General features: G+C 44.0%; 1 pseudogene; it reads right to left on the bottom strand.

The window, feature by feature from the left end:
* Positions 1-26,346: 26,346 nt before the first annotated feature.
* LOC123747174 (syntaxin-7-like) lies at positions 26,347-68,058 on the bottom strand (annotated as a pseudogene).
* Between the last annotated feature and the right edge of the window lie 4,031 nt (positions 68,059-72,089).

The following is a 72,089-nucleotide window of genomic DNA, read 5'->3' as shown; positions in this document are numbered from 1 at the left end:
TCTATATTAAACACGGTTTATATTATAGACTTATAACAAAGTTGATATTATATTAAACTTAATATTGAACATGTAAATATATAAAGTAAATATATAACGTTTATATCAAAATATATAAAGTAAATATATAAAGTAAGAATTAACAGTAACAATTCCAAGTCCGAGGACTAGATTTAACTTAAGGTACACCCGTAGTAAGTATGAGACCTTAGCCTATAGTGACATGGAAACTAATTCTGCAGAAACCTAAAGGTTAACTGGTACTAGAATTAAGGCCGAGTGCAAATGTGTAGTAATTATATAACACTAGGATATAACAGGCAGGACACAAAGAATAACTAATAAGTGAGAGACCACATAACACGTAATGTACCCGGCCAAGAGGCCGTAAAAGACCTAATGGATAAGGAGAAGGGGGTGTGACTACAAGTAGGGCTTACTAGCACCTAGACTGGGCAAAGTATTAGCTGCGGACAGCGGGACACTTGGGGACCGGCGCTGCACCCCCACCGCAGGCCAGCGGCCGGACCCCCCCCCCCGAAGGGCGAGTGCCAGCTGGCCGCGTGAGGCACTCAAAGTAGCAGAGCAACAACGTCCCGTCTGACGTAGGATGTGAGCACTACTCTTCCGCCTGCCGTCTGCCATTATTTCTGATGTGGCGAGCCCGTCCCGAGACAGCTGGGTGCGGAGCGTAGTCATCTGAAGTCAAGCCTAGCGCCGAGAGGGCAGCGCATAGGATCCTGGAGAAATCCTGCCTGGTGACAGGAGCGCTTGTAGGATCTGTGCTTGTAGGATCTGAAGAGTGTTGATTCCTGACCATGTAAGCGATACCTGGTCCAGTCGGAGCGTGCGACGATTTTTTGTCGCGTAGCTCACCTCCCCCGGGCTGAAAGATATAAGGCAGTAAGGGTGGGCAGAAGCGGCGTGCAGTGTTATCGTGACAGGCAAGAGCACAGACGAGGGGGAAACCCTAGCTGAATCAATACAGAGACGAAAAACGGGGGAGGGAGCCCGGCAGCAGGAATTAAGAGAAACCTTAATTAACAATCCTGGATGAATAAAGAGCATCCGAGTAATTATACTGTAGCAATGAAGGGGGCTAACAATTCTAAGAATCTTCCAGCAAACGGAAGGGGGAAGTACCTTTGCTAAGAGCAAAGGTGGGAGAAAACCAGTAGGAGAACAGCAAGGAAGCACAAAGCAACTATAACAGGGTAATACGAAACACTATAAATCTTGAATATAAACAATACATATACCAAGAACGGGTATAACAACTAAGCAACATATACATAAACAATAAAATGGAATAAGGACCAATTCTTAAAGCCAAATCTATAACATGCTTGTGTCCTAAGCGGATGTAGAATGTGAGCGGGGAACATTACCCTTGGTCTCTATCCCATCTCTGCCTCCAGACGGGTGATTGGGCTGGATAGAAGCCAAGGAGTCTGCCTAAGTGGCCGCTGAGTGTAGTCTTGTGTTGTCAATGAGCGTCTGCGAGCCGCAGCTAGTACGCCGTGAACTTCGGCAACATCTTTAGAACAGGAGCAAAGTGAAATCGACGGCAGGGAGCTGCCATTCAGTAACTGTAATAAGGATAATAATAATAATACAATGTCGTAAATAATCGTACAATGAAGAATACAATGTAATATCGTAAATAACCGATGACGGCAAGTGCCGCAGAATGGAAGAAATTAAGAAAGCAACGCCAAACCATAAAACAATTTATATTTTAATAAAATAATACTGGAATGACAGTAACGATACGGAATAATATTAATACTGCCATATAGCCCAGCAAATAAAGGGAAGATAATAGTATTAACGTAGGCCCTGGGCGGCTGCATCCCGGCACCGCTGCGTGCGTTGTAATGGTGATCAGAGGAATATCCGGCTCGCGTTCTCTTCCTCGCCGCAGTAGGGTGAGGAGGGGGGGGGGGGGTTTCCGGCTTGTCGTGGCTGCAAATAAAGGGATCAGAAGAAGCCGGCGTTGAGCGCCAAGCGGGCAGAGCACGGTGGAAGGAATAGCGGTTGGAGGTAAGGGCCCCTAACCTAATGATAGATGAGGTAAAGTTTAATAGAATACTATTACGTAGTAGGAAACAACAATGGCGAAGGAACAAGAAGAGTAAAATAGCCCAGAAGGCCGGATGGCCAAAGAACGTTAGCGACCGTATGGCCAACAGCATGCTGGCTGCTGCTGGCCAACAACATGCTGTCTGCTGCTGGCCAACAACATGCTGGCCGTCATCATGCTAACTGACTGGCTTGAGCTTGCCGAAGGAAGGCCGAATGGCCAATTTTTTGCATGACACCGTGCGCGGCCATGCTAAACTCGGTAGCATTCCAAATGTACTTAATGTACTGTCGATACGATGAAGAAAAGGGTGGTCAAATATAAAACGCGATATTTAGAATATATAAAGAGGGAAACGAGTGTAATAGGACGAAATAACCGGTGGAAAAAAAAAGTTTTGCGAGGGCAGCGGCGAGGGCGGGCGGAGTGAGGCAGAGCCCCATTGTGCGCCCGTATTTATACGGCCCCAAACTGCCCGCGCAACGCCGCGGGACGCGCTGCGCAATTGTTTCTTTCTCCCCCGCCAGAAAAATCCCCGCTTGTGAAGCAGTGACCATATCTTTTCGCACTCCATCACATAATGACGGAGGGTGTGCGAATAATTTTGTTGACACAGTTTACATTTGGTCAGGTCTACATCGGCAGATAATGAGAATTCCCAGAGATACTTGTAACCAAGTCTAAGCCGAGCAGTAGTAACATCTAGAAGTCTGCTGATTTTAATAATAATACATTATTATTAATGTAATAATATTATTAAAATAATAATAGTACAGCTGATGCCATCTGTCGGCAGAAGAGAACACTATCAATTTTTTTTTTTTTTTTTTTTTTTTTTTGCAGGGATAATCCTGCGCGGGCCCTAAGCCTCTGGCTGGCCCACTAAGTGTTGCTTGTTTCTGTTTTACTTGGGCGGAGTATGAGTATTTATGACTCGTATGGTCGCTTCAGTAAGATTTTGCCATATGTGTTTAACAACTTCTTCTGCTCTGTTGAATCTAAGTTGAAATCTTAATGGGTTTGTAACTGTGCACTGTGTTAGATAATGTTCCAGTGGTCTGTCGGGCATTTCTCCACAGTGTTGACATTTCCTCTCATCTTCCGGAACCTGTAAGACTATTTCCCATGCACATGGGTATCCAAGCCTGATGCGATGTAAGTGCACTTCTGTTGTTCTACTGCTCCCTTTCATCAAACTAAGTGGTTCGTAGTTGGTTGAATTCTTGTACCAACCCGCAGATCCTGATGTTGCAACTGCTGTGTTGTGGTCACTGTACATCTTTTGCATTGCTCTGTTTCGAATTACTTTCTTCATCTGTGATAGACTCTGTGGTATGTAAATGTCTACATTTCTCCTCTTAGTAGCAAGTTTTGCAGCTTCGTCTGCAATGTCATTTCCTATTATTCCCACATGACTTGGCACCCAGTTGATAAGTACCCGTCGGCCTTGTCGTTTGAGTGTGTGCATGAATGATAAGACATTTGTGATCAGATGGATGTTATCACATATGTGTTCTTGTTGCAAGGTTTCAATGGCGGTTCTCGAATCTGTATGTATGATAACATGTTGTCGGTGTTCAGCAAGAACATGTTCCAAAGCCTTTTGAATGGCTAGCATCTCTGTTTGTAAAGTCGAACACCCATTTGAGAGCCTCCAACTATTTACAGTTTCCTGCTTTAACTGCAGCTCCGGTTTCTTGTCCCTGCTGGTCTACTGATCCATCTGTGAAGTAAGTGAAGCTGTCGGATGCCATGTTTGCTTCTATATGCATCTGTGCAATGTTACGTAGCAGATGAGGATTTGTCTGGTTCTTCTTTCCTTCAAGAGCCATAATCTTAAAGTCTGCTGGCAGAGATTCCCAAGGGGCTTGAATAACAAAGTCTGCATGTATTTCGTCGACACCCCTCTCAGTGACTGTGTTTGTCATATCGAATGTATTGATGGTGTTTATCGTACAATGGGTCCACCTGTTGCTATTGGAGGCTCTTCTGTCCAGAGTTAGTGCTCCAGTGATTATATTGTAGCGAGTAGATTATCCCAATAATATACTCGCTACAAATGCATTGTTAATATTCCTGTCAACCTTTGGAGATGAATGAGGTGAGGCGTTGCCCGGGCAACACGGTGAGGTGTTGCCCGGGCAACACGGTGAGGTGTTGCCCGGGCAACACGGTGAGGTGTTGCCCGAGCATATAAGCAGCAGAATCCTGTACGACCTCCCACCTGTACGATCCTGAATCCTGTACGACCTCCCACCTGTACGATCCTGAATCCTGTACGATCCTGTACGACCTCCCACCCTACAACTCCAGTTGTAGGGGGGGAGGTCGGGGTCTCTGGGGTCACATTGGTGACCCCAGAGAGTTTCGACGATACCCAGCCACGATGGACTCTCACTGGACCTCTACTGCTACTGTTTGCTGTGATGGAACGCTGCCAACACCCTCGCCACAGCTATGATTTTCATCGCGTCCATCTCTGCATTTTCATCTACTACGGCTTGCTGCTCCACGATCGTTACTCACTCATCTGACAGCCTCATCAATGATTACATCATGTTGGATCTACAGCTTGTCCTGCCGACTCTCCGTCGCTGCCAGGGCACTGCTCGTCCTACGCCCACGACAGCTGCTCTGTCATCAGATTCATCTACACGTTCACTGCATTTTGATACTCGGCCGACTCAAGCCCTTTGCGCAGTACAGGACTTACAGCTTGCGTTTCCGACACTTCGTCGCCTTCAGGACAATTCAGCTCTAGATGTGATTACCTCGTTGTCCTAACTACGTGCCTACATTTACTCCTAATGTCCTGGTGCCCGAGCCCATCCGATGACCATATTGCAAGTTCAATGCACATGTACAAGTCTTAAACATTAATAAACTCACGCCTGAAAACGTTGTTTACGAAGTCTTCCTTATCGTTGGTACTAACTAGCTGCAAACCTGCCAACACTAGCAGTAACAGTTTACTTCATCCCAGCTGTACGTACATTAGAACTCACGCACCATGAGAATTCTTAGTTCTTACCAGCCCTCGTTTCACGTGTCTGCAAGGATTGAAAATTACATTCTCATTTTTCTAAAATGGCACAAAATAAGAGCCATGTTGAGCATTCTAACCTGCATCTTTGGTACTCCAAGCATATGTCTGCTTTGATCTATGGCACTATTTCAGACGAGACAATTTTACTATGTTACAAGACATTCCACAGGATGGAGTGTCGAGTTTGCTGTGGCCTTTAAGGCCGAGAGTCAAGCTGGGGCTGGGACCAACGGAAGCTGGGGTTCTGGTTCAGGCTGGACTAGAGCCCGAGGGAAGGTAGTGAGCTGGGATACCTTAAATGCAGCAAAAGGGGGATGGGGTGGAACAACAAGGGTGTCCCTTGAAGAGGGAGTTGTTCCACCTAATAGGGAACGGAAAAGTACTTTCAAACCGGTTATTGTCTTTGGAGAACGCTAGACTTATCCTGAAGGAGGACTTGGGAAAGGAGAGGCGACACAAACTGGTCCAGACGACTGGTTGTGCTCAGGAGACGGGAAGACCACCATCAGGGAGACGTTTGGTGCCATGTAGTGGTACCTGGAGACTACCACACAAGTATTTTAACAATTATGGAATCTGAAAAATACCAGTTTAAAACTACAGTGCATCTACACAACCATGTTCTTGCAGGAGTGTTCATTAGGCAAGGTAAAATTATTACATTTTTACCATCTTTGTAATTACGAGAAAGTTAAGCAGGATATTTCAGTTAAATTAGGTATCTGTTAAGTTACTACTATCCAAGATAATCTAAAACCCATAAACCTCTACGCTAGAGGTTGTAGCTAACCTAGGAAGTACAAACTATTAGTTTAAGCAGAAGGGGGGGGGGGGGGAGGGGTGCCAACTTTAAAACTCTAAAAGCATTAATGCTTCAACTCTGTATTAACTGACTAGGTCATTTAGTTTACTTTTTTATACTAAACAATTAATTAAATTAATTACTATCACTAAATTAAAACTATCAACTATCTTGAGATGATTTCGGGCCTTTTTAAATGCACTATGTGCATTTAACAGACTAGGTGTTAACATTACCTTCCTAGGTAACCGTTAGAGTTAACGTACATGGCTGTACTGTACATTAACGAACTACAACTCTGAACTGCTACAGCGAGCCACTGTGGGCAATTAAGGGCCCGGAGACTAGATTCAGTTTTATTTATGGCCGGTCGGCCGAGCGGACAGCACGCTGGCCTTGTGATCCTGTGGTCCTGGGTTCGATCCCAGGCGCCGGCGAGATACAATGAGCAGAGTTTCTTTCACCCTATGCCCCTGTTACCTAGCAGTAAAATAGGTACATGGGTGTTAGTCAGCTGTCACGGGCTGCTTCCTGGGGGTGGAGGCCTGGTCGAGGACTGGGCCGCGGGGACACTAAAGCCCCGGAAGCACCTCAAGGTAACCAAGGGAAAGGGAGGGAGACGTAACAATAGGGGGAGAGGTGTGGGGGGGGGGAGCCAGACGGACGCAAGTGTGGAGGGGGGACGCGAGGAGGAGGAGTGGGGGAGGGAGGGGGACGCGACGAGGAGGAGGAGTGGGGGGGGAGGGAGGGGGATGCGACAAGGAGGAGGGGGGGGAGGGAGGGGGGGACGCGACATGGAGGTGGAGGGGGGGGGCGGACCCCCCACATACAGCTCACCTTCAAGAGACGAAGCTGGAACTGTATACCAAAAGTGAGGTAAAACAACACTGAAGTGCTTTCCGATCCGATCCGAAATTACAGAAGATGCCCGTAGGGGCGAGCCTTGAAGTGGGGACAGAAGAAGACAAGGGGGGTGAGAGGAAGAAGATTTGTAGGAGAAAAAGTGCCAGGGCTAAACCCAGCTGCGTGTCATTTGGTTACGGCATTCGAGGCAGGGACTCAGTGGGGTTTTTCAGTGACAACAGCAGGGACATCACAAAACCCACAACATCGCAGTGATTGGCTCAAGAGCGTCAGGGCTGAACTTTTACGGATGGTTAGTGCTGGTTGTTTAGAGCTGAATATGTAATAATGGTAGATGCTGGGTGTTCAGAGCTAGAGTTTATCGAAATATAGAGTTAGGAGGAGGATCATGAATAGTAGAGAAGAGGTCATGAGTGTATCGTGGTCGTCTGAGAGTGTGAAGGAGAAAATCAATGTGTTGCTCATGATTTGTGAGTAGTCTATCAATTTGTCTGTCTGATAAGTTTTTCCAGTATACATTTAGGGCAGGAATGTTCGTACTTTCATGGAGACTTTGACTGGTAATAAGTTCTTGCCATCGGGTGTTGAGTACTTATCTTAGTGCACTATTCTGTATTCTTTGAAGCTTTAGTTTGTTAGTAGGTGCAGATAGAGAAAGAGCTAGTGGAGCATATGTTAGGAGAGGTCTAATAAGTGCTTTGTAAAGGTGCATTTTTGTGTCAGGTTTTGCAAATCTAAGTCTGTACAGTTTTTTCATTGCTAGAAGAGCTGTTGCATGTTTCTGTGTAATGTGTGTGTGAAAGAGTAGTTGTCGATCAAATGTGAGTCCAAAGACTGTGGAGGAGGGAGACACAGAGATATAAGTAGGATTTGGAGTGTATGAATAGAGTTTAAGAGGAATAGGTGAATAGTTCTTTTACAAAAAAGTAGATGATTTTGGATTTTGTGGAGTTGGTTTTTATACGCCATTTATACTCCCATTCAGTGACAACATCAAGTTCTCTTTGTGCTCTGTTTGTTAGTGTTGCTGGTGACAAGGTGAGAGACATCATCGGCGTAGCATATGGTTAATGAAGTGTGATGAACAGGGTCAGGAATGTCGTTGATGTATAGGATGTAGAGTGTTGGGGCAAGAACAGAGCCTTGGGGAACACCGGCATGTAAGTTGAAGTAGTCAGAGTGTTGTCGGAGGAACTTAATTCTCATTGTCCTATTGTCTAAGTAGTTAGAAAGAAGTTTGGTGGTGATAAGAGGAAGATTGAAGTTGTTGCATAGTTTGAATTTTAGGCCGTCATGCCAAACAGTGTCAAAGGCCTTCTCAACGTCCTTAGTGATGAGTGCAGTCTTTGGTGCTGATTGATACTGAGGTAGTTGGTCATGATGCTTAAGGCGTCATGAGTGGACCGGTGAGGCCGAAATCCAAACTGTTTGTTAGTGAGTAAGTCATTATTTTCAAGGTGGGTTCTAAGTCTCTGGTTGATCAGCCTTTCAAAGACTTTGCCAAGTGTCTCTAGAAGGCTGATGGGTCTGTAGTTCTTTGGGTCAGTGTGGGGTTTCCCAGGTTTTGGAATAAGAACGGCTGTGGCAGACTTAAAGTTGAGAGGGAAGTATCCAGAGGCAAGGGAGGCGTTGAATAGGTTAGTGATAGCAGTAATGATAGAAGCAGGGAGTTGTCTAAGAAGGATATGTCCAATGCCTGACGCACCAGGGCCTCTACGACGAGTGCCCATGAGAGCTATCTTGACATCATCTAGAGTAAGGGGAGTCTGTAGTTCAGTGTTTGAGTTGAGATTGTCAATGTGGATGAGGTCGTCTGGTGTAGTTGCATGTCTATTTTGGTGTATCCAGTCTTCGACTACTTCAATGTTGGGGCGGGCAAATGGTTCAGGAGGATGTGGGTGAAAGATTTGTTCCCAGTGGTGTTTAAAAATGTTGAGTACTTCATCAGGATCAGTGATTTTGCTGTTATGAAGAAGGTAATTAAACGGTGTGTGAGTTGATCCTTGTAAGCGTTTGATTTGTTTCCAGAATTCTTGAGGTGTCAGTTTTCTGTATTGTTCTGCTTGTACTATGAGGTGTTTCCAATGTTTTGAGTGATCTTCATCTAGGCTGTTAAGGATGTGGTTTTTTAATGCTGTTAGGTCCCATAGTATTTGTCCATGACGATGCATATTTTGTAGGAATCTAGTGTGATAGCAAGCTAAGAGGCGTTTAGAGCGAATGGAAGAGGTGAAAGTGAAATGTGGTTTGTGTGATGTTTTAGGAATGGAGATATTTGCTGCATGAATGATGGTGTCTTGTATGTTGCGTGCTTGTGTGTCGATGTCAGTGTGATGTTTGTCATTGTATTCATAAGTGAGATCAGTGTCATCTATGTGTTGTTTGAACATGTCCCAGTTTGCCCTAAAGTATGAGAATTGAGGAGTACTGGGGATGAGAATAGGATTTGTGGAGACTGAGAATTAAGGGAATATGATCAGAGCCCGTAATGGGCCCTGGTGAAATGAAGTGTTGCAAGTTGCTGCCATGTCTGTTGGTGAATATGAGATCAGGTCTGCCAGAACCTAAATGATTGAAAAAAGTGGGGAAGTCAGGGCCAAGAAAGAATAGATGTTTTTGAGTGCATATTTGGTGAAGCTGTGTGCCATGCTGATTTGAGGCATTGTGGTGGGATGAAGTGCATTGAGGTCTGCAAGCAGAAAAACAGGCAAGTGAGTGTGGTTGAAGAGAGTTATGAAATCTTGCATGGGAATGCCGGTGTTAGGACAGGTGTAGGTTGTGCAGATGATGAGAGAACCCATTTGTGTGTGAACTTTGATGGCTAGGAAATGTTTGTGAAGCCAATGAGTGTGTAAGAGTTCGTGTTTGTATGAAGAACGGATGAGTATTGCAACTCCTTCATGTGCTTCATCTGGTGACTGGTAAGAGAAGTAGCCATAATGTTTGATTTTATATGAGTTCGTAATGTATGTGCTATTTAATAATAGCACATCAGGTCTCTCGATCTCAATAAAATCTGACACCATGTGTCTAATGTTGAAATATGCCCGCACATTAAATTGTATTATCTTTATGAATTTTTAGGTTTTGATGGGGTGCTGGTGGGGTTTTGTGCATGTACAAGAGCATGAGGGTTACCTTACCTTGAGGTTACCTTGAGGTGCTTCCGGGGCTTAGCGTCCCCGCGGCCCGGTCGTCGACCAGGCCTCCTGGTTGCCGGACTGATCAACCAGGCTGTTGGACGCGGCTGCTCGCAGCCTGACGTATGAGTCACAGCCTGGTTGATGAGGTATCCTTTGGAGGTGCTTATCCAGTTCTCTCTTGAACACTGTGAGGGGTCGGCCAATTATGCCCCTTATGTGTAGTGGAAGCGTGTTGAACAGTCTCGGGCCTCTGATGTTGATAGAGTTCTCTCTCAGAGTCCCAGTTGCACCTCTGTTTTTCAACGGGGGTATTCTGCACATCCTGCCATGTCTTCTGGTTTCATGTGATGTTATTTCTGTGTGCAGGTTTGGGACCAGCCCCTCTAATATTTTCCACGTGTAAATTATTATGTACTTCTCCCGCCTGCGCTCAAGGGAGTACAGTTTTAGGCTCTTTAGTCGGTCCCAATAGTTTAGATGTTTTACGTGTTGCGTTGCATAGGGTTGCGTGATTCAATGAGTTGGGCAGTTATTGAGGAGGGTGCATCTTGGAGGAGGGTGGTAGGAATTGTAGGATATTTACAGCGGGAGGTGGGAGTAAGACAACGGGTTGCTGAACGGGCTCGGGACGAGACGAGATGAGTTACAGAAGAAATGACTGAAGTTGTTGGGGGATGGAGGGAGGCAGAAGGCTTGTTTACAGGGACCGGGTGAGAGGTATCAGAGGTTGTAGTGTTTGAAGTCAGATTGGAAGTGGAGGGGACAATGTTGGGAGAAGAGGTTGAAAGTGCCTTTGACATGGATGCTTCAGTTTGGGATAGTCCAGGATGTGCTGTTTGGTCAGTGGCACCGTTTTCTGTAGCAGTCAGGAGTGGGTTGGTAGGACGTTGTGGGGGAACTGTAGTATTTTCTTCAGCTGAAGTCATGGTGTTTTGTGGAGTGAGGACTGTAGGCGAGAATGGAGCAGAGCGCAATAGTTGAGTAGGAGGAACAGAGATACTAGGAAGGCCGTTATGAGTGAGAAAGATTGGAAGATAGTCAGCAAAGTCACGGCCATCATCCTTGGCCTTCAAGTAAGCAGCTTGTACACAGGCAGTTACTCGTTCATATGAAAGGTTCTGAAGAGGGGAGTAATGTGGAGGTGGTGGGTGAGGGAAGAGAGGTGGAGAGTTTGCTGTGCAGTATTGTGGAGATGATGTTGCTGGTGTGGTGAAGCATTAAGGACACTGGCATAGGACATGGAGGAGGCTGATGCTGCTTGGTGATGAGATAAGTTATGGGAGGTTGAAGAAGAATGAGGGTGTGCTTGAGTGCGAGGTTGGTTAGTGCGAAGAGATTTTAGGGTTTGTTTTCTCAAAGGCCAAGATTTGTCAACTGCTGAGTGATCTTCTTGGCAAGTAATGCATTTGTAACGGTTCTATTGTTACGTAAAGTATGGTGACAAATAAACACAGACACTAAGATACTATATATATATTTGGTCGAATATACAGAAGTACACAGGTGATACGTTGGTGTGAGTTGAGCGCACTGAGCGTTGGTACAGTATCTTGCAAGTGTCTGCTCTAGACCACAGTTGAAAGTAGACTAGCCAATGTTCGCTACACCGCTGCATATATTGCTCGGGCAACACCTCACCGTGTTGCCCGGGCAACGCCTCACCTCATTCATCTCCAAAGGTTGACAGGAATATTAACACTATATTTGGAGCGAGTACATTATTGGGATAATCTACTCGCTACACATTTTACAGTATTGGCAGAGCACTGAGTGTAAAAATGGCCTTCTGCAGAACATTTTAAACAAATTTGTGGGCTTTTACATTTTCGGGTTTCATGACTGTATTTGTAGCATTTAAAGCATTGCTGCAAAGGAAGATAGTCAACTGGACTAATGAGATAGGGAGGAGTGCTGGTGTTGAGGATTTTTATCCCATGATGCAAGAGTTTTTGAGCTTCTGTAGGGGAGGAACACTGGATCTTAAGGTGTTTTGTATTGGGCACTGGGTATATCTCCATGACAGTAATAGCATTCCTGTGTGAGATGTCTTGGGAGAGATTGATAGTGTTAGGTGCTGATAGGATAGAGCTGTCGACATTTCTTACAAGGACGGAGCATTTAGTTTTTTGTTCAATTGTGAGGACAGGAGTCAGTGAAGCTTGTGTGAGTTTTGATAAAGCAGGTTCCCTGAAACAGGCAAAAAGGACGTCTTCTGAGGCAATGAGAAATTTGATGTTGTTGGTGTTGGCGTGTTTGATATGGTTAGTGGCTGGTGTGCCAGTGGCATTGTAAAAGGTAGTGATGCAGTCAATTGTGTCTATGGGTGTATTCCCAGTGTAGGTCATCCGTAGACAGTGAGCCATTGTGACTCACTATCTACTGACAGTCCCGTGTCTTGTGCCAATCACTGCGATTCCATAAGCTCAGTGGGGGGTCAGTGTGCTCGTGAGCTGTGGGTTGGAGCTCGGTTGTCAGAGGCGTAATTCCGGGTTCCTAGCAGGCTAATTGAACCCGGTTCGGCACAAATACAAAGTATTCGTGAGTCCTGAAGGTATTACTCGAGGGCAACCCCCACTGCTAGTTGACTCGCACTATCACGAGGTTCTAGCAGTGGATCGGCATAGCAAACAAGCCAGGCAGGAAGACACAGGGCGCAAGCACGTGCTGTGGCCCCACCTGGGAGGAAAGGACGAATACCCCACTGCACTTTCACCGCACAGGGGGTAGGTCCCGGCCTGAAGAGGAAGAAATGTTTAGCAGAGGAGAGAGTGCTATACACGGCAATACACATTACGTAAGTTAGGCCATCCAGCTGTCCCTGGTTTTATTCAGGGTGGCAGTACGGGTTGGCCCACTAGGGTAATGTATCTTTGCACGCTATCTCACTGATAAAGCTGTAACCTAAACCGTGAACACGCCGAGAGGAAGAGCCGTCGTTGCCTGAAAAGAAGTGTGTGCCAGTTTGCCTGGGTGTTGCCTTGGATGGAAGATGGCTGTGGCCCCAGATAGGGTTACCACGATAAGAATGTGGCCCCAGGTAGGGTTACCACGAGAGTATGCTCGTCTGGGCCGACCAAGCGGCCCTGACCTTGCAAGTTAGCAACAGGTGCTACTAGCACTCTGCATCTCTGGCTGTTGTTGAATCCATGCTGTTGGATCACTGTGGTGGTTGTGATGTCAGATACCTCAAAACGGTGGTCCCATGTAGCTGCAATAATGCAGAGGCAGGTGGTTGCAGGTGCGGGGGCGCTCAAACAGGGTATCGCCTAGATCTCACTGTGAGCGCGACGTGCTACTGCTTCCGGTGCCAATGTAATGACTGATGATGATGCGTTTTGGCTCATCCTTCCTTTTATACCCAGCAGCCAACCAAACCCAGCCGCTGATTGGTTGAGAGTCACCCTAAACCTCACCCCATTGGTTAACATTTGGCGAGTCTGAAGTGTCAATTAACAATGGGCCAACAGCCACTCCTTCACTTCCCCAAATACGAACGAGTCTCTAATGATATATTAATCATCTCCAATGTTTCAAGTTGTTAATTTCTAAATCTAATCCATATTCCACATACAACATTCTATTGTAAATATTGCAGCAGAACAACAGAGCAACATTTGCAATCGAATCGGCAGTGAAGTAGTAATCGTCCCTCAGTCAAAAACTGGTAATGGCCGCTCCACAACTACAATATATACAATAACAGACTAACAAACACAACAACCCAAAGTTCCTGACACAACACTGGATGATGTTAAATATTTGCTTTCAACTGACTTAACATATTCCTCGTTAATGACATATTAAGTGATTTGGTAACATGTGAGCATTTATGCTATAAATATTAACCTCCAGGATGAGTTTGTTCACAATATTATTCTGCACAAGTTGCATCCTCAACTATCACCAAGTGACGCTGGACGGGTCCTCTGGGCTCCTCTCGTCTTCAGAACAAGATTTCCTCACTCTTCCTGTCTCCGTCTCCTCAAGGAACTCCTCGAGCGGCTGAAGTCTCAAGACAAGTCTTGTAGGATGTCAGGCGGTTCCCGGCTCCTTCCTACACGCCCTCTACGGCTCCAACCTCTTCAGTTCTGCCTGTTACAGCTGTATAAAACAAAGTCAAAACCTTGCTGAGATACCAACTCTAATTTACAAGAAAGCCTCCAGATTTCTAGCTCCTGCCATTGCATTGCTCTACAACAAATCACTTGAACTCCAAACCTTTCCAGATATTCTAAAAAAGCGAGAGTAACCCCAGCCTATAAATGTAGTGATCTCACTGATGTCAACAATTTCAGACCTATATCAATTCTGCCAACCTTATCAAAAGTATTTAAAAAGCCAATCTACAAACAGTTTTACTCTAGCCAAACACAATATACTTAGCTCTTTCCAATATGGCTTCAGACCCCCAAAAAAGCACTAATGATGCGCTGATTAATCTGATTAACTTGATCCATGCAGCTCTGGATAAAAATGAGTTCCCTGTTGGGTTATTTGTTGACCTACATAAGGCTTTTGACACTGTCAACCACCAAAACCTTCTTACATTACATCATTATGGAGTCGTAACTTGTATAACTGCTGATTTCTGCCCCCCCCCCCCCACCCCCTTTCAACACAATTTATACTTTAATCTCAATCAGTATGAAGTTTTAGTCTAAGTGGGGGTTTTCCCACACCTTGCCCGAAACGCTGTGCATATTGGTGGTTTTACGCATTATATGTACTAGTTCTATCTATAAATCCAACATTATGTTTGTAACTCATCATCTATGTAATGTACTTTTACCTGAATAAACATTTCTTCTTAATGGTAGGTGCAGTTTGCATAGATTATCCTCTCGATGACTACAAAAATAAACATTTTGATTTTGAATTTGTATGGTTTACCATGAGATTTATAAGCTTATAACTGTCTTACCGTAACCACCTCAGACGACCACAGCCAGAGAGTAAGGACGGCCACTATTAGACCGTCTCGGGGTGCTTACGACCAACAAAAAACACGACATTGCCTCTCACCACGACAAGTCTGTCGCGTGACACTAGAGCCTCTGATGTTGATGCCTCTCGATGGTCTTGTCTCTCAAGTCTTCCTACTTGGGAACCTGTACACTGAACATTGCTGCCTTCAACACTGCCAGTGTATCCTCAGGATGGGTATAGGGGTCCACAGCTAGTCACTCGATGGGTATGGGGTCCACTACCATCCTAGGATGGGTATGGGGTCCACTACCATCCTAGGATAGGTATGGGGTCCACTACCACCTGTAGGATGTATATGGGGTCCACTACCAACTGATGGATGAGTATGGGGTCCACTACCACCCCTAGGATGGGTATGGGGTTCCACTACCGCCCACCTATGTGTGGTACTGGACCCCATACCAATCCGTTGGATGGTAGTGGACCCTGTACACATCCTATGGGCGGTTGTAGGCTCCAGACCCATCCTACTGGTATCGGACCCCTTACCCATCCTACTGGTAGTGGACCCCTTACCCATCCTGTGATGGTAGTTGACCCCATACCCACCCTTTGGGCGGTAGTCGACCCCATACCCAACCTGTGGGTGGTAGTGATCCCCGTAGCCATCATGTTTTTTTTTTTTTTTTTTATTATTATTTTCTACCACAGACGTGGCCACACATTTACAATGCTAACCAGCATATATACATTTTCTTCTGTCCTCCATGGACAGGGTTAGAGAAGTGTTAAACATATAGTTCAAGGGTTTATTGAACACTCAACCACAGAAGGTGATTCGGTGCTTTTAAAATGCTAAGCTAACCTACATATGTAAATACATAGATACACAGATTTACGTATGCCCTACATAAAGTGTTTGATGTGTCTTTTACATAGTGTCATTAAGTAAGTAATTATCAAAAGAAGGCACCAAACCGGGAAGGCTATGTAGCACCATCAAATACGCAAAATAATCAGAGGGCGCTAAATATCACCAAGGATGCCAATACGAGAACAAAAACGCATAAGGCGAACGATATCAAAAGTATCCGAGTCACCAAGAATTCTAGCGAGGGACAGGTGACCGCGAGGGGCGGTCGGAAAGCAAGACACACGCTCGTCCTGGAAGTCAGGACATTCAAGAAGGACATGCACGACCGTAAGAGGGACAATGCAACTAGGACAATAAGGGGCAGGGCAGCGCTCCATCAAGTGACCATGGGTTAAGCGAGTATGGCCAATACGCAACCTCGCCAGAGCTGTTTCCCACCTCCGGTTACGGTGGAAGGAGGACGGCCACGAGGAAACACAACATTTAAGAGTACGTAGCTTGTTACCAGTAACAGACAACCAAGAAACCTGCCAACGGGTAAGGACTGAGGAATGGATAACCGGGTAGAAGTCGGAATATGGAATGCCTTTACGAGAGATGGGACAAGAGCGGACAGCTTCCTTGGCGGCAGCATCCGCACGCTCATTTAAAGACACACCAATATGGCTGGGAACCCAACAAAACTCAACCGACTTAAATTTACTGTGAACGAGAAACAGCCAATGCTGGATCTCGACAACTACTGGATGAACCGGATTAAAGGACCCGAGAGCCATGAGGGCACTACGAGAGTCAACAACAACTACAAAGGAAGACTGACAACGAGAAAGCAGGAGACGAAGAGCATAGAGAATAGCATAAAGTTCCGCTGTAAAGATTCTAGTCTCCGGAGGCAAGCGACACATATAAGTGTGATCAGGAAAAACAACAGAGTAGCCAACACCGTCCGCTGACTTAGACCCATCGGTGAAGACAGAAACGGAGCGGGAGAGAGAAGAAAAGTGCTCGAGGAAAAGGCGTTTTAGAACCGTAGGAGGGGTAAAAGCTTTAGTGATACGGGTCAAGGATGTACAAAACCGCGGAAGAGGGACCCTCCACGGGGGCAAAGAAGGAACAACACGAGGAGAAACATCAGAAATACGAACGGAAAGAGAATCCTGTAGGCGAGATAACCGGACAGAAAGAGGGAGGTGGTGAAGAGGAACAGGAACCGCAGGAGGGGTAAAAGTTAAAGCACGACAGAGGCGAGAGGAAGGATGTTGCAAGGACCGCGCAAGATAGCGAAGACAGTAGCGATCACGGCGGTCCTGGAGAGACAGGAAGCCAGTGTCACCATACAAGCTAAGGATGGGAGTCGAACGAAAGGCACCAGAACTGAGGCGCAACCCAGTATGGTGCAAAGCATCAAGACGGCGAAGAGTAGAAGGAGAAGCAGACGAGTAAGCAGGGCAACCATAATCGAGCTTAGACAGGACAAGAGAGGAATGTAAAGCAAGGAGAGTGCGCCTATCTGCCCCCCAAGAAGTATGGGACAAGACCCGAAGGAGGGTAAGGGCCTTAGAGCACTCAACACGGAGGTAAGAGATATGGGGAGACCAAGACAAACGAGTGTCAAGAAATAACCCCAAAAGCTTTGCGGAATCTTTGTATTCAAGGGGATGACCATAAAGTGACAAAGAGGGACGAAGAACAACCCGTTTCCGCGTAAAAGTCATGGCACAAGTCTTAGAAGTAGAGAACTTGAAGCCATGATCTGTGGCCCAAGACGACACGGCATCAATTGCAAGTTGAAGCCGGCGTTGAAGGAGAGGCGAATCATCACCCTGACAACAAAGGGTAAGATCATCGACATAGAGAGCGGAGAAGACACCAGAAGGAAGAGAGTAGTGCTCAGAACACTACCCTGGGGCACACCTTTGTATTGCTGAAAAGAGGGAGAGAGAGTGGTACCAAGGCGCACCCAAAAGGAACGACGAGAGAGGAAGCTGCTGAGAAAGAGAGGGAGATGACCACGAAGGTCAAAAGAATGAAGTTAAGATAGGATATGATAACACCAAGTGGTGTCGTAAGCCTTTTCCAGGTCAAAAAGGACGGCAACAACGGAGGTCTTCGCAGCACAAGCAGTACGAATATAGACCTCCAAGTTCACCAGGACATCTGTCGTGCTGCGGCACTTGCAGAAACCAAATTGAGAAGGGGAGAGGAGGTGATGGTGTTCCAGGAACCACATCAGACGAACGTTAACCATACGTTCAAAGAGTTTGCAGACACAACTTGTGAGAGCAATAGGGCGAAAGTCCTTAGGGGAAGTACCCAGAGACCCCGGTTTGCGAACAGGGAGGACAACGGCATCGAGCCAGTCCTCAGGGACTGACGACGACTCCCAGATCCGATTATACAGACTCAGTAAATACTGAGACGTGCTCGGAGGGAGATGGCGAAGCATCTCATAATGAATACCATCGGAGCCCGCCGCCGTAGAACTGCAGAGGGCCAGGGCAGAACGAAGTTCAGAGAGAGAGAAGGGATCATTATAGGGAAGCTGAAGATGAGTGCAGAAATCTAAAGGACGAAACTCAAGGACAGGTTTACGAAGAAGGAAAGATTGGGGAAGATGAAGACCAGAGCTAACAGAAGAAAAGTGGGAACCCAGTTCGGAAGCGACCTGCAACGGGTCCGCCACAAGAGTATCATGGAGGTGAAGGACCGGTGAAACATCGGGAACCAACTTACCCGCTATCTTGCGGATACGCTTCCAGATCTGGGCCAGAGGGGTTTCGGACGTAATTGTTGAGACATAAGATGCCCAACATTCACGTTTAGCCATACGGATGGCCCTACGGGCCACCGCACTCGCTTTCCGAAAGAAAAGAAAAGAATCGGACGTCTGCCTACGGCGGTGCCTCTTCCAGGCTGCACGCTTACAGCGGACAGCCCGAGCACAGTCCGCATTCCACCAGGGAACGCACTTCCGCGGACCCCGAGAGGAAGAGCGAGGAATAGAGCGGAGGGCAGCGTTGAAGACAGTGTCATGAAAAAGGAGGAGAGCGCGAGAGAGAGGCAGAAGGGAGAGGTCAGAGAGAGCAGCACTGAGGGTAAATAGGGTCCAGTCTGCCTTAGCAAACTGCCACCTAGGGAAAGAGAGGGAAGGGCGAAAAGAGAAAAAGGAAACAAGGATGGGGAAATGATCACTTCCATGGAGGTCATCAAGAACCTGCCACGTGAAATCTAAGTAAAGAGAAGAAGAGCAGAGAGAAAGATCAAGACAAGAAAGGGTGCGAGTCCGAGAGTCCAAATGAGTGGGCTCACCAGAATTCAGAAGAGACAGGGAAGAAGAGAGAAGAAACGGCTCAAGGAGGCGACCCCGGGTATTCGTCAGAACGTCACCCCAAAGGGAATGACGACAATTGAAGTCACCCAGCAGGAGCACAGGCTCCGGCAAGGAGTCTAGGAGGTGTTTCAAATCAGGAAGAGAGAGCGGGACACTCGGGGGGAGATAAATGGAACAAACTGTGTACCATTTCCCCACAAAGATACGAGCAGCAGAACAATGGAGAGGCGAAGGAAAAAGTAAAGGAACAAAGGGAACATCAGCACGAATCAAGAGAGCAGAAGAATTAGAAGCCCCAGCAATGGCTGGGGTTGGGGGGGAGAGAAAGGAATAGCCACGAAAACGACCAGGACGAGCACCAAGCATTGGCTCCTGGAGACAGACACAAAGGGGCGAAAACCGCGAAATCAGAAGTTGGAGTTCGAGGAAATTGGCGTAATAACCTCGAACGTTCCATTGAAGAATGGACAACGACGAGAAGAGAAAGGACAAAACCAGAGAACAAGGAAGAAACCAAGGCGAAAGAGCAACAGAGCACGTTAAAGAATATCAGGGTCGGGATCAGGGTCAGCAAAGTCAGGGTTAGGGGGCATGGGTAAACTGAGCAAAGACGGAGGGAAGGAAATGGAAGAACAGATCAGAGGTGGGCGGGCGGGGTCCGAAGGAGGAGGAGGAGGAGGAAGAGGAGGAGACAACGGAGAGGAGCAGTCAAGGACAGCAGCAGGAAGAGGGGGAGTAGAAAGAGGGGAGCGCACCCCAGCAAGAGCAGCAACCGAAAGGGAAGCAGGAACCAAAGAAACCTCCATAGCAGGAACAGGGGGCGCAATCACTGAAACGGGAGGGGAAGGAGCAACAGAACCAGACGTAGGAGCTGAGGAAGAAAGCAAAGCCTTCTTACCCGCCGGGGAAGAGGAAGGAGAGGAGCCAGGCTTACGCTTCTGACTTAAAGAGACCGGTGTCCCAGCAACTACGTACCGGGCAACGGATTCCAGTGTCTCAACAGGAGAAGCCGAACGAGAGCACACACGATGGCCGCTAGGAGAGCGATGGACATCCGCCCGCACCGACAGACGGTGGGGAGAGCCGATAGATGGAGGAAGAGGATGGGAAGGGGGATCGGAGGGGGACGAGGAAGAAGACACAGGAGACACGACAGACCGGGTAGAAGGAAGGGGAACCCCGGACGGAGGACCAGGAGGAGGATCCTTCGGGAGAGAACCCAAAGGAACAGAGGAGGGGGCAGTGGGCGCATCAGGGTCCAAGGCCCGGAAACGGTTGTGAGTCTGAGGAAGGCGGGAAGGACGAGGAGAGGAAGAGCGCAACACGCGAGCATAAGAGATATGAGCATAAGGCGGGAGCCGGCGAACCTGGCGTCTCGCCTCAGGAAAAGATAAACGCTCCCAGTGCTTCAAGTTGAGGACGGCTGCCTCAAGCTTGTAATGGACACAAGCACAGGAGAAGGTAGGATGGGCCTCACCGCAGTGGAGGCAATGAGCCTGGGGAGAAGTGCACTCCGACTTAGAGTGACCTTCGCCACCACACAAAGGACAGAGAGAGACAGTCCCGGAGCAGCGGAGGGCACCATGCCCAAACCTCCAGCACTTGTTGCAGAGCCGAGGAGAAGGAATGTACTCCTGGACAGAGCACCTGGCACCAGCAAGAATGACAGAGGGTGGAAGGGTCCTACCATCAAAGGTAATCTTCACAACCCGGAGGGGTTGACGGCGACTACCACGAGGGGGACGAGTAAACGTGTCCACTTGGAGAATAGAATGGCCCTGGGCAGCAAGGATATGTCGAATATCGTCGTGGCAGTCGCGCAGGTCCCGAACACCGGTCGCAACATGGGGCGGGAGCAAAATAGTGCCAACACTGGCATTCAACTGAGCGTTCTTCAAGACCCGAACAGAGGTCTCGCCAAGGCAGGATAAGGCAGCCAAGCGGGAAGCAGCATCCTGAGAAGGAGCAGCAACGACACGTGTACCGAGACGAGTGGGGTTGAAAGTAATGGAGGCATCTACGGAATCAACGAGATGTCGATGGAGGGAGAAATCGTCAGGAGGCGCAGAATCAAGAGGGAGGAGATCAAAATATTTGGCCCACGAAGCGGGACCAAACAAGGCTTGATAGGTAGCAGAACTGGAAGAAATCGAGCGAGGGCGGCCGTGACGAGGACGGCGGTGAGAACCCCCAGAGAGAGAGGGGTTAAAAGGCGCAGTAGTTACAACTAGAGGAGCCGCGCCAGGGGACGAGGTAGTCTCCACTGGGGGCCTGGGGCTCGACCCAACCACAGAGGAGGGAGGGGAGCCAGGGAAAGGAGGGAGGGGAGCCAGGGGAAGGCCCAATGCAGCGGAGGCTACAGAGCCCGGTCTTCCAATACGGACCGACTCGGGGGCTCGGTCGCCCACCCCACGAGCCTGAGAAGGTACACCAGAAGCAGCCGAAACAGGGGTTATCATCATTACGAAAAGAAGAATTCATTCACGAATGTGCCCCCACACCCACCATGGAGCCACAATTAGAGGCAGGACACCCAACAAGAAGCTATCGCCGATCTTGCCGGGGCCTCCTAAGGGTGCGTCGTGAGTATACGCCCCACAAACGCCACCTTAAGAAACCGACAGTCCGTCGAGATCGGGTTCAGTGACGAAAGGGGGATTGACAATAAAAGGTTCCCCTCGCTCTCGACGTCGGGTACTACAGTTCTACGGGTGCAAGAGTATGCCTCCTCAAGCACCCGGGCGTCAAAATAGAAGAAGTCCAAGGGAAGAACCAGAACGAGCAAAAGGTCGGCAGGAAACGGCAAGCAGATAGGAGAAGAGGGGGGAGAAAAACGAAACAGAAGGAAAAGGAAAAGATGCCCAGCAGAATTGGAGAGGACGGCAGCAGGAGCACAAGGCTAGAAAAGGACAGAGGACTGTCCCAAGGAGCATCACACTCCGGCAGCCGTCCACTAAGCCCCCACATGGCGACAACGAGCTGAGCGGGGAGGGGGAAGGGCAACCCAAGTAATAAAAGGTAATTAATACATTATTAGCTATATTCCCTTATGTACTGTTTGTTGTGCTGAGGGGAGCAAGAGAAGGGTGCTGCATACTTTTGGACGAGTAGTGTACTGAACCAGGTTATGTTTATGCTTCCCATCCACGTCTGCCATGTGTAATTACCTAAGGTAGTTACAGGATGAGAGCTATGCTCGTGGTGTCCGTCTTCCCACTACTCTTTTGTCATATAACGCTTTGAAATTACTACTGTAATGGTTTTGTCCTCCACCACCTTCTCACCTAACTTGTTCCAACCCTCTACCACTCTGTTTGGAAAAATGATTTTTTTATATGTCTTCAGTAGCTTTGTTTAGTTAGTTTAAATCTATGACCTCTTGTTCTTGAAGTTCCATGTCTCAGGAATTCTTCTCTATCAATTTTATCGATTCCCATTACTGTTTTGTACATAATGATCATATTGCCTCTTTTTCTTCCCAGTACTCTTTAACATATGATGCTCTGAAACTCTTGACAGTATGGGCTTGTTCCAATCATTGACTTTTACTCTGTTTGCAAAAGCTAACTTTTTTGGGGGGGGAGGGGCAGCATTGTTTTGTTAGTTTGAACCTTTTGTCCTCTAAATCTTATAGTTGCAGGTTTTTCTTTATTTATTCTTTGTGAATTTTTTTGATTCCTGTTTCTATTTTGTACATAGTGATCATATCATTTCAAAGTTCCATTACAGTGGCACCTCGACTTATGATTTCCCCGACTTATGATAATTTCGAGTTACGATGTAAATTTGATCGAAAAATGCAACTCGACTTACGATATTTGTTGGTACATGTTTGGGTCGACCGAGTGCGTGGTTCCCGGCCACGAGGGCCGACCTGCCACAGTTTACTAGAGCTGCCCGCTTAGTGACGATCACGCCTATAAGAAATTAAGTTTTTGTAGAGTTTTTTTGCTTTTTGAACATAAAACTGATTATTACATATCATGCCATGAGTCTCAAGAAAGTCAGTGGTAAGGTTCAACATATGAAAACACATGTAATGATGACCATAGAGCAAAAACAAGAGATCATTCGTAAATATGACAATGGCGTGCGGGTTGTTGAACTAGCTAGGCAGTACAACAAATCTCAGTCAACGATATCCACCATACAGTGGTACCTCGGAATGCGAGTGTCCCTGTATGCGAGCTTTTCGGAAGACGAGCAGGATTTACTCCAAAAATATGTCTCGGAAGGCGAGGGTTACCTCGGGACGCGAGTTTGTTGATACGTGTACAGGCCGACTGGCGCGTGGTGGCATGGCGATCGCGCCTCAGTTTACCAGTGTCTCGTGTCCAGTGACTATCCCACCTGAATTCTTCACAAGGATTTACAGTTTTTTATCGGTTTTTTGGCCATTTGAGCATAAAAGTTGTCATTATATATCTTGCCATGGGTCTCAAGAAAGCCATTGATAAGGTTCAACCTACGAAAATAGCTGTGAGTAGAGGCAGTAGAGGATGTCCCTTCTTGATTAAGAAAATGTGTGAAGTATGGGAAGAACTGCAAAGTTTTGTTGAAAAAACTCACCCAGATAAAGCTGTAGCAGGCTGTTGCATTGACCTTTTAAATGATAATGTGATGTCTTACTACAGACAAGTGTTAAAATGTAGGGAAAAACAAGTGTCATTAGATAAATTCTTAGTAAAACAAGCAAGTCCTAGTGGTATGCAGGCAAAATGTGGCAGAGTGTGCATACCAGTGAAGTCCTCACTGCCTGATGTGATAATGGAAGGGGACTCCCCTTCCAAACAGTAACTCCTCTCTTCCTCCCACCTCCTCACCATCTTTCATACGCCTACAGCATTCAACAGCAAGGTAAGTAATAACTTGAACATAGTTTTGTAGGTTTATTTAGATGAATTAGGTATAAAAATTTAGTTTGATGTGGGGTTTTTGGGGTAGTCAGGAACGGATTAATTCATTTCCCTTTATTTCTTATGGGGAAATTAGCTTCGGAATGCGAGTTTTCGGAATACGAGGCGTCTCCAGGAACCAATTAAACTCTTAAACTGAGGTATGCCTGTACTTGCTAAGAAAAAGGACATTATGAGTGCTAAAGTGGCAAAAGGTGTATCAATAATCACGAAACATAGAGCACAAACACTTGAGGATGTTGAACAGTTATTATTAATTTGGATAAACAACAAGGAGTTAGCAGGTGATAGAGTTTCAGAGGCCATCATTTGTGAAAAGGCAAGGAAATTGCATGAAGACCTTTTAAAGAAAACCCCTGGAACAAGTGATGCAAATGCGAAAGAGTTTAAGGCGAGCAGGGGATGGTTTGAGAAATTTAGAAACAGAAGTGGCATTCATAGTGTTGTGAGTGTTGTGTGTTGCAAGCTGGTGGAGGAATACAGCGAAGAACTGACCCCCGAAGAACTTCACAAGGAGCAGCAACACAAAACAGCTGAGGAAATTTCTTCAGGGGAGGAGGAGACAGTACAGAATGTCCCTTCCTCATTAATTAAGAAAATGTGTGCAGCATGGGAAGAATTGCAAACTTTTGCTGAAACGACTCACCCAAATCACGGTGCAGTAGGCCGTTGCCTTAACCTTTTTAATGACACTGTGATGCCTCACTACAGACAAAAATTAAAACATATGGAAAAACAAAAATCTCTGGAAAGGTTTTTAGTGAGACAAACAAGCAGTGAATCACAACCAGGTCCTAGTGGGATGCAGGCAAAATGTAGGAGTGAGTGTACCCCAGAGAAGTCATCACTGCCTAATGTTATAATGGAAGGGGACTCCCCTTCCAAACAGTAACACCTCTCCTCCTTCCCCCTCCTCACCATCTTTCATATGCATCAAGAGTCCTCCATAAAGGTAAGATAAACATATGTACTGTATACATATGTACTGTTAGAAAAAAAATTGTATCCAGTATAAAATGTATTTGTAAATTAATATTTTGGAGGGGGGGGAACGGATTAATTCAATTCCCTTTATTTCTTATGGGAAAAAGCGCTTCGACTTACGATATTTCTACTTACGATCCGTCTCTGGGAACGGATTACCATCGTAAGTCGAGGCCCCTCTGTATATACATTTAAAAAGGAAGGAAATATAAAATCTATATCTAGAGGTACATCAAAAAATTTGTACACAAATTTAACATAACTTAAGACTAATTCATCATCAAGTTTCCTATTTCTACTCCTTAAAACATATCTACAAATTTTAAGTGCCAACTATGTCTTTCCAAAATTACTTTACAATCTTTTACCTTAATCTTCTAATATCACTAAAAGTGTTAAATAATCAAGTACTGGAAACATCACCTAAAATGACACAAAACTTTTACCACTGGTATTTCTAACATTAACATACTTCCCCTATATTAAATTTCTATTATGCACTTTGTGACGTGAATATACCTCGGTAAATTTGAATATCTTAATACAGTACTGTATTTTCATAACATATTTATAAGCAAACCAGACACTATTCACTCTTAACTTGAAATAACATTAAAGTGTACCTGTATACCTGTATTGACTAAGTTAACCGTGATACAGTCCAATACCAGTGAAAAAGTGGGTGATCATTGTATTAAAATATACATCACGTGAAACTGCTTTTAATACTTATCAGCAATTCATAAAATCTATATATTGATAACAATCAAATATGCAAAATATTAAAATTATGAAACCTACTGACCCAAAGGTAATATTTAACCACTAATTTCTGTAAACAACTACATACATCTTTTCATATAAATATAGAATATCAATGATGACCACAAGCCCAAGTTCATCATTAAGTGTTAACAGATTTTTGTAAGAATTAGAAAACTCTAATGACGTAACAAAATTCAGCTCAACCTGTTTCTTAAACAAGATCTTAAGTAGCCAGTACTAATGATATTGACATGAATACTTCAATCACATAATACATGGATCATTGTATAAAATACATATATTACTCATAATTACTGTATACCCAAAACTCATGACTTTAATCATCATCGTTGAAGATAAAGCACCATATAATGTGTACCTTCATATGATTTCAAATTAAAAACTGTATGATAAATGAAACTCAAATTACATTCAGACCACCAAAAATAAAGCCAAACAATTCCATTCAACTGTTACATCAGAGTGATTATTTTTATTCACTGAAATAAGTTATCCTTATCAGCATGAATACCAATCACTAGTTTCATGGATTGTGACTAGAGATTATTTAAAATATACTATCTTTGGACATTCAATCAGCAATAGTGGCCTTCACAGATGTGTGTCAACTGAGAACTTGTCAAATAATGGAATGCATATTACTAATATATTCAACAAAACTAAGATTCCACTATTTATTAGGAAATGTAAACAAAATTCTCACACACACATTACACACCTACTTTAAATGAGCTCCCTACTTTTGAGAGGTGAAGTGAAGGCCAATAATAATGCCAATAATAGTCAGCACAACAAGGAGGAGCATGATGCAGAAGCATATACGACGTCGACTCTTGCTCTGAAAATAAAAAATTCAGGTTTTCAGTGTGCTGCGCTGGTTGGTAAATAAACAGCTTCCTTTCTAAGCAAGACATTGGTTGCTCCCTATAAGAAAGTCAGAAAATAAGGTCAGAAAAGACTGCAGAGTATATCAAAACATGAGCAGACTTAGACCCATCTGTGAAATCATCATCTCAAGATGTAGCTACATACTGCTGGTCCCATGAATGAGGTCCTGCTCAGTCAGAGCAAGTCAACATTCTGCACCTGAGTAGCAGCACTCTTGAAATCATCACTGCCAGTCATACTGGTGCTGGCCAGACACTAGAGAATTCATCATTCAGCTTAGCATGTTCTCAACAAGTAAAATGCCACAAATTCAAAACCTTGCCTTTCTCGCTGGCAGAAATACCCAAAATTACTTTGCCAAGTATTTTATAAGGCCGGGACAAAGAATTAATGTAGCTTTCATTGATATCCAAGCTCTTATCAACACAGTGTGTCCAATGTGTTAGAAGGGTTAAATGACTCCAGAGCCACAAGAGCACTGAGAGAGACAGCCACAATGACAAAGAAATGTTGACATCTGAAAAGCAATTGATGAAGAGCATACAAAATTGCATAAAGTTCAGCAGTGAAGATGCTAGTCTCTAGGGAAGGTGATACAAACAAGCTTGGTCAGAAAAGACTACAGAGTATATCAAAACATCAGCAGACTTAGACCCATCTGCAAATAGGGCAATAGAGCGCGAGTGCAAACAAAAACGTTCAACGAAAAGGCATTTCATAAGAGTAGGAGGGGTAGAAGATGAATGAAAAGTACCAGAGCTGGGGCACAGCCTATTATGGTACAGAGTATCGAGACAATGAAGGGTTAAATGAGAAGCATAGAGTAGGCAGGACAGCCATAATCAAGTTTAGACAGCACAAGAGAGGAGTCCAAATAGAGGAGTGTGCATCTATCAACTTCCCAGGAAATACGGGACAAGGCGAAGTAGGGTAATAGCCTTAAAGCATTCAACCCAGAAGCAAGAGAGAGATACAGTATATGCAACCCATCCTCCTGTTTAGATAATACCTATTGTGGCTGTTGTCAATAGTTGTATGTTGTCGTATGTTCTTAGCCCTTGGACAGTAGTATACTGACTAGTAAGGAATTCTTTTAAAGCAATAAAGCAATAAAACCAGCGTTGAATGTAATGAAACGCTCTTTTCTGGGTGAGTCCCGGAGGCTCCCCGGTGCTATCCAGGCTGAATGGATATGTATTACTTTCTGGCATCAGTCAAAGTGCTAGGAGTTCTTGCCTACCGGGGACCACGAGCCAGAACCGGGCCCCTCAGAGAGGCACAAGGAGCAATGGCCTATAAAAACCCCCTTGTGGTTGGGAGCATTCTATGTCTGCCATTGACCGGGATAGGCACCCAGAAAGGTAGGCGCCTCAAAACAAACCCCTATTCGGGGTGAAAATATTGCTACCGAAAGCTGAACAAGTGGACAGAACTCCCCCAAACAAAATTATCAAACTACCATGACGTCATCACGTCGCCGCTCCACCATCTGCGCAACTCCCCCTCCCCGGGAGGGGGAAGGAGGAGCCCCAGACCCTCCACGCCGGCGATCCAACTGGCAGTTCTTGGCTGATGGTATTACTGGCCGGTCGAGTGCCTCTGGCTCTGGTTTTTGTTTCAGTTCTGTGCCTTGTGGTGTGGGCTGTCTATACCGGTGGGGTGTGAGCCAGGAGTGAGATTCCACGGTACTCGGCCTGCATGCGCCTAGGGCTTTCTTCCCTAGGTGCCCTGTAAGTACTGCCCTTGGGGGGTTGGGCCACCTTCCACAAGTCACCTTGGGTTCTACCTCCGCTGTGTCCTTTACTGCTCAGTACTGGGCCGCCCTTGGAGTCGGCTGGGGTTTTGTTGCCCTGGTTTGTCTCTGGGTAGGTGGTAGTTTTTGTCACTGGTAGGGGCACGGGGTACCGCACAGCTAGTTTTCACCAATAACAGCGGCTGGCTTTGTTCCGCCTAGGTACGTTGTCCTCATGCAGGGTTTTTCTTTTGTTTTTGCCTGGTGGGGGGTCTGCCTTTCTGGTCCCTGTCATGTTCATAGAAAACGGTACCATCCATTTGTATGCAATTACCTAAGTGTGTTGTGTTGTGTTGTGGCTCAGATGCCAGGGAGAGAGATAAACAACAGAGAGCGTACAGGATGCCCGCCAAGCTTGGTAGCTACTAGTCATGTATCAGTTTAAGTATTAAAGTCAATAACCAAGCAATGGCTTTATATCAACCTTACAATCAAGACTTCCTCAGCAACACATAACACCACACTGGTGACGAGGATGAACTGTGAACGCAGGTATTTGTTCAGCTCAAAACAAGGGAGAAGCATGCTGTCTCATGCCTGGAGGAGGAGGGAAGTCGTGCTGTCTGTGAGCATCATATCCGATGCTGTATGCGAACCAATGCTGTGTGCTAACCAATGCTGTGTGCTAAACGATGCTGTGTGCTAACTAATGCTGTGTGCTACCCAGGCTGTGCTGACTGAAGCTGCGTACTGAGGAATCTACCGACGCGGTGTACGAAACGACGCTTTGATGCTGTATACAAAACCTGATGTTGTGTATACGAAACACGCTCTGTGCTACAATTCTTCACGCTGTGAACTGACTGCTGTGACAACTGCTGTACCAACTGCTGCCAACTGCTGTACCAACTGCTAACTACTGCTGTGCCAACTGCTGTGCTGCTGTGAGTAGGGACAACACATGTACACAAAGGCTAGGTAAGAAGTCAGTTGCTTCTGTATAGTGTACTGCTGTGAACTTTTGCATTAAAATGCTTGTGTGCTTTGCAATATTAAAGTAATTACAGTGAATTCTTAACTAACATATACAGTGCAGTAAGTGTATTCTGAGGAACATTTAAGTGATAAGTTTACATTTGTACAGTAAAAATGGCAAATATATCTCAGTTTCCTGCATTTGATCCTGACTGTGACGAGACAAACCTGTCACAGAGGTGGATCAAATGGCTTAAAAGGTTTGAAAATTTGTTGATAGTTTCTGACATCAAAAGTGCTGAAAGAAAGCGTACCTTTCTACTTCATTATGTAGGTGATAGAGTTTGTGACATCTTTGACACACTGAAAGACACTGGTGGTGCCAAAGATTATGATATTGCCAAAGCCAAATTAACTGAACATTTCAAACCAAGACAAAATACTGCAATAGAAATTATGCATTTCAGGAGAGCGAACCAACTCTCTAATGAAACTGTGGATCAATACCACACATGTCTGCAGGGTTTAGCAGCCCATTGTGAGTTTGCTGATGTTGACAAAGAAATCAAACAGCAAATAATTGAATCATGCACATCTACACGTCTCCGTCGAAGAGCTCTAGAATTTGTTGATGATGAAAGTTCTCTTACCAAGATACTGGATATTGCTCGTCGAATGGAAGATGCTGCACGTGATGCTCGTGTCATGGAGTGCAGTGCCAACAAAGGTTCTGCCACTGTTACTAACAGTGATGAGGTACGTAAGGTTCAGGGAGGACACTGTGATCAAAGAAGATATCATGGCAGTAACAGTAAATTGAGCTGAGAACCACATCACAACTGGAGTCATGGAACAAGACTCAAGCAGTCACAACGACTCACATCAGAAGGTGTCAACAATAAATGTTACAATTGTGGAGGAGACTACCCACACCTAGACAATGTTTGTCCTGCTCAAGGTAAGAAGTGCTATGAGTGTGGAAAACTAGGTCATTTTGGTGCTATGTGTCGTTCCACACTAAAGAAACCACAGTCAGTGAATAAAAGTACTGTACGAGGATCAGGTCATAGGGGTCGAGGTGGTAAACACAATATTGCACCTCATATCCAGAATGTTAATAATGTACAAGACAACATTTCATTACAACCAGTCTTAGATGACAGTGAATGTGATTACACTTATGGAGTACAAGCAATCACAGAATGGAATGATCTTCCAAACAACCCAGAGACTATAGTACACATTGCTGGTATTTGTCTCAAAGTTCTCATTGACACTGGATCAAACATTGACACCATTGCTGAATGCCACTATGAACAATTATAAAACAGTTCCCAAAGTTTGAGAACTACAATGATATAGCCACTGCCTATACTTCAAAGGTATCCTTGCCAGTGATTGGAACTTTCACTGCAGAGATTAAGTCAAAGAATGCAATGCTCACTACTACATTCCATGTTGTTAGGAATGCAAAGGAGTCTCTACTCAGTTACAAGACTTCAACCAAATTGTGGCTACTTCAGCTTTCTAATGCTGTAGCAGTGGAATCTGCAAACAATGTTGATGCTATTATTGCTAAATTTTTTGATCAATTTGAACCTACAGATTGTTATGCTAATAGCAAAGTACATCTGCATATCAACCCAGATGTAATTCCAGTTGCCCAACCACATCGCCGACAACCATTCCATACTCGCAAGAAAGTCGATGCCGAACGGGATAGGCTGATGGAACTAGATATCATTGAACCAGTAACAGGCCCAACACCATGGGTAAGCCCAATTGTCACTCCACCAAAGCCGAAGAATCCAAATGAGATACGCATTTGTGTAGACATACGTGTTCCCAACAAGGCAATGTGTGAACGCCATCCTACACCCACTGTAGATGATATGATTTACCGCTTGAATGGTGCAACTGTATTTAGCAAGTTAGATTTAAACAAGGGCTATCATCAGCTTGAACTTGATGAGAGTCGCTTCATCACAACGTTTACGACACATCGAGGTCTGTATAGGTACAAGCGCCTGAGTTTTGGTATTAACAGTGCTGCCGAGGTATTCCAGCACATCATCAGCCAGGTATTGCAAGATATACCTAATGCTGACAACATGTCTCATGACATCATTGTTTATGGCCGTACCCAAGCTGAACACTACAAAGCTCTTCGTGCAACATTGCAACGCTTACGAGAAAAGAACCTGATGCTAAGCCGAGCAAAGTGCGAGTTCAATCAACATAAAATTGAATTCTTTGGACATGTACTTAGTGACAAAGGTTTGTCTCCAGATCCTAAGAAAGTTGCAGATATCAAGAATGCTGCACCTCCTTCAACATCCACTGAAGTACATAGTTTTCTGGAAATGGTAAACTACTGTTCTCGCTTCATTCCAAATTTTGCTACCATTACAAAGCCTCTACGTGAGCTCCTGAAGAAAAATGCATCATGGTACTGGAGCGATATCAAGCAAAATGCATTTGATGCTGTGAAAGATGCACTAGTAGAGAATGTGACTGCTGCGTACTTTGATCCATCAATGGACACTGAGTTAACTGTGGATGCTAGTCCTGTTGGTTTAGGTGCTGTGTTAGCCCAACACAAACCTGGTCAACCAGATTCCAGAGTAGTAATTGCCTATGCCAGCCGTTCTCTCACAGATGTTGAGCAACGATACAGTCAGACAGAGAAGGAAGCTCTTGCTCTTGTATGGGGCTGTGAACACTTCAATGTGTATCTACTTGGTGCACCCTTCACCACGATAGTCACTAACCACAAACCGTTGGAGACCATCTTCAATAATCCAAAGTCCAAACCACCAGCTCGCATTGAGAGATGGGCTCTTCGTCTGCAACTATACAACTTTACGGTGAAATACAAGCCGGGTGCAGGCAATCCCGCTGATTACATCAGTCGACATCCTGCCAACAGTTTCACCATCACCAAGCATCAGCAAGTTGCCGAGGAATATACACACTTTGTAACCTGTGATGCAGTCCCTAAGGCTCTCACTCTTGATGAAATCCGTACTGCAACCCTGGAGGACCCAACTCTGCAAGCAACAGTGGATGCATTGACTAAGAAAAAGTTTCCACGCATCCCACCCTCAGGAGTTGACCAAGATGCATTCAAAGCACTTGAACGCATCCAGACAGAATTAAGTGTTACGCAACAACGCGACACCGTGCTGCGAGGGTGTCGTCATCCCAGCTGTTCTCCAGCAACGTGCTCTGAAGCTTGCACATCAAGGACACCAAGGTCTTGTTAGGACCAAACAGCTGCTACGAGAAAAGGTGTGGTTTCCTGGCATTGATCGTCAAGCAAAGGACATGCATGATGCCTGTGTCCCTTGCCAAGCTGCAGTGGATACTTCAAGACCAACACCTCTACAACCTTCACCACTACCTGCTGCACCATGGACGGAAGTATCGATGGACTTCTGCGGACCGCTACCAACTGGAGAGTACTTGATGGTAGTCATTGATGATCACTCACATTATCTAGAAGTAGAAATCATCACTTCCACATCTGCAAAGGCTGTCATCCTGAAACTCGACAAGATCTTTTCAAACTTTGGCATTCCTGAAGTTGTCAAGACGGACAATGGACCGCCATTCAAAGGACAAGACTTCGTCAACTTTGCTGAGCATATTGGATTCAAACACCGCCGTGTGATGCCACTACATCCTCAAGCAAATGGAGAAGTTGAGAGATTCATGCAACCTCTCATGAAAGCGATACGCTGTGCTCATGCCGAAGGACGATCCTGGAAACAAGCTATGTATGCTTTTCTCAGGAACTACCGTGCAACACCACATGGAACACTGGGCAAGTCGCCTGGCGAACTTTTATTTGGACGTCCTATGAGAATCGCACTACCTGTCATGCCAGCCAGGGTAACTGATACACATCTTGCTCAGGAGGATGCACTAGCCAAGGGCAAAATGAAAATTGCTCATGATCAACGTGCAAAGGAACAATTCATAAAGGTTGGAGATACTGTTCTCGTTAAAAAGAAAAAAGAGGGAAAGCTAGATATGCCGTATGATACAAAACCATATAAAGTGATTAGTGTAAAAGGAACTATGGTAACAGCAAGTAATAGATATCATAGTATAACACATAATATGGCTTATTTCAAAGTGATTCCAACTAGTGTAGAAAATGATGAAGTGCAAAGTCATACAAACGATAAAGAAAAAATGAGTTATAACCCGACAAACAATTCATCAAGGGATATTCTTGTATTTAAGGACTCTCGTCCTAAGCTTCATGTTAAACGTCCTAAGCGATTTGATGATTAATTGTGTTCCTAGGTAATGCAAAGTATTTACTGATTATGCCAAATTAAATTTAATATTGTTTGAATAATGCAGATCTCTCATTCAATATTTTGTAACTATGTATTACAGTTTCTTTCGTTTTTGTTTAACATTGCATTTGTATTTTTAACATTGAAATCCTGTGTGGTAAAGATTAAGTTGTTTAAATTCTTTGTGTGCTTAATTAATGTTAAATGTATGCAATATCTCCTGATGTGTTAGTAACTTACTTTGTGTCAATAACTTTGCTTTGTGCTACAAGCATGGTAGACATCCTGTATTCATTCTTTTTAAAGAAAAGGAGGGATGTCATGTTCATAGAAAACGGAACCATTCGTTTGTACAGTATGTGTTGTGGCTCAGATGCCAGGGAGAGAGATAAACAACAGAGAGCGTACGCCCGCCAAGCTTGATAGCTACTAGTCATGTATCAGTTTAAGTATTAAAGTCAATAACCAAGCAATGGCTTTTTATCAACCTTACAACCAAGACTTCCTCAGCAACACACAACACCACAGTCCCCCTTTACTGTTCTAGGTGTTTTTATTTCGATATTTTCTGTTGGTGGTACTCCCAGCTTGGTCCCCATGAGTGGACACGTCCCGGGTGTTCAGCTTTTTGAAGTTTGTTTGGTATACATGGGCGCCGGTTCGCAGTACCCTGCCTGGGCTTCCCTTAGCGTGTACCCAAGGCTAAGGGCCATGGAAAACCCCACAGGGGCTCCATGGTCCTATGGGTGTGTCCCCAGACCCTCCCAGCCTATGGGTGTGTCCCAACCCTACCAGACTGCCTCCGAGAAAAAAATAACATGCATGTGAACCAAATACTAAAATGACACTGAAGCAAATGGCCCCCACAGGACAAAGTCCAAAGAATGGCTGACATTTTGCTAAGAAGCAGTGGGACTTGCTCTGACATGGTGACCTGAGAAACACTTCTACTAGAGTAAACATCAGCAACAGAACTAACCGGGAGCCAGGTCTTGGCCAGGGGCTCAAGCCACCTGGTGGCAGCCATCAGTACTAACAGGCTCGAGCTAGTTTCAAGTCAACTAATTGTTTTGAATGAAAATTTTGCAGAAGCATTTGGCTGTTTTGATGCTTCGTTTTCTTTGAACATAACGTTGTCTGCAATGCTTCACTGACTATCTGAATGCTATCCCAGTAAGGGTGATTCTAATAATCCCCTGTTCCTTGTGGCTCTGTGAAGAGGGCCAGGTTCTAGCTCCGGGTCCCTGGAAGGCCAAATGGGACTCGTGCAGATGATGTGACCCAGTAGTGGAGAGCTCTTTCAGCTAGACAGCTTCAAGGAGCCCTCAGAAACCGAAACATCCTCACCTGGTACTGTTGAGCTTTTAACAGTTCCTCTCGGCCCTCTTCAACATGTCCATGAGCACATTCCACGTTATCTATGGAATCTAAATACAAAAATAAGAATGTTAAGGCCTAGTTATCCTAATGATTAAGATAAACTAATGAAAATATACCTGAACTAATAAATTTTAAACATCTTGATTAATTTATATTATGTTGGGATATAACTTGCCTGGCCTCTACCTTGGGCCAGGCACTAAAACAGGCTAGGTTATTAAATTCTATGTTTGAATTTGTTACAAAAAAGCAAAGGGTAAATAATAGGAAAACCCTATCACAAGCAGGAGGAAAATTAAAGGCTGTTTAAAGAGACAGTGGTCTCTTTACCGTGTGGGGTCTGTTTTGTTATGCCAACCTTTCAGGGTGCCTAACTCAGGTCCGTGCCAGATAAGGAAAACCCCCAACTACAGGGGGGATGGGGATTCCAGGGCTATTGCTCCCGGCGCTTCTCTGAGGGGGCCAGGTTCTGGTTCGTGGTCCCCAGTAGGCTGAACTCCATAGACTAATGCCCCGGTTTAACCCTTGCACTGCTCACCTATTTTCGGCAAAAACGTCTTGGTGCAATTGTCAAGGACATATTTTTGTTATTTTTACAAATGTTCAGGTAAATTTAATGTTAAAATGTTTCCAAAGTCAACTATTTCCATTTCAAAACACAAATAGTAATGAAAACATTAAAAAACATTAAAATATAGCCAAATTAAAAAACAAAAAGCACAACTCTCTGAGCGCCTAAAGGCGCTTTGCGCAGTGCAGTGGTTAATGATTCGCATATTAGACTGATACATCCAGGGAGCCAAAGGGGCTCCCCACAGAAAATATGTAGTCATCTGAATTATAATTAGAATATTACAATTAGGAACTTCCCTAAAAATCCTCTAAGCTACTTACCTACAATCTCGCCTTGTGCAGTAACCATAGACGAGAGATCACGCATAACTTCATTTATATCTATTATGTCGGTCTCCAGCTGACGGACTCTCTGTTCTCTTTCTAGATGCATTGCCGTTTCAAACTCCAGATCCTGAAAAATTTAACACATTTCACTTCCAGACAAGTCTCATTTTTAGAAGAAAAAAGAAAATGGAGGAAGGGTGAAGGGCCCTTGATGATTTTAATTTTGATTGCTTCAGACCAAATATTCTTTACTTGTCTTCCAAGTACAGTATCTATAGCAATTTAAATTTGTAATGGATGCTTAAAAAATATATAATTTGGAAAATGAAGCTAAATTAATTTACGAGTTCACATTAATTTTACTATTAAATAAGCAGGAACCCGCACAGTACAAAAGTCACAGGATAAAATATTTGAAATCATAACAACACCTTTAATCATTTGACCATGTTTTATATCCTGAGATATGTCAGCTTGGTGAGACATTTTTCAACCAAAAAGGCTTGTAACTAAACTTCAGATTAATTCATTTTTTTGGGGTAGAAGAAGGAAGAGATTTTTTAATATTGACTTCATTCAGCACAAATTTTAAAATAGGCATTACATACTTTCCCTGTGAAGGGTACAGTATAGAGAATATAAATAAATAAGCCAATCTACATAACTCTTGACAAAATTATATTAGAAAGCGATGAGTCACAATAACGTGGCTGAAGTAGTTTGACCAGACCACACACTAGAAGGTAAAGGGGCGACGACGTTTCAGTTCGTCCTGGACCATTCTCAATCAACTTGAGAATGGTCCAGGACGGACCGAAACGTCGTCGTCCCTTCACCTTCTAGTGTGTGGTCTGGTCAAACTTATATTAGAAAATTACAATAGGAGATACGTGTACATACTCTTATTGCTCATATTCACTAAGAGAACCAGATGACAAGTCCACTTCATAGTCATTAGCAACAATTAGGAACAGTCACTGGTGATTTATGTCGTCCTCACAATTCCTCAATAAGTGGTTTATTTTTTAACTTTCATGTGAATAGGAGCCAGTATTATGGTATCAAACATACCTTTAGTCTATTTGGTCACTTCCAAAATTATGCTTCCTTTTCAATATTTATTAAATATTATGCAAATACTGTAATTGTTTTCTTGTCAAAACAGCTATAAGCCTTTGCAGCTTCTCTAGCTTAAGTACTAGTAAAATATAGCCAAGCCTTGGAAATTGCACCAAGCCTCTTGAGACCTATGCCAACTCAATGGAAGCCATGACCAAAATCCAGATCTTTATGATGCGAAAACATCATTAAGGATCAGAGTTGCCCAAAACAGAGAAAAAAACAGTAATGAAAGTAATAAAACTCCTCACACACAGAGATCACACTAATGTGATGCATCAAATGAACAAACCTCCCGGACGCAGGTTCGAATCCTGGTCACGGCCCTTGTGGATTTGTTCAATAAAACTCCTCTTACTGGCTGGGCCTCAGTGGCTTCCTGCAGCCGGCAACACTGAGATAGCTCCACACACGAGCCATATTAGCGCTAGGAGTCTGTAGTAGCCTACCAGGAACCAGAACCCTGGTGTCCTTACAGAGGCGCAGGGAGCAGGCAATTGTTACCATTACCCTACCAGGGTAACCAGGGAGCTGGTCGGCCGAGCGGACAGCACACTGGATTTGTGATCCTGTGGTCCCGGGTTCGATCCCGGGCGCCGGCGAGAAACAATGGGCAGAGTTTCTTTCACCCTATGCCCCTGTTACCTAGCAGTAAAATAGGTACCTGGGTGTTAGTCAGCTGTCACGGGCTGCTTCCTGGGGGTGGAAGCCTGGTCGAGGACTGGGCCGCGGGGACACTAAAAAGCCCTGAAATCATCACAAGATAACCTCAAGATAACCCTTGTGAAGGAAATATCCAGAAAAAAAGTGAAGTAAAACAGACAACCACAAGGTTCAAGAGGAAAGAAACAAAGCAGTGCTATTCTGCAAATTTTTATTACATTACAGCAGATTAATGAATAAATAAAAGGACCTGGGAGTCAAAATCTACCAGGGCCCACTCACTAAAAGTTGCACAACAGGTAGGAACAGCAGTCAATAAAGCTAACCAAACCCTTGGAATAATCAAGCATACCTTTGACTTTAAGGAAAAGTAGGTAGTTATTCAACTGTATAAATCTCTGGTATGGCTCCATTTGCATTACTGTATCCAGGCATGGAGACTTACAGAAGGACATAGCTGCTCTGGAGAAGGTCCAACACTGGGAAACAAATGTCATTCCAGAGCTAAGTCAGAGCAGGAACGGTCAGGGTCACAGGCCTAACAACACTGCAGACCAGGAATGACAGGGTAGATCTCATCGAAACTTTAAAAAACTGAACAAGTTGGAGGAAGTTGATCCTAACAATTTCTTCAAAAGGTCAGATGTAGCACAAACAAGGAGCAATAATTTCAAGCACAACAAGCCACAATGTAGTACTGAGAACAGATGTTTTTTTACCTACATGGTGAAAACCCATGTAACTGCCTACTTACCATAGTCATAAACAGCAAAACTGATAGATTTTAAAATCCACCTGAAGAGGATCATCAAGGCATATGGAGGAACCTCTGACAAGCCACCAGCTTCCTGTCCTTGTTGAAGCCACTAATGTTAGTGGCCCTCAGGTAAATCAGGTAGGTAGAATTATCCAACCAGTAGTCAGTTCAAGCCCTCGTCCCAGTTGCAGCTGACCAGTGACAGGTAGTAGCACCACCGGGAACTGCCAACTCCCATGGCAATATTCCTCAGTTTACAGGCTAGGGCAACAAACAGTTCAACTCCTCGCCCCAGTTGCAGCTGACCAGCGATAGGTAATAGCACCACCGGGAACTGCCAACTCCCATGGCAATATTCCTCAGTTTACAGACTAAGGCAACAAACAGTTCAACTCCTCGCCCCAGTTGCAGCTGACCAGCGATAGGTAATAACACCACCGGGAACTGCCAACTTTCATGGCAACATTCCTCAGTTTACAGACTAGGGCAACAAACTGACACATCTGATAGGGAGAAAGGGATCTGGGAGCCACCAGGGCCCAACCAGGAAAAGGCATTCCATTACATTCAATACTGATTTTCTGGAGGGGTGAAATGGTGCCTCCCTGTAATTACCTAAGTGTAGTTACAAGATGAAAGCTACCCTTGTGGTGTCCCGTCTTCCCATCACTTTGTCAAATAACACTTTGAAACTACTGACGGTTTTGGCCTCCACAACCACCTTCTCATCTAACTTGTTCCAACTATCTACAACTCTGTTTGCAAAAGTGAATTTTCTTTTATTTCTTTGGCAGCTTTATTTAGTTAGTTTAAATCTATGACCTCTTGTTCTTGACATTCCAGGTCTCAAGAATTCTTCCCTATCAATTTTGTTGTATCCCATTTTCTATGTTGCGATCACATTGCCTCTGTTATCTTCTTGTTTTGGCATGTATAATGCCTCTAACCTCTCCTCGTAACTCTTGTCTTACAGTTCTGGCAGCTATTTAACTGCATGTAGCCAATTACCACGCAGAAGAAAAAAAACAAGGAATTACGAGGTAGGAGGAGGAGAGCAACACTCACACCCTAGAAGAGAGGAGACCAGAATGGGGAACCCAACCCCAAAGTAACACAAGCCCGACAGGGACCAACAACACTGCCCAGGTATTGAACCACCAAAACCTTGTTAGACCTTCAATACCTGAGCCTGGACACGAACCCAAGATCTGTCAGAAAACACTGCAGTCAGAGCCACAAACTTACTAACATAATGGGCTTAAGTGTAGACCGCAAGCTGGATAGACAAGATGACACTGTGGACAACCTCTGATAAAGGAGTTAAGGAACGGGATCATGGAGAAGGGAGCAACAAACAGCATGAACCCTGAAGCAGGTAAGGTGGTGCACAGGTAGTGATGAACTACAGCAACCGGACAACTAATGATGTGCACCCGTGGGAGAACAATCCAAGAATCAATAGCCAAAGCACCAATTCCGACAAAGGGGTTCTGACATTAAAGAGTCGAGATCAACTCAAAAAACCAGCGTTGAATGTAATGAAACGCCATTTTCTGGGTGAGACCCGGAGGCTCCCCGGAGCTTTACCGGCTGATATGCTAATGTCAGACTTTGGCATCAGTCATGTGTATGGAGTTCTAGGGCCTACCGGGAACCACGAGCCAGAACCTGGCCCCCTCAGAGAGGCAAGGGGAGCAATGGCCTATAGAAACCCCCGTGTGGTTGGAAGCATTCTATGTCTGCCATCGACCAGGTCAAGCATCCAGAAAGGTAAGCATTCCAAAACAAACCCCTATTCTGGTGAAAATTGCTACCTAAGCCGAACTAGTGGATAGAACTCTTCAACAGAAAACAAGGAAACTAGTATGACATCATACGTCACCACGCCGCTGTCTGCGCAGCTCCCCCCTCCCCGGGAGGGGGAAGGGGGAGCCCCAGACCTCCCACGCCGGCTATCCACCCATCAGTTCTGAGGCTGGATGTCAAAACACGCGAAAAACGCCGACCGGAGGGAGGGAGGGTTGCCGGGGAGCCTCCGGGTCTCACCCAGAAAATGGCGTTTCATTACATTCAACGCTGGTTTTCTGGGGGGAGCCCCGTCGGCTCCCCGGAGCTAACTACCCACAGAGGAAGGTCAAAGGGACAAAACCGGGAGGCGGACACCACGCACCCCCCAAGGAGGCGAGACAACCGGCAGCAAACGCCAACCCAAGGCGCCACAGCCCCGAAAATCCCGGGATAACACGAGAACCACAAGCAGCAAGGCCCCTGCACGAACACCAAAAATCCATGCCCGAAAGACTGCAAGGCCACGTCGCCCAGACGGCAGCGAGAGCAGCGAAGCCACGAACGCCACAGGCAGCTTAGCCGCAAGAACACGGCTGACCACCCGGGACACCATCACCTGCGAACCGGGAAGAACAGAACCGGATCAACGCAAAATGCGCTCCGGACCCAAACGCCGTGGCACGCAAACAACAGCGGAGGGCCGCCACTGAACACAAAAACGACACACCCCCGGCCCGACCAACGAAGCACCAACAAACCCTGGACACCTCCAGAATGCAGCAGCCCCACCCCGCGCCAGAAAAGATGGAGACTGCTGCCATCAAACAACCAAAACACTAAAACCGAAGGAGCAAGAAAAACTCAGCGAACCGACCCCCAGAGGCAAAGGCCCAAAGGAAAGAGCCGACGAAAAAACACACCGGAACCGAAGGGGCACTACCAACCGAGGAGAAGATAGAGCACGCTGACCAGAGACCAGGATGGTGCAAGCGGCGCACAAACAGGCCGGAGGTGAAACGACGCACAAGACAGCTGACTAACGGTGCAGAAGCAACACCAAGACCGAAAGCAAGCTGAAGCGGCTCCGCCTGCGCCGCACGAAAAGAGGCGACAGTATGTGGCAAGACGACGGCCCCCAACCCCCACTAGAAAACCAAGCCGAGAGTAAACCAAGCTAACAAGAGTAACCACCTAAGAAGGGACAGGAAAAGGAAGGACCGCCAAAATACCCATACTGCCGCCAAGAGAAGCACGCAGGTGGGACACCTACCACAAAGCCACCCGACCACCAACCGGAGGCAAGACCACAAGGCAGAACATAAGCAGCCCTGACAAGGCCCCCCCGAGCCCAGGAAAAAGGCGGAGCCGCGAGAAGATCTCGGGCGCGACCACCGAAACCCAGGCGACACAAGGAGATGGAACGTCTGCCGAACAGAAAAACTCCCCAAAGCATGCAAGCCCGCCAGGAGTTCAGAAACGACGGGTCCAACGCGAGACATCGCAAGAAACCCCCCCCCCCCCAAAAAAAAAAAAAAACAACAACCGGCAGGGCAAACTAGGAAAACCAAAGAAGGCGGAAGGGTCGCCGCCAGAACAGGACCCGAACCAAGGGGCACGAACAACTGCAATAGACCGAGACAAAGAAGCACATCACAGGACACAGGCTGACCAACGCCTAAGAACACACGCAGAACATCCCTGCTGCAGAGGAGGCAGGAAGAAAGAGCAGAAGCACAAAAAACCCCAGGAGAACAACCAGGGGTGGACAATCAGGCAGGGACAAAAACCCCACGCAATCCCCAGGCACAAAACGGCAGCAAAGTGCCACTCCACAACCGGACACAGGAACAAGGACACGCCACCGTGAAACACGGTATCAATGCACACTTGCAGCAGCAGCAACAGGCACCACTGCAACATGCAACATGTAAATAGCAACTCCCCTCTGCAAAGGCAGAGAACAGAGCAGGCAGACCCCAGACAGGGCCAACGGAGACACGACAAAACCCAGCAGGCCCAGAAACCTGCACCAGGCGACCGACGGCGGAGAAACCCCGCTCGATACCTGCTGGATGAGGTACTGGGAGCTCTTTTACACCTGAAGCCCGGCCCAAGGTCAGGCCAGACCGGCCAGAGGATGGCCCACCAGGCAGCTGCTAGGAGCAGTCCACCGGCCCACATACCCCCATAACCAGGACGGGCCGGAACTGCCATACGAAAACAGGCCAGTGCGCCCTGGAAGTCCACGGACGAACCAGCAAGAAGGCTTATGCTTGCAAGTAGGTCGTGTAACAAGCACAGACCACTGATGGTAATACAGTGTTCCCCAAAAGTGCCAATAGCACCACTGCACTCCACTGGTACTATCCCGCAAGTTCTACCAGATAGGCGGGACCCAAGAGCCAGAGCTCAAATCCTGCAAGTACAGCCAGGAGCCTCACCAGGTGAGTACAGAACCAACCCTACAACCCCCACACCTCACAACATTAAAAAAGGAGGGTCCCCTGAATGACTCCAGCATGGGTTGGACATGCACATGAGGGGGACAGGAAGGGGTGATAAAGGGACAGTCACTGGTGTGCGAACGGTCTCAGTTGTACAAAAATATACCTAAATAAAGACAGGTATATAAACACCACCGCATCCAGCACCCGGCCAAAAGACGCCAGACCGCAGAAACTCACCTGGCGAATGGTGGCACGAACTTGACACGACTCAACCGTGCCCAGAAGAACTTGGGAGCACCGCCAGGTGAAGACGCCAGAGCCGGACCCTGCCGGACCCGCAGGAGAGCAGGGAGAGGCGAAGGAGGCGGTCCACACCCATGACACAGGGAAAACCGCGGTGTCCTCCCCACAACTGGGAACCAGGACACCCCCGGCGCGAAGGGGCACATACCGCAGCCAGGGAGAAGAACGAGAGGTGAAGCACTGTAGCAAAAAAGGGCGCAAAACCCCAGCACTGAAACACCGCCCAGACCAAAACAAACTCCACGGCGCATGCGCATAACAAGCTGGCCGAACTGCACACCCTCCCTGCGGGAAGGCGCCAGCCAGGACTACTGCACGAGAAAAGTAGCCAAAAGAGGAAGCAGGAACAATAAAACCGGCCAAAGAAGCAAAGAGCCCAAAAAGGAACCCATCCGGGCGACAAGTAGCCCAACCGGGCGACAAGTAGCCCAACCGGGCGACAAGTAGCCCAACCGGGCGACAAGTAGCCCAACCGGGCGACAAGTAGCCCAACCGGGCGACAAGTAGCCCAACCGGGCGACAAGTAGCTCAACCGGGCGACAAGTAGCCCAACCGGGCGACAAGTAGTCCAACAGGGCGACAACTAGCCCAACAGGGCGACAAGTAGCCCAACAGGGCGACAAGTACGAGGAGCTGACAGACGTTCCAATAATGCGGGAAGTAGCGAAAAACCTTCCCGTACCACCGAGAACACAGAAGCCAACACTAGTCCCGAAGGCGCAGGCGCACCCGAGATCAGAAGTCACGCAGAACCCCATCGAACGGGGAAACATGACAAAAACACCGTCCCAAAAAGGGGGGGAGGAAACATCCACCCACAGGACGGAACCAACCGACTCAAAGGCCAAGAAACCGAGCTCGGGGAGGGGCCGACGTCCAACAGCACGTACGGCGAGTGGGGAGGAAAGACCCCACTCCGCGTAACCACAAGCCCCACCTAGAGGGGGATAAAAACCCCCACGGGGTCTAACGGGGCCAAGGCCCCCCCCAAGTCAGCCCCTCCCCAGCCCCGGGAACCTACACGACAGGCCCCGGGGCCGAGCCGTTCTCCCAAAGCCCCGGCCGTACCAGAAAACCAGGGCAGCCGTGAAAACACTAAGGAAGGGAGCCCACTGGCAGACTCATACAACACGGCTGGAGGAACAGGCCCAAATGCCCCCGTCACTACCCCAGAAGGGGAATTCCCCGAGACTGCCCGAGTCTCAACACCACCAAAAACCCCGCCCCGAACCTACAGACGGTAAGGAACCGGATGCAGGCAGGAAGGGTGAACCAGGGGAAAGACAAGGGGGCGTGGATGGAACCGAAGCAACCAACACCCCCAAGTCCCAAAACGAACTACAACGGGGCAGCCCCGGGGCTCCCGGGGAGGAAACCACGAGAACGTTGCCACCACCAAGGCTCGAGTGCAACACCCCTGCTGCCCGCACCCGCTTTGTTAGCACAACTGGGTAACCGAGCCACAACGAGCAACCAAACTCGCAGGACTCCGGGTCGAAGGTGTCACCGACCCCACAGGCAGCAGACGGAGGCAAAACAGAGAGTCACCCAGAGACAAAAGGTGAGAGCAACCCTCAAACTCGCTGGAAGCGAGGGGGGGGACTCTGGGGTCACATCCATCGGACCCGCGCGCCCCCAGGGGTTTCCCAGGGTCCCGAGCGTTTACTTTAAGAGGACTCGCGCTCAGGTAATCCCAGGCAGGGTACTGCTAACCGGCACCCAAAGCTACCAAACAACTTTCTAAGAGCTGAACCCCCGGGACGTGTACACTCACGGGGACCTAGCAGGGGGTACCACCAGAAAATACTCAGAACACAAGAGACACAAGGGGCAAGAACGAAGGCAGACCCCCCCACCAGGTAGATAAACAAAAAGAAAAAGAAAACCCCGCAAGAGGACAGCGTACCCAAGCGGAACAGAGCCGGCCGCTATGATTGGTAAAGACAAGCTGCACAGTACCCCGCGCCCCACCAGTGCAAACACTGCCCCTTACTCTAAGGCGAAAAAGGGAGACAGAACACCCCGAGCACACAAAGAGCGGCCGAAAACCAAGCAGTAAACGGCCAAGCAGGGGCAGGACCCAAGGAACTTGTGGAAGGTGGCCCCAAGCCCCAAGGGCAGTACTTACAGGGCACCTAGGGAAGGGAACCCTAGGCGCATGCAGCCCGAGTACTGAAGAATCACTCCTGGCTCACGCACCACCTAGAAAACAGACACCACACTCTAGGTACAGTGCTGAAACAACCACTGGAGCCGGAGCACATAACCATTGCCTATAGCATCAGCCGAAGAACTGATGGGTGGATAGCCGGCGTGGGAGGTCTGGGGCTCCCCCTAACCCCTCCCGGGGAGGGGGGAGCTGCGCAGACAACGGCGCGGTGACGTATGACGTCATACTAGTTTCCTTGTTTTCTGTTGAAGAGTTCTATCCACTAGTTCGGCTTAGGTAGCAATTTTCACCAGAATAGGGGTTTGTTTTGGAATGCTTACCTTTCTGGATGCTTGACCCAGTCGATGGCAGACATAGAATGCTTCCAACCACACGGGGGTTTCTATAGGCCATTGCTCCCCTTGCCTCTCTGAGGGGGCCAGGTTCTAGCTCGTGGTCCCCGGTAGGCCCTAGAACTCCATACACATGACTGATGCCAAAGTCTGACATTAGCATATCAGCCGGTAAAGCTCCGGGGAGCCGACGGGGCTCCCCCCAGAAAGAACTGCACTCCAGAGAAACTAAGAACCTCTACCAACTGGGCACCCGACTCTTCAGTATCCACTCAATTTAACAGCCTCTTTTATACCGGTCTGCCGGTATTAATGACCGGTTTGGGAGACCGGTATCTGGAGCCTGCTATACCGGTCTGCGGTCGATATTACCGACGGTCGGTATTGGGTTTGTTGTGGCATCAGCGTCCCCTCACATGGCGACCAGGCCACCGACCTGGATCGTCCAGAGTCATATATTACATCTTAATTTTCTTTTAAAATGATTCACTTTAATGAAGAAAATTGTAAATTATTATTAATAAAATATTTTGAAACAGTTTTTATTAAGCATTTTTATTAAGTCTTTGTTTTCTTATTAAATACCTTTTATAGTACTGTAACCCCGCGATTATCCGGGATTCAAACATCCGGAAAACGCCCTTATACGGCCAAAATCGTGATCGGATAAAGTTATCACAATATCCGACCAAAATGGCCACAGGAACCGGATAAAAGCTGGTTTGGCTGGATGAAAATACGGCCATACCGTATTAATCCCGTCTGTGGCTCTAGACACATGGTGGAGGAGGGGGGTGGGGTGGGTGGGTGGTGTTGGGAGGGTGGGAGGGGTTCGTCTGGAGGGACCACCTGGGTACAGGAATTACCATTAATTTTAGAACAATTAATCATAGCCAAAAACAAATGAAATAACTACTAGTAATTATGTAATAACAAATAAATAAGTTTCCTAAAAGCATTGTGCACAGGCAGAAGTTTCCTTCAAAAATATTGTGAATTTTTTTCCTCCTGGCGGCCTACGTAACGCGCAATAGCTGCCCCATACCAAGTGGACCCGTCCAACACTGGTCAACCCATGTGCGTCCGTCCCTCGTGTTATACACAGTGCTGCGCCATTAGTGAAATATTTTTTTAAATAACTTTTTTATTTTCATAGTAACTTTGAACATTTTTGGCCAAGACTATGTCTGGTAGCAGCATCAATCGTTCTGGAGGTGTTAAGAGGAAGAAAGTTGTCCTAACAATTAAAGACAAGTCACAGTTATACACCTCAACCAGTGCGGCCTCACAGTGTTGCGCCATTAGTGAAATATTTTTTTAAATAACTTTCTTAATTTTCATAGTAATTTTGAACATTTTTGGCCAAGAATATGTCTGGTAGCAGCATCAATCGTTCTGGAGGTGTTAAGAGGAAGAAAGTTGTCCTAACAATTAAAGACAAGTCACTGTTATACACCTCAACCAGTGCGGCCTCACAGTGTTGCGCCATTAGTGAAATATTTTTTTAAATAACTTTCTTAACACTTTCGCGCTATCTGGACGCGCCGGCGCGTCCGGTTTCGTCTAACGTAAACGCATAGTGGACATAAAGTTATGTCTTCTTTTAAAATATTTGTATAAAATTCAATTTTAATCCGATTTCATTGGGGTTTGTTTCAAACGACGCGCCATGAAGTTCTCTTTCTCACCACTAGGCCGCCTGGCGCGTCGGCCTACCCGGTCACGTGACGGGCCCATTGTTTTCGTGTCACGTGTCGTGAGTCGATCACGCTCCCCTCGCGCGCCAAACTCGAGCATTTTTACCCGTTTCCGTGTGGATTATACCCAATTACTTCATCAAAAATGGATCAAGGTCAAGGCCCAAGCACTTCTACGTCCAAGGAAGCCTCCAGGTCATCGAGATCAAATGGTTAAATATTACCATTTTACCAGGAAAACTCACAAGTGGACCAAAAAGATTACCTTTTATTTCCTGTAAATGGCATTGCATAATGCCTATGTTTTGTACAAATACAACACAACTGATCGAAAAAAGCTAACATTGCTACAGTTCCACGAAGTGGCAATCTGGGCCCTATTGCACTGGGACACAGAGGAGTGGCCTAAAACACCATCATCATCTCAACACTTGCGGCACGCTCCAGACATAAATGATGACACAGCTCCTGCCAATGCTGACGCCATGCCAACTCCCGGACCATCTGGTGTGAGGCGGCCTTTGTTCACTACACCACCTCAAGATGAAGCAGACAATGAATCTGAACCCGACATGTCTGCCACACTGCCAGTTGACGAAACTGTTTTGTCAGATGAATCTGACTCTCCTGCAACTCCTGTTACACCTCCAGCGAGAGGACCTGGCCGCCCTATTGTTGATTCAGAAAATCGCATGAACTACAAACTGAAACATGAAATTTACAGACTGCCCAAACGTCTCAAGTGTCATGCATGCGCACAGTCCGGTAAAAGGAAGGACACGAACTATGGATGCAAGACCTGTGGTGTTGCACTCTGTGTTGTTCCCTGCTACACCAATTACCACCGGAAACAGGTGTATTGGGTGGTGAAGAAGTAACCACCCGCAACAGCTTCACTCCACCTACAAACCATCTGTTGAGCAACTTCTGGAATGAAGAACCTGAAGAAGGTGGAGTGAAGAACAAATGCTCAACTTACTGTTCCACAACCAGCCTTCCCTTGGTAAGTACACCTATTTGGTCCAAGTTTGTGTAGTATAATTTAGCTCATAGAACATTCTATTTCGAAAACATTGCCACAAAAATGAATGACATACATACAATAATAATATCAGAACAGTGAAATAAGTATAAACTTTCAAAGAAACGTTTCGCGCGTGTGTCGTCCGGTCACCGTTACCGGGTAACAGTGCGCCCACTTCCCACACTCTTGCGGGTGGGCCGGGACCATTATTCTACGATTATATTCATATCACCGTGTTGGGAATTTTATTGGGAGTCCATTGATACCAAAATTAAGGCTGTAGGACAATTGTAGAGGTGATAATAATCCCAAGAGTAAAAACATTTTGTTGCTGTTGAGCGCTCACGGCGACTCATCTTCGTAGTTATTTATTTCATGCTGGTATCTCTATAGCTTTCGTGACTTTTTTTACTGATGTTCTTCTAGAGAATTTTATTGCAAACACGTTGGTACCAAAATGAAATACGTAGCATGAAAAGTAAGGTCAGAAAAGTAAAAAGAGTATACACATTTTTGTTTTTACGCTTAAGCGATAAAAACGCCGCGCGCACATACGGTTGGCTGAGTGACCTTCGCCGAGAACGCGAAAGTGTTAATTTTCATAGTAATTTTGAACATTTTTGGCCAAGAATATGTCTGGTAGCAGCATCAATCGTTCTGGAAGTGTTAAGAGGAAGAAGATTGTCCTAGCAATTAAAGACAAGTTACGTGTTGTTCAAACAGTGAGGCGTCACAGGCAGCCAAGCGCCTTCAACAAGTGAGGCGCCACAGGCAAGCCAAGCTCCTTCAACAAGTGAGGCATTACAGGCAAGCCAAGCGCTTTCAACAAGTGAGGCGCAAGCAAGCGCCTTTAACAAGTGAGGCGTCACAGGCAAGCCAAGCGCCTTCAACAAGTGAGGGCATGCAAGCGCTTCAACAAGTGAGGTGCAAGCAAGCGCCTTCAACAAGTGAGGCCTCACAGGCAACCCAAATGCCCTCAACCAGTGAGGCTTCAGCAGCTGGCAGTCAAAACTAACTTAGCTTAATGAACTGTACAGTAATTTTAAGTGTTAATTTTAGTGTTGTGTTAGTATAGGTTACGTAAATTGTTAAGAATTTTTAACTTCAAGATGTGTGGCATCAATCAAGAAGACGAACACCAACAAGGTAAGTTGAGGTTTCTATTTGAATATTTAATAATTGTATGTGGCAAGGCAATTCAAATTATGTTGTTTGTAGTATAAAAATAGTTGGAAATGGTCACTTTTGGACTCGTAGGTGAAAAAGTACCATTATCCGAAAAATGTGATAATCCGGCTGGGGGTCCTTCCCATATAGTCCGGATGATCGAGTGGAGACAGTATAGGCACTAGGTATTTTTTTTTTCCCACGGACCTAGAATGTACTCCGCCGGGCCATGTGTTCCCATTGTTTACCGTGAACTCGCGCGGCTAGCTTCAATTGTGAAGGATATTACTGTACTGTAATTGTGATCTTCTTTTTAATTTACAAAATGCCAAAAGTTACCCAAAGGAAGCGCCTGACGGTTGCACAGAAGCTGGAGTTAATTAAGAAACTTGATAAAGGATATTCTCATGCACGAGCAGCAGCAGAGTTTAACATCGGGAAAAGTACAGTAAGTGACATCAAGAAACAGAAGGATACTCTATTAAAATATGTGAGCACAACAGAGTGTGCTACTTCTGGTGCTGCATGTTCAAGAAAAACAGTAAAGTCTGGTCAGTATCCACAATTGGATGCTGCAGTGTATAAGTGGTTTATTCAGCACCGCACAATTGCCATGGCAATAAGATTTGAAGAGCTTAAAGTTGCAGCAAGTAAACTTGCCATTCAATTAGGTATAAAAGATTTCAATGCAAGTGATGGGTGGGTTGGAAGATTTAAGGCTTGGCATAACATTTCAAACACCAAAAAAATTTCTGGTGAGGCGTCAAGTGCTGATCCCACTAATGTTGATTCATTCAAGGCTAAATTAAACGAGTACATTGTCAGTAATAATTTAAGCAAATATCAAGTATATAATGCTGACGAGACTGGGTTTATGTGGCGAGCTGTACCAAGTACATCCTTAACCAGTAGGATGCAGGAAAATATTCCTGGACGAAAGATAAGCAAGGAACGGCTCTCAGTCTTGCTCTGTGCTAATGCTGATGCCTCTCACAGGACAAAATGTGCCGTGGTAGGCAAGTCTAAAAATCCTCGAGCCTTAAAAAATATAATGTAGGCATTACCTGTAATATATTACAATTCTAAGAAATCATGGTTTAATCAAACAATATTTACGGACTGGTTTGAAAACCACTTTTGCAAAGAAGTCAGAGAATTCCAGATCAACAAATGTGGAATAAAGGCCAGTGAGGTTAAGGCATTGTTGCTGCTAGATAATGCCCCTGCTCATCCCATTAGCAAGTTAATTTCAAGGGATGGCAGAATAAAATGCAGGCACTTCCACCAAACACAACATCCTTGATCCAGCCCATGGACCAAGGTGTTATCCTTGCTGCTAAACGTATGTACCAAACAGCAATGCTTGAAGATGTTTTAGTTGTTTTACCTAGCGAGGAAGATGAATTGACAGGAAAGGATACAAGGGCTCAAAGAACACTAGAAAATCTAAAAAAGTACACAATCAGGGAAGCAATATTCCACTGGGCTAGGCTTTGGAATAAAGTGAAAGAAACCACACTAACAAATTCATGGAAGAAACTGTTAACAGAGAGGCCTAGATGTGAAGCAGCAGTATCTGATAGTGAATTCGAAGGTTTTGAAAATGAAGCCAATGATTTTGAAGGGTTTGAAGAAACGATCCGAACAATGTTGCTCCAAGCTGGTCAGGGTGTACAAGCGAATGATATCAATGAATGGTTAGAAAATGATTACGATCCTGGTTATGAATTGTTAACTGAAGAACAGATTGCGCAAAGTGTTCTCGGAAATGACTCTGATGACTCGGACGATGTTGGTGAGGCTCTGCCTAGAGGTGTTGGATATCAGAAAAGATTGGAACAAGTTGAGGAACTCATTGAATATTCAATAAAAAGTAAACATGAGGTTATTGGAAATTTTTATGTACACCTTACAGCCTTAAAGCAATGTCTCAGAACGTTAGCCAGAGAAAATCAGATTCAGACAAAAATAGATAAATTCATGATTTCAACGGTTCGTGAAAAATCTTCGTCGACAAGCGATGCTGCACCCGTCAATGCTGAATTACCATCGACAAGTCGTGGAGCATCTGCCAGCAATGAATGCTCTGCAAGCGATGCTGCACCCGCCGATGCTGAATTCCCATCGACAAGACATGGAGCATCCGCCAGCAATGAATGCTCTGCAAGCGATGCTGCACCCGCCGATGCTGAATTCCCATTGACAAGACGTGGAATTCCCATCGACAAGTCCGCCAGCAACGAATGCTCTACAAGCCATGTTGCACCCGCCGATGCTGAATTCCCACCAACAAGTCGTGACAAGTCATCCACTAACGATATAAAATATGATTGAAAGGCATATAAATTAGTGTAAAAAGTGTTGATAGAGTACAGTATTGTAAGTGTTAATGATTAATTAAGCCTAGACAAAAAGATACTGTACAGTGTAAATATACAGTAGAAATAATTGTCAATAGTGAAGTAGAATTAGAACTCATGTGAATTAGTAGTAAGGCTAGCTGTTGTGTGAAGTGAGTGCCTGAAAATAAGTGTACATACAGTATGTACCCTGTATACAATTTAAACAATATAAAACAAGCGCTGCAGAGGATGACGTAATCATCACAGCTTCGTAATCTTCAGCTTCATTAAAAGTAAGTCAATTTACCAATTTTATTATAGTATTACAAGATATTAATTGTTTTTTTTCAACAAAAGCTACATATTAGTCTCTGCAAATGTATATTCTATCGTCAGCAAAGAAAAGGTGAGCTCAAAATATTTCGTCTTGGCTAGCTCTCAGTGACAAGGCTCGATCGCCATTGTTATGGCATGGCCGCCACAGCCTGTGTTGTAACATTAAAAGTAAGTCAATTTACCAATTTTATTATAGTATTACAAGATATTAATTGTTTTTTTTCAACAAAAGCTACATATTAGTCTCTGCAAATGTATATTCTATCGTCAGCAGAGAAAAGGTGAGCTCAAAATATTTCGTCTTGGCTAGCTCTCAGTGACAAGGCTCGATCGCCATTGTTATGGCCTGGCCGCCACAACCTGTGTCATAACATTAAAAATACATTACCTGCACTGTTCAGGGTAAAACAAAACACATCTCTAAAATTTTATTGAGAAAATATTAACAATTACTGATTGATACACAAAATATTTTGCAATACAAAGGAATGAACCAATTTTTTCCCACCCATCTGGACTTGATCAGACCATGTTCACACATCATCCATGCAGCAGCCACCAGCTGGCTTAATCGTCGGCGTGGCACTAAATTGGAACGCAATTACACAATGAACTTTATTTAATTTTAGTTATACAGTATAAAATATATCCTACCTGAATGTTACTTGAAAAATTACCCGATCCGACTTAACTTCGGAAATAACGGAGCTCCGGAAATAACGACCAGGGTACAGCCCCATATAGGCCGTTAAATTGAGTGGATACTGTAGAAGAACTCCCAGAACCCCATCAAGCAGGTATATGTGGGCCCGAGGGCCGCTCCAAGCAACAGCCTGGTGGACTAAACTCTCACAAGTCGAGCCTGGCCTCGGGCCGGGCTTGGGGAGTAGAAGAACTCCCAGAACCCCGTCAACCAGGTATCAACCAGCTACCAAAGCCAAACAAAAATTGAGCACCAGGATATGGATCTGACATAACAGGGAAAAGTATGCACAAACTGACAAGGCACAACTGACTGCCTGGAAAGAGGACTGAAATAATATACAATTTTCTATGGCCATTACATTCCATTACATTCAATACTGATTTTCTGAAGTATTGAAATACTATTGCAAGAAATTTAATCTTGTTTTAGTGCACAAGTGCAGTATTTACATTATTCATGTTAATTTGCCAATTCAAGCATACAATCAAGCAGCTGTATTAAATATTAATACTAATTATATGCAGACGATGAGTCACAGTAACATGGCTGAAGATATGTTGACCAAACCACACACCAGAAGATGAGAAGACAACGACGATAATATTTCGATCAGTCCTGGCCCATTATCAAGTGGATTGTGACGGGAGCGAGGGAAGCATGCCTGTGCCTCCCTTGCTCCCATCACAATCGACTTCATAATGGTTCAGGACGGACTGAAATGTTGTGGTCTCCTCATCTTCTGGTGTGTGGTTTCATCATCACTAATTATATTAAGCATCAACATGAAACCTCACCTGAATTTCTTTCATTTTTGCCTGCCTCTGTTGTTCTGATGCTATCATAAGGTCAGTGTTGGAGGCACTGGTGTCTTGCTCCACAGCTACCATATCTGCTGGTAGTTGGGCAGTCCTCAGCAAATTGACAACTTTCTGCAGTGTACAAGCAAATTATACCAACTGTAAAATTGTTAATTAACAAACAGTTTACATGTATATTTTTTTAATACAAAAATTTTTGTTTGAACTTATTGCCACCTGTATAGGAAGGAAAATGCATGTGATGCTTTCCCGTGGCTTGGTTCACTTTATGGGTTCCTATAGACAGGACAGGAATCCTGTTATGTTTATCCATGTCCCCAGTGGCCAGCTACTAATCTTACATTGCGATGATTTTGGGGCTTAGCGTCCCCGAGGCTCGGTCCTCGACCAGGCCTCCCAGGATGCAACCCACAACAGCTGAGTAACTCCTAGGAACCTATTTACTGTTAGGTGAACAATCACATCAGGTGAAAGGAAATACCTGTAATGACCAATTGTTCCTGTCCCTCTGAGCTAGTTCTGCACATGTGCAGTCCATGGTTATAGTGTGAGAAGGTTTCCCTCTAAAATGATGTAAATAAGAGCCCAAGAATGTAAAGAGATTTTCCCAAGTACATTCTGTGACTGGTGAACATGTTGTAAAAATCAATGTTAAGTGTAGGAAACCAGTTTGGAACTCAACGAGACAACAGAAGAAACAAGCTGGGGATATGAGCTAAAATGGTAATATTATTGGAATGCTGACAGTTGGAAGAAAAAGCGCACCAGTGACTCGTTCACTTTGGTGGCGGAGCGCCCAGTGGGAAGGTCGCTGACGTTAGTGGGACGCTCGGCTTTATTCAACAATACTACTAATGCAGACACTATCATATTTGTGGTGCTATTGCTATGATAGCAGAGGTAATTACCTAAGTGTGTAATTACCTAAGTGTAGTTACAGGATGAGAGCTACGCTCGTGGTGTCCCGTCTTCCCAGCACTCTTTGTCATATAACGCTTTGAAACTACTGACGGTCTTGGCCTCCACCACCTTCTCACTTAACTTGTTCCAACCGTCTACCACTCTATTTGCGAAGGTGAATTTTCTTATAGGTGTAGGATATATTGTGTTTACATGTCCCAGTGATCAGCTGGTAATAAGTGTTGTTTGTCCCATCCACTCTAGAGTTTGTGCCAACATGTATACAGTATATCATTCAATAAGGGCCATATTTCAATAGTTTGTACTGTATGGTAAGGCTCAGAAGCTCGTACCCCCCCCTTACAAGGTCCCTCTAAGCTATATAATAACTTTCCCAAGGATGCAACTCATAATAGTTGCTATACTCATAGATACCTATTAACTGAGGTAAACAGAGGCATCAGGTATAAGGAAATGTGACCAAATTCTTGCACTGTGCATGACTCAAACTAGGAACAAGTAGGTGTGACCACTGTGCTACAGCTCTCATTATACAAAAATAATACAATATTAATGTATCACTTGTCATTATTGGTTATATTCCATACCTTCTGAATTTCAGCAAAGCGTGATGCAGTTGCTTGGAACTCATTGTGTAGTCTTTCTGCCTGGATGCGCCTCTGCTTGTCACCATGTGTATAAGGCTGAAGCGTTCGTAGCAAGCCAGTTGTGTCCTATACGGCTGTCCCGGCACTGCTGTTGACCTCTCTACTGTTTACATGCAACAAGATTAATGAATCAATAATTATGCTTGCACTATTCCCCTCATTATATTTTTCAACACACAATCCTCAAACTTTTCCCTTAAAGATGTTTGGTGTAATGACTGGAATGTAATGTCTAACTTTTATTTGTATGAATCTAAACTAAAAATTATATATCAATTTTATTCTTGCCAATATTAATGTGTTTCATTTACAAGTGTTTGCAGTGTTGTGTATGATAGAATGTATGTTTGTGTGTGTAATGCAGATTTTCGTGTGCATTTTCATGAAAGGTAGCATCACCAGCACTAAGAGGAACCTTGAAGTTAGTAGCAGGTGGAGGTGTGAGTGAAATATTTACCTCATCATGGAGACATTTGCCTCACTTTTTTCAGTATGACTGAATATAGCCGAATATAGTAGTTGGTTGATCTGGCGAGTTGATTTATTCATGTTGTAGTATGTCTCATTTCCTGTGTTTTTAAATTAAACGTGATGCACATATCTTGTTGGTTTGTTTCAGTTCCAAAACTCAAAACATGTGTGATGGACATGTGGTATTCACTTTCATATTTGAAGTGCATTTTTATATTATGCTGCATTTGTTCCGTATCCTCGATTTTTAAATAATGTACATGTACAGTAAATGTGGAAGAAGGAGTCTTTATGGCTTTCAATATATTTAGTAAATTTACCTTAGCCAATGTACATTGGCTATCAATCTATTAAACTTTTGGACAAATTCCCAAAGGAGCCCCAGAAATACTTAAAATAATTTTGCATGATAGACTATCATAATAGTAAGATGGTGGGTACTATGTGTAACACAATTTGTTGAACACAAGACAGCAAATGAGAAGCAACATAAGAGAAAGATTCATGGGCAAAAATATACAAAAACTTAAAAATTCTAATGTAATTTGAATCATTTTACTCAAGCTTCCAAATACACTTGCACAACAGAAAAAAACAAACTGGTGAAAAAACACCTGAAGGTAAAAGAGTTAATATTTGAAAACCCTCGAGATATTGACATAATGGCATGGCAGGTCTGGAATCAGGATGATAAGCTGATAATTGTAAATACCTACAGCCCACCAGCAAGCAACACATGGACAAAGGAAGAACTGGATGACAAACGAGAGGGCCTCATAATGGTCATGAGAGATATTATTGTACAAGCAGATAAAGATAAATCACGACTGTTGATACTGGGGGACTTCAACTTTAGAGCAATAGACTGGGAGGCCTATGAAGCAAGAACGGAGGACTTTTGGACATGCAGATTTGTGAACCTCATTCTGGAGACATTCTTGTATCAACACATAAAGCAAGCCACAAGAATGAGGGAAGGAGATGTACCGTCAGTACTGGATCTAGTATTCACCAGGAAAGAAGAGATTTTTGACATCCAGTACCTTCCTCCCTTGGGAAAGAGTGATCACGTCCTGTTAGACATTAAATATGCTTTAAGATATCATCTAGAAGAAAATGGGGACATTGAAACAGTTGATAAACTCGATTTAAGGAGAGGCAACTATGGGGAACTTCGAAATTTTTTTAATGAGTGTAATTGGCCAGAATTGTTGATAGGCAGGGAAGTAAATGAAATGTATGCCAAATTTTTAAAACTATACGAGGAAGGCACACAAACATTCATACCAAAACAGAGATGCAGGGCCAGAAAACAGGATTGGTTCGACAGAAATTGTGAGAGGGCAAGAGACCAAAAGACACAAAAATGGAATCAGTATAGGAAGAGGCCAAACCCCCAAACATACCAGCGATACAAAGATGCGAGAAACAACTATACAGCAGTAAGGAGAGAGGCAGAAAGAAATTTTGAAAAAGGGATAGCAGATAAATGTAAAACAGAACCGGGCCTATTCTACAAATTCAAAAACAACAAATTGCAGGTAAAGGATAATATACAGAGGTTGAAAATGGGAAACAGATTCACGGAAAATGAAAAGGAAATGTGTGAAACATTAAATGAAAAGTTCCAAAGTGTGTTTGTACAAAATGAAATCTTCAGAGAACCAGACACAATAAGAATTCCAGAGAACAACATAGAGCGGATAGAGGTGTCTAGAGATGAAGTGGAAAATGTGCTAAAGGAGCTCGGGAATAACAAAGCAGCTGGCCCAGATGGCGTTTCACCATGGGTTCTGAGAGAATGTGCATCTGAGCTCAGCATTCCACTTCACCTGATCTTTCAGGCATCCCTGTGTACAGGAATCGTAGCAGACGTGTGGAAACAGGCTAACATAGTTCCAATCTACAAAAGTGGCAGCAGGGAAGACCCCCTCAATTATAGACCTGTATCATTGACAAGTGTAATAGTGAAAGTATTGGAAAAGCTAATCAAAACTAAATGGGTAGAACACCTGGAGAGAAATGATATAATATCAGACAGACAGTATGGTTTTCGATCTGGAAGATCCTGTGTATCGAATTTACTCAGTTTCTATGATCGAGCCACAGAGATATTACAGGAAAGAGATGGTTGGGTTGACTGCATCTATCTGGACCTAAAAAAGGCTTTCGACAGAGTTCCACATAAGAGGTTGTTCTGGAAACTGGAAAATATTGGAGGGGTAACAGGTAAGCTTCTATCATGGATGAAAAATTTTCTGACTGATAGAAAAATGAGGGCAGTAATCAGAGGAAATGTATCGGAATGGAGAAATGTCACAAGTGGAGTACCACAGGGTTCAGTTCTTGCACCAGTGATGTTTATTGTGTACATAAATGATCTACAGTTGGTATACAGAATTATATGAACATGTTTGCTGATGATGCTAAGATAATAGGAAGGATAAGAAATTTAGATGACTGTCATGCCCTTCAAGAAGACCTGGACAAAATAAGTATATGGAGCACCACCTGGCAAATGGAATTTAATGTTAATAAATGTCATGTTATTGAATGTGGAATAGGAGAACATAGACCCCATACAACCTATATATTATGTGAGAAATCATTAAAGAATTCTGATAAAGAAAGAGATCTAGGGGTGGTTCTAGATAGAAAACTATCTCCTGAGGACCACATAAAGAATATTGTGCAAGGAGCCTATGCGATGCTTTCTAACTTCAGAATTGCATTTAAATACATGGATGGTGATATACTAAAGAAATTGTTCATGACTTTTGTTAGGCCAAAGCTAGAATATGCAGCTGTTGTGTGGTGCCCGTATCTTAAGAAGCACATCAACAAACTGGAAAAGGTGCAAAGACATGCTACTAAGTGGCTCCCAGAACTGAAGGGCAAGAGCTACGAGGAGAGGTTAGAAGCATTAAATATGCCAAAACTAGAAGACAGAAGAAAAAGAGGTGATATGATCACTACATACAAAATAGCAACAGGAATTGATAAAATCGACAGGGAAGATTTCCTGAGACCTGGAACTTCAAGAACAAGAGGTCATAGATTTAAACTAGCTAAACACAGATGCCGAAGAAATATAAGAAAATTCACCTTCGCAAATAGAGTGGTAGACGGTTGGAACAAGTTAAGTGAGAAGGTGGTGGAGGCCAAGACCGTCAGTAGTTTCAAAGCGTTATATGACAAAGAGTGCTGGGAAGACGGGACACCACGAGCGTAGCTCTCATCCTGTAACTACACTTAGGTAATTACTTAGGTAATTACACTGCAAAAAAAATCTATACTGTACAGTAGTCATATTATAGACGGTTCAAGGCATTATTAACCTACTTTCTATCTCTTAGTTGCTGACTGTCTGAAGCCGTTCCTACTTGTTTTAATGACCGATCCAGGGTGCTTGTTGCATTGTTGATTGTGAAAAGGTTTGTTGTAATTTTATCACATAACTGAAAAATGGAATAAAAAATCAGTAGCACGAAAAGCAAGTTATAAATATTACTGAATGACATTTTTTGTTTACAACATGTAGGTTTATGTGAAATAGTACATTTACTTTTGCCACCTCACTGGGAAAGGTAACCAGAAGGTCAGCGAGTCAAAACAACCACTGCTGGATTCAAAAAGAGACCAAAGCCTCAAAACCTACCGAAAGAATTACTCCAACTACTGTATGTAAACCATTGAATTCTCTCGGAACTAACACAAGGTTAATTCCCCACCTCCCCCACTCATTTTGGTATGTAGGAGGAGGTATCTCACCATTTTCCGGGGGCTGAGCTCCCAGTTCTTGAGCAGATGAAGGGATCCACCTGACAACCTGGAAGGACAGGGAACAGCGAGCCACTGGGGCTCGCCCAGAAGTTGCCGTTTCATTACATTCACTGCTGGTTTTCTGGGCGAGCCCCTTGTGGCTCACTGAAGATTTGCCTGAAGAAGAGTGAAGATAAAGATCTATGGAGAGGGTAACCCAGGAAAGGTAACCTTAAGCACATGCAGCTCCAAGCACTCTTAACACTAGCTTCATGCTACCCTGTAGTGTACAGGAGACTCCATCAATGAAAACACCACACCACTAGGTGAACAGGCAGAACACCAGAGCCAGCATGGAAGAGAGGTGACCCAGTATGCACTACATCAGCTATAGAACTAAGAACTCACTCCCAGGTAAACAGTGAGCTACTTCCCCCCCCCCCCCACACAAACGAGTGGAGATGAGATGCACAGCCTTGCATTCATTTCAAAAGAAGTCATTTACAGTGGAACCACGAATAACGAATTTAATCTGTTCCGGCACCATGGTCGTCATGTGAAACTGACGTCATTCAAAACGAAGTTCCCATTGACAATAATGGAAATCAAATTAATCCGTTCTTCCACCGACAAACATCAATATGATATTCGATGTTTTAAATAATGGAGCAGCCTACCCTACATACACTGAACAAATCTTTATGACATTTTTCTTTCTTCAAATTTGTTCCATATTTTTTCCCCTTTTTTTATAACTAAAGGTTTGTTCAGTGTTTGGCAGGTTGGCTGCTCCATGTTTCTTAAATAAAAAAAAAATAAAAAAAATAAAAAATTTTGAAAAACAGAACAAAAGTCAAAAAGAGTTTGTTCGATGTTCGGCAGGTAGGCTGCTTCCTGTTTATTAAAAAAAAAAAAAAAACGTTGAAACAATTTGAAAAATGGACAAATGCCATAAAGGTTTGTTCAGTGTTTGTCGGGTAGGCTGCTCCATTATGACATTTGAAACAAAGAAAGATTGTGTTATATTTGGTTTCTATTTTTCATTTATGTCTCAATAATGGAGCAGCCTACCTGACAAACACTGAATGAACCCTTATGGTATTTATCCATTTTTCAAATTGTTTCAACTGTTTTTTTTTTTCATTTTTTTTTTAAGAAACATGCAGCAGTCTACCTGCCAAACAAACCTCTTTGACATTTGTTGTTTTTCAAAATTTTTTATTTTTTTATTTTCGTTTTTTCTTTATTCAAGAAACATGGCGCAGCCTGCCTGCCGAACACCGAACGAACCTTTTTGATATTTGTTCTGTTTTTCAAAATTTTTCATTTCCTTTTTCTACAAAAAACTCAATGCTTTGCAACATCACAGCAGTCACCACTTTATATCCCAGCATCTTTAAACAAAAAACATAATCTATTTGCATCATCAAAGGCGTCAGAGAATATGCGAGAAGTAGCGCGACTCCACCATGTGGTGTTGACATTATTCAAACGAGAGCTCACCTAACGAGACGAATTGTCGGCGATCGGGGAGCTCATTACCCAAATTGCTCGCCATTTGAGGCAGTCGTCACTTGAGGTTCTACTGTACAGTATTTGTTTTTGTTTACATAGTTGGAAGAGTTCTTTTGGTGGGTTTTGAGGTTTCAGTCTCCCTTGAATCCATCAGTGATTTGTTTTGACTCGCTAACTCTCTGTTTGCCTTTCCAGAGGCAACCAGGAGAGTCAGGTGTGAGGAGTGAGGAGGTGAAAATAAATGTCACCACTCCTTGCACCTGTGTGAGAAGGCCAGGTTCTGGTGCTGGTCCCCAGCAGGCCAATAGAACACCATGGCTGATGTGATCTAGTAAACAGTACCATCTCAGCATATACTAGCTTCACAGAGCCACAAAGGATTCCTCCCCACAAAAGATATTCAGTAATAACACTACATTTTTTAACCCAATTGAATTTATAAAGATAAAATCACATTACTTTTATGAACTAACATTTTTTAGCTTAAAAGACAATTTATTATTGTTTGATAACCCTTAAATTTTATTTTTGTCAGATTAATTGAAGCATACCTGAAAGAATTCCGTTGCTGAACTTGCTGCAGGAGCAAATCCCACAGTTGGATTTGTGGTTCCATACGATCGCTGCCCCCTTACCCCCCTCTGCTCGCCATTCACAAGGGAGTATCCTGATGCCATGATCTTGGTGTGGAGGCTGCAACAAATTCACTTTCTTAACGGCTTACGGATATTTGTGTAAAGAGTGAATTAGGAAATGTGTTAGGGTGATAATGAATCATTATGTTAGCTAGAGTTTCTCAATCCAGATACTGCAGGGATATCTCTAGTGAGATTAACAAATTTATAAACAATTACAGAATGAAGCAACATTATTTGGTGTTGTAACAAAGCAGAAAAATAACAATTTTTGTTCCAATTTGATATAAAAATGGAACGGGTTTAAATAAAACATGCCACAAACATTATAAATGAATCTCACAGAATAACAAAACAGGTGACAATCTTTGATGATTCCCCTCCTCACCGATCTGAACCGTTGTATTTTGTTCGGCAACTGACCAGATTACACTGCGGCATAATGTCATGGCAAGAGATACACTGTACAGTATACCATGCACATCATTTTGCCTTAGGGATAATCAACAGTAATACTATGGCTCAGACTTCAAGCTCTCAACCACCATGTACAGACGATGAATCACAATAACGTGGCTGAAGATATGATGACCAAATCACCCACCAGAAGATGAGGAGAGGACCATTAACAAGTCGATTGTGATAATGGTGATAATGGTCCAGGATGGACCGAAATATCCTTGTCTCCTCATCTTCTGGCATGTGGTTTGGTCATCACAACCACCTTGGTTACTTCACCACGAATACCACAATTGTAATTCATTCAAACAGAAATACGAGAAATATGTAACCAATCACATCTCTAATTGAAAAATACTTTTTTGAAAAGACTTCAAAAGAAATTTCACTTTAGACTGTTTACATGTTATTACTGTATTACATATACATTACAGTGGAACTACAAAATCCAAATCATGCAGTTCAGGACTCAATCAGTATTTGTAAATAATCCATAGTTCTGAATCTGAATCTGTCCTGCATTGGCACTGATATTTATCAAAAGTTTTCTTATAGCAAATAATACATGTTTATAAACATTTAGACAGTAAACATATCTTTGATATTTCCAAAGTCAGACTATATCTATGCATACACAATATGCAAATTAAAGGACCTAATATAAGGAACTCACTCCCTAATGAATTAAAAAATTGTCCAACTTACACTTTATTCAAAAGTAGATCAATTAAGTACCTAATTTCATCTTAATATTATCCCACATTGTAGCTGGGTTCATTCTCAACTCAAAGTCGGGAATTCTGGGTTCAAATCCTGGGCAGAACAGAAATGTTTATGCACATTTCCTATCACCTAATGCTCCTTGTTCACCTAGCAGAAAAATAGGAACAGTACCCGGTAGTGGAACAGTGGGGGAGCCGGTCGGCCGAGCGGACAGCACACTGGACTTGTGATCCTGTGGTCCCGAGTTCGATCCCGGGTGCCGGCGGGAAACAATGGGCAGAGTTTCTTTCACCCTATGCCCCCGTTACCCAGCAGTAAATATTTACCTGGGTGTTAGTCAGCTGTCACGGGCTGCTTCCTGGGGGTGGAGGCCTGGTCGAGGACCGGGCCGCGGGGACACTAAAGCCCAGAAATCATCTCAAGATAACCCAGGAGCTTGTTGAGCTTGTCAGCTTGTTGTGGAGTTGCATTCTGGGGGTCAATAATTTTACCTCGGGGGGAAGGCCTGAATATAAGCCTAACATAGCCTAATACACTCTGGCTACCTGTCTCTCGACAATGAACCTGTGGGACAGTGGTAAAGCACTCGTCCGGCACTTTTCGAGTGCTTTGGCCTGGGTTTGCATCCTGACCAGGAAGGCGCCTATCATTAACTGTACGCATCTCTACACCCAGCAGTGATTGGGTACCTGGCTGTTAAACAACTTGGCGACAAGACTGAGAGCTGTGGCCAACCAACCACTCTTACCCATCCTAAAATAATCTGAAATGACCTAACTTATCCTATTATCCTAACCAAAAATATCTTACTCTAACCAAATATATCTTACCCTAACCAAATACATCTTACCCTAACCAAATACATCTTACCCTAACCAAATACATCTTACCCTAACCAAATACATCTTACCCTAACCAAATACATCTTACCCTAACCAAATACATCTTACCCTAACCAAATACATCTTACCCTAACCAAATACATCTTACCCTAACCAAATACATCTTACCCTAACCAAATACATCTTACCCTAACCAAATACATCTTACCCTAACCAAATACATCTTACCCTAACCAAATACATCTTACCCTAACCAAATACATCTTACCCTAACCAAATACATCTTACCCTAACCAAAAATATCTTAACCTAACCAAAAATATCTTAACCTAACCAAAAATATCTTACTCTAACCAAATATATCTTACCCTATCCAAATACATCTTACCCTTACCAAATACCTACCTACTAACCAGGAGGAGATACCAACTTTAATTTACAAAAAAGCCTCCAGATCTTTAGCCCCTGCTATTGCATTGCTCTTCAACAAGTCACTTGAACTCCAAACCTTTCCAGATGTTCTAAAAAAAGCGAGAGTGACGCCTGTCCACAAATGTGGTGATCCTACAGATGTTAACAACTACAGACCTATTTCAATCCTGCCTAACTTATCAAAAATTTTTGAAAAACTAATCTACAAGCAGCTTTACTCTTATCTAGCCAAGCACAATATACTTCGCTCTTGCCAATACGGCTTCAGACCCAAAAAAAGCACTAACGATGCACTTATTAGTATGATTAACTTAATTCATGCAGCTCTTGATAAAAATGAGTTCCCTGTTGGGTTATTTGTGGACCTGCGTAAGGCTTTTGACACTGTCGACCACCAGAACCTTCTTCTTAAATTACATCATTATGGAGTCAGAGGACACTCCCTACAATACCTCAAATCTTACCTTACTGACAGGCTCCAGTATGTTTCTGTGAACAATTCAATTTCTCCCACCCTACCCATCAACATTGGTGTTCCTCAGGGCAGCATACTTGGCCCTCTCCTCTTTCTCATCTTCATTAATGACCTTCCAAATGCCTCCCAACACCTCAAACCTATTCTATTTGCTGACGACACAACCTTCATTTACTCCAGTCCTGACCCCCTTGCTCTAAATGCCACAGTAAATACTGAGCTAAATAAAGTCCATCTTTGGCTAACTGCCAACAAACTCACCCTTAACATTGACAAAACTTTCTATATTCTGTTTGGCAATAAATCCTCTAATCAAATAAATCTCAAAATAAACAATACCCAAATTTGTAACAAATTAGATGGAAAATTCCTTGGCGTTCTCATTGATCACAAGCTGAATTTCCAGGGACACATTCTAAAAATATCAAAAAAAGTTTCAAAAACTGTTGGCATTGTTTCTAAGATAGATATTATGTACCCCGCCCTGCCCTGGTTACTCTCTATTACTCCCTCATCTATCCATATCTCAACTATGGTATTTGTGCTTGGGGTTCTACTACCCAAAATCATTTACGTCCTCTAATTACTCAACACAAAGCTGCTATTAGGACAATATCCAACTCTAGCCCCAGACATCACTCGGTACCCCTACTCAAATCTCTGAATATGTTAGATATTAAGTCACTGCACATTCTCTCTTGTGTATTATACATATATAAAACGCTGAACTGTAATGCCAATCCTGACCTCAAAAGCTTCATTGAAGGTTGTAACAGAACCCATGAGCACCACACCAGAAATAAATACAGTTTTGATATTCCAAGAGTACGACTTAATCAAACTAGAAATGCTCTACAAATCAAGGGACCCAGAATGTGGAATGATCTTCCCAACCATGTTAATTTAAAGACTGTACCTCTCTCAACCAGTTTAAGATAAAAACTAAACACTACCTAATAAATTCCCTGTAACCTACCTTACCCCTCTATTGTCAACCCATGTCTGTTATTTTTTTTTTAATCAACACTGTTTGTCAACCTATTGTATTTGTGCTGCTTTTTCAGTCATGTTCCCCCTTTTTTTTAATCTTTATTTGTATTTGTTCTCAACACATTTTATTCTTTATGCTCAATTAGTATTAAGTTCTAGATATTAATGTTTTTCCTGCCCAAAACGCATTGCGTAATAGTGGCTTTAGGCATTGTATGTACTAGCTCTATCTATATATCGATCCATTAATGTAACATCACTTGTATGTATGTACCTTTCCTGAATAAACATATTTATATTTATATTTATTTATTTATATAAATGTATCTTACCCTAACCAAATATACCTTACCCTAATCAAATAAATCTTACCCTAACCAAATACATCTTACCCTAACCAAATACATCTTACCCTAACCAAATACATCTTACCCTAACCAAATACATCTTACCCTAACCAAAAATATCTTAACCTAACCAAAAATATCTTATCCTAACCAAATACATCTTACCCTAACCAAATACATCTTACCCTAACCAAAAATATCTGAACCTAACCAAAAATATCTTACCCTAACCAAATATATCTTACCCTAACCAAATACATCTTATCCTAACCAAATACATCTTACCCTAGCCAAATACATCTTACCCTAACCAAATATATCTTACCCTAACCAAATACATCTTACCCTAACCAAATACATCTTACCCTAACCAAATATATCTTACCCTAACCAAATATATCTTACCCTAACCAAATATATCTTACCCTAACCAAATACATCTTACCCTAACCAAATATATCTTACCCTAACCAAATACATCTTACTCTGACCAAATATATCTTACCCTAACCAAATACATCTTACCCTAACCAAATACATTGTACCCTAACCAAATATATCTTACCCTAACCAAATATATCTTACCCTCTTGAGGTTATCTTGAGATGATTTCGGGGCTTTAGTGTCCCTGCGGCCCGGTCCTCGACCAGGCCTCCACCCCCAGGAAGCAGCCCGTGACAGCTGACTAACACCCAGGTACCTATTTTACTGCTAGGTAACAGGGGCATAGGGTGAAAGAAACTCTGCCCATTGTTTCTCGCCGGCGCCTGGGATTGAACCCAGGACCACAGGATCACAAGTCCAGCGTGCTGTCCGCTCGGCCGACCGGCTCCCCAACCAAATATATCTTACCCTAACCAAATACATCTTACCCTAACCAAATACATCTTACCCTAACCAAATATATCTTACCCTAACCAAAAACATCTTAACCTAACCAAAAATATCTTACCCTAACCAAAAATATCTTAACCTAACCAAAAATATCTTACTCTAACCAAATACATCTTACCCTAACCAAATACATCTTACCTTGAGGTTACCTTGAGATGATTTCGGGGCTTTAGTGTCCCTGTGGCCCGGTCCTCGACCAGGCCTCCACCCCCAGGAAGCAGCCCGTGACAGCTGACTAACACCCAGGTACCTATTTTACTGCTAGGTAACAGGGGCATAGGGTGAAAGAAACTCTGCCCATTGTTTCTCGCCAGTGCCTGGGATCGTACCCAGGATCACAAGTCCAGCGTGCTGTCCGCTTGGCCGACCGGCTCCCTCTTATATCTTATATCCTATATCTTATACCAATCCTATATCTTACCCTAACCAAATACATCTTACCCTAACCAAATACATCTTACCCTAACCAAATACATCTTCATATGGGAAAATCCATAGTGAACTTCATATAATCTAAAATTGTCCAGGGAATCTCCCCCCAGAACTTCACTATAAACCACAGCCCTGAATAATTTCGTTTCATTATGACTCTTCACTTACAGCCATCATTTCATCCCCCTCACTATGGATTTAGTAAAGTGCCGCAAGTAATTTCATGAGAGACAACTGAAATAAAAACGTCCTTATCTCAAAACAACTCCATCACAGGCCAACATTTTGCTACAAATTACCTACTTCAAAATCATTTAGGTTAAGGCCCTGCCAGAAATGCTATGCGTGTTTGTGCCTTTACAAGAATGTAAAAACATCATTGCTATGTACCCTCATAACCCCCCAATGTACCTTCTTGTGTATATAAAGAAATATATATAAACATTACCTTGAGCGCGCGAGAGAGAGAGAGAGAGAGAGAGACTCCCCTCAGCTGACTGAGTGTTGTGGTCGCTTATCACACCAGACCATTCCAACAATCTCATTTTCTCTTATTATTTATTATTTTGTTATTATTTATTTATATATATACAAGAGTTCTTACATTCTTGTACTGCCACTAGTACACGTAGCGTTTCGAGCAAATCCTTAATCTCATGTTCCCTGGAATACGACCAGGTTAAATACGACCATACGACCAGGTTTTCTTGGTTAAAACCTTTTTTGTATATTGTTATGCCTGGATGTATTAGCTTAGGTTAGACTGTATTTGGCTGGGTTGTGTTAGGTTGAGCTAAGTAAAGTTAGTAAGGTTCCCATATATGTCAGCACCTGCATAAAGCAGTTTATATGCCTTGTTCCCCGTCCAGCGGGGCTGCACCTTCTCGTACTTGGTCCAGTCTCCGAACACGGCGCACATTATTAATATTTTCCCGCTCTTCTCAAAAATTGGAATTATTATTATAATACAAAATATACTTTACTGGTGTATTTACTTGTGTATTTACCACAAAATATAAATTTATAAATACAAAACCGCCATTGAAAGTTAATTCTAAAAGATGTACATGACTATATTATGATGGATCTAGGATATATTTTACAGTTCGAGTCCGGACAGAGACCCAATATAAGACGAGAATATGGACGAAGGGTCGAGCTTCAGCTCCAGTCCCCCTCCACTCTCCTCAGTCATGGCTACTGGCATGAAAAGAGTCGTAGGCGGATCCAAAAGGCTCCTGGATGAGCACAATAGCCACAGTAAAAGACCAAAACTCGAAGACAGGTGCTATGAGATCAGCGATAATGGCGAGGTGCTGACAATATACTTCCTTCATCAGCCTATAATGTGTGATCCCCCGTCACTAGAGGGTATGGAGGAGGTTGCTCTGGAGGACCATAATCACCTCCCAGTGAAAGTTAATGGGAAATCCTCTACTATGTTCGTTGACAGCGGGTCGTCATGTAATTTTATAGAACACCAAGAAGCAGTAGTACTAGGATTAGATCAAATGATATCCAAGATCTGCCCCGCTGAAATAGAACTTTTTACGGAAACAAAACACCTCATTTTGAGTACAGTAAACAATTTTAAGCTACAGTTAGAAAACGGTAAGGAATTAATCACAGGAGTAGAGATTTATCCTCCGGAAATGGACAATTACTACTATAACGACACAATTCCCAATTTCACATTTGGTTTCCCATTAATGACCGAGTACCACGTAATACAAAAATTTCACAGTGATAAATCATCGCTATATTTTAAGAAACTAAGACCCTACAAATATAAAGGGTTTGGATTAGCCTCCTCTGAACAATCTTATATTAGAATAAAATTGCCAGACAAAGCACAAAATGCACTAACCGATAAGATACTGGTTGATACAGGTTCACATGAAACCGGCATTTCAAGCTTGTTCCTGGAAAGCATTGGTTTGCAAAATAACCCACCCAAAACAGTTCGGATCCATATGGGAGGCGACACCTACATTGAAAACCAGCTACAGGTATTCCCTGAGGAAGAGTCTCCTCTTATAATTGGTACCGATCTTATGGAAAAGTATCGCTGCACACTGGATGCCTCAGCCTTTTATTTATTTTTTTAGGTTGACAATAAAACTTATTTGACTCTACTTTATTGATAAAGTATAGCAGCCTAACCCTCGTTATCTGTTAGATTAAAGACCTACCCGAAACGCTGCGCTTACTAGTGGCTTTACAAGAGTGTAAATACTGTACTATCCAATGTATTCTCACAAACCCAATGTACCTTCTTGTATATATATAAATAAATAAATAAATAAATAAATTTGTCTTATTTAATAGCTATCAGATTTACATCTACCTGTGTAAAAAAAATGTGTGTGTGTGTGTACTTACTTACTTGTGCTTGCGGGAGTTGACCTCTGGCTCTTTGGTCCCCCCTCTCAGTAGTCGGGATGATGGCTTACACGGCCCAATTTTTTTTTTTTTTTTTTTGGAGGATGGGCCGTTTAAGCCGTCAGGGTTCCACGAAAATTTTAATGGGCCGTTTAAAAGAATGCAGTCTAAAACGCTGCGCGTACTAGTGGCTTTACAAGAGTGCAATTACTGTACTATGCTATGTATTCTCACAAACCCAATGTACCTTCTTGTATATAAATAAATAAATCAATAAATCAATAAAATAACTTTATGACCGCAGAGTTTATTCTCGGTAAGATGAGAGCGGACTTTAGGAGGCTTCGTCTCAACGTCTACGACACTTGCAGGCTGACCAAGATATTGACTAGACCTAGAATCAGTTCACTTAAAGATATAATCACTGGAGCACTAACTCAGGACAGAAGAGCCTCCAATAGCAACAGGTGGACCCATTGTGCGATAAACACCATCAATACATTCGATATAACAAACACAGTCACTGAGAAGGGTGTCGACGAAATACATGCAGACTTTGTTAGGCCTTGAAGCCCCTTGGGAATCTCTGACAGCAGATTTTAAGATTATGGCTATTGAAGGAAAAAAGAACCAGACAAATCCTCATCTGCTACATAACATTGCACAGATGCATATAGAAGCAAACTTGGCATCCGACAGCTTCACTTACTTCACAGATGGATCAGTAGACCAGCAGGGACAAAAACCGGAGCTGCAGTTAAAGCAGGAAACTCTGTAAATAGTTGGAGGCTCTCAAATTGAAATTGAAATAAGTTTATTGAGGTAAAATACACACAAAGGGATGAGGTAGCTCAAGCTATTCTCACCCCATTCAGTACAACGTGTTAATATATACATAGACACACATCACAAATAAACATATTACCAAACATTCTGAGAGGTAAACATATACATTTCCTCCTTCACAAGTAGTATGGTATCAGACGTACACACAAATACTTTTATGACCTAGGTATACTGTATAGACAATTTGCAAGACACCTGCAGATAATTCAACAAAATATTACAATCTTGGTGCAAAATTCTTATATCTCTCAAGAATATCATCAACCTTTCCGTTGTAACACATCCAGGCTATTTGTTCAGGAACAGTCCTTATCTCAGTGTTTCTATATACATTAATCAACGGACAATCAAGAGCATAATGGGCCAGGGTGTGAGACCTTAACATACCACATAGTTTACACTTCGTGTCATTATCATGAACATCTATCCCATATTCCCAGTAATATTTGTACCCAAGCCTGAGCCGCATGTACACAGAGTCACTCCAAGCATTTCTCCTTTTACCATAAGTGAAATGGGTGTTTTGACTCACATACATGTAGTGTTGCATGGTTTGACTACTCTCATACATTATCTCTCTCCTCTCCACTCCCGCCTGTGCCTGAATATTTCTGATTTTGCTTCTTATTTGTCTCATTGTGAATTCACATTCAATGTCAACTTGTGGTTTTGATGTGGCACGTTTGGCCAAGTCATCCGCCACCTCGTTGAGCACTATTCCAACATGAGATGGAATCCACATGAATTTCACACTATGACCTTTCAGCTGTATCTCAGTTATTCTTCTCTTACAATCCTCAACTATAGACATGAAGACTGGGTTTCGACTGTTTAAGGACTCCAGTGCTCCTCGGCTATCGACAAATACAAAAACATTTTTGTCGTCATGACGTACTTCCTCCAAACACGCCAGAATGGCCTGCAGTTCAGTTTGTGTGGATGATATATAATTACTAAGCCGGAGTTCAATTATCCTGTCCACAGTCCCAAACTCCGTATATTCCCTTATTAGGACACCACACCCTGCCCTGCCATCCTCCGCCACCGACCCGTCGCAATATACATGTAAACTGTTGCCTCTTGGTAATCGAGATATCATGCTTCCATACAAACACCGTAATTGTCCCGGTTCATGATGAATCTTTTTCACCTTGAGGGGTACAATTTCGACGTCTATTTTCTGTACTTTCCAGGGAGCAGACATATTACACTGTCGAGAGGGTTTACAGCAGTCAAGTACATCGTATTCCCTGAGGTCATGAGCTAATCCCCTCGTGTAGCATGTCTCCCTCAGTTTCCTGGAAGTGTGTACGTCACTCAAGCAGGTCTGAACGCTCTCAAACAGCTTATCCCCTCCTTTTCTCCGCATGAAACGAATAGCTACTCTAGTGTTAATGTCACGGACTCTATCACACACACTCTGTAAATTTAATTCCATTCTCATTATTTCAATCATTGCATTTCTTTGACATCCAAGAATAATCCTCATAGCCTCGTTCTGTATCAGCTCTATTTTTTTAATTCTGCCTTGGCCTGTGTAAGACAAAACGGGTGCTGCGTAGTCTATCAGGGACCGAACAGTGCTTATGTATAACATCCGTAAGATAGGTACCCCAACACCTTTACCAGAAAAAGCCACTTTTAGAGGATGCAGACGGGCTTTACATAAGGTTGAAGGCTTTAATAATATGATTTATTTCAGCATTT

This window comes from Procambarus clarkii, chromosome 77, assembly GCF_040958095.1.
Source record: "Procambarus clarkii isolate CNS0578487 chromosome 77, FALCON_Pclarkii_2.0, whole genome shotgun sequence".
Lineage (NCBI taxonomy): Eukaryota > Metazoa > Arthropoda > Malacostraca > Decapoda > Cambaridae > Procambarus > Procambarus clarkii.
Note: the sequence above shows the minus strand (reverse complement) of the source record. Positions and strands in the feature narration are given on the sequence as shown.